General features: G+C 41.3%; 1 protein-coding gene across 1 annotated transcript; it reads left to right on the top strand.

Moving 5' to 3' along the window:
- Nucleotides 1-27,518: 27,518 nt before the first annotated feature.
- lyplal1 (lysophospholipase like 1) lies at nt 27,519-51,203 on the top strand. The gene is made up of 5 exons (XM_067988882.1): nt 27,519-27,646; nt 31,805-31,904; nt 34,727-34,896; nt 47,867-47,982; nt 49,212-51,203. Exons 1-5 carry the CDS (start codon nt 27,574-27,576, stop codon nt 49,437-49,439), a joined length of 687 nt encoding a protein of 228 aa, XP_067844983.1. The 5' UTR covers nt 27,519-27,573; the 3' UTR covers nt 49,440-51,203.
- Nucleotides 51,204-72,089: the final 20,886 nt, after the last annotated feature.

Here is a 72,089-nt window from a genome sequence, read left to right as displayed (position 1 = left end):
GCTTCTGTGTGAGGAAAATAAATATAAATTAGATGTCTAAAGTGGATTTTATTATCCGATGACACTTAAAGGCGTAGGTAGTTTACATTTTCAATTTTACCCAAGCAAAAGTTCCACTGAACGGTCAATTAATGTCAGTTCAAATTGGAATGCTGAGAATGTTCTTCAATTTCATTTTGCATTTCTTAATTACCATAAAATCTGGATTATAAATTGGAATTTAAGCACTTGGTGAAAAGTGATGAAATACATGTGTCCATAATATAGAGAAGTACATATAAAACTCCTGCCAATTACAAATCATAGCTGACATAAAACAAATGATTCCAGATTTTTCCAGAATCAACTGCATTTGCTTTTTAACAGGAGGACTCTGATTATAAGTAGGCGTAGCATTCATGGATTGTTAAGACTTCTTGTTTGTCAGATTGACTCAGTTGGTAACATTCTTGCCTCTGGGTCAAAAGGTTGTGAATTCAAGCTCCAGTCGGGGACTTGAGTACATGATTTAGGTTGACAATTGAATGCAGTACTGAGGGAGAAATGCTGTTCTTCAGATGAGATGTTATGTTATAGTGATATAAAGTGCCTGGTCTGGTATTATTGGTGATGTTACAAATCCCATGGCACTATTTAAGAGTGAGCAGTGAATTCTCCCAGTGGCTTAGCCAACATTCTTCCCTCAAGAACTCTGACAAAAACAGATTAATTGGTTATCCAAGTCATTGTTACATATGGGATCTTGTGGGCAGCACATATTATATTTCAGCATCCAGCTAATGGAGCAACAGTTCGCTGTTACGGTTCCTGGGTCATGCTATTGTTTAACTAGATATTGGGCAGTAAACAATGCACTCTGGAACATAGGGAATGTGAAGCCTGCTTACAGGAGTGACCAGTGACACTGAATCTGAGAAAATAGCTAGTATAAAAATCTGAAAATTGTGACAAACATTAATTTAGTTGCTATCTTTGAAGCTAATATTCTTACTTTATCTCAAGTATTTTTTTAAACTTTTGAATTTTTTCTTAAGCAAAAAGTACATACATATATTTTATGGAGTCACTGTTCAGTTTGTCACAAGCCACTTATAGAGGTATACATTGATGAACTAGGAGAATCAGTACGTTGTGCAGTATGTTGGAAACAGCCTGCTGTTTGGGGATTAGGATCATTTGGTGATAGTCCGTGGGGATTGGTTTGGTTGCTACGCTAACAGCTTTCCCAATATTATGATAGACCTTGTATGGTTTGGGCATTGTCCTTTGTGGCACACTGGGAAGTGGGAGTGTTGCTGGTTTGCAGTGCCCCTCTGACTTTCTTGAGGGGTACTCTGGGTCTGTGTGGAGATGGCTGGGTTGTGTGGGCTTCCAAGAATGAGTACCATAGTGCCAGGTATGTCTTACATTCCAGGCAGAATCCATACATCACAATTTCTAACTGAGATAAGCCCCACAGATGTTTCACCCATATGTTTGGTGGGGAGGTGGGGGGGAATGCGTCATCTTACAGCTAGCAGTGACAGTCGTGCTAGTCTGCTTATTGCATGGGGCGATTCACTTTTTAGTGGGTAAGCCACAAAAGCTCTGAAGAGATTTTGAGGACTGTCATGCAATCTATGGTCTTCCAAATCTTTTCCCAGAATGACTGAAAACCTAACAGGCCACGGACAGCATTAGTGTATTTTTTCCAAAAGATTTTGGGGTTGAAATCTCTCTTCTAATAAAAAAAATGGGAGAATGCCATTTTCTCTCCATAGTAAATCACCTAATGAAGAAATCACATTATCATAAATCACATTTGAAAGTACAAGAGTATCCTATGTTACTAAACCCTGGTGTACCAAATGGCTTGAATGATACCATTGGCTGCCTGCCCAATGATCCTGGCTTGCGGTTTTTCTGAAGGCCTTTCCCATCGGTTTCTCCATTCTCTGCCTCTTTAATTTTAACCCGGAGTGTGTTTTAAAGTCTCTTACAGTCAGCATGTAATCTGCTCTTTCACCAGTAATTTAATTCAAACCCTAAAGAAAAGAACTTGCATTTATATATTGCCTTTCATGTCCTTATGACATCCCAAAGTGATTTACAGCCAATAAAGTACTTTTGAAGTGTAGTCACTGTTGTTTTGTAGGCAAACGTGGCAGTCACTTTATGCACAGCATGGTCTTACGAACAGCAAATGAAATAAATGGCCAGTTAATCTGTTTCAGTGGTGGGTGAGGGATAAATTATGTCCAAGACATCGGGAGAACTCCCCTGCTTTTCTTTGAATAGTTCCCTTGGATCTTTGATGTCCACCTGAATAGGCAGGTGAGGCCTCAGCTTAACATCTCATCCAAAAGACAGCACCTTCAACAATGCAGTATTCCCTCAGTACTGCACTGAAAGAGTGCCATCACTGAGCTAAGGCTCACTTGAACTTCAAACAATGCCTTTAGTGAATTGGAGTACCTGTTGACCATAAGACCAGGTGGTTTCTTTACCAGATCTAACTTCCTTTACAGTCATGCAGATTGAGAGAACCAGAGCAATGACATTTTGAGCATGCTCCTGATTAAAATGAAAGTGCCGGCCAGTGGAGAAACTAGCTGAGGAAGCCCAAGGTAGTGAGACACAAAGGGCTGGCTGTCTGATGACAGTTCCTATGCTTCCAGGTCTACCAAATCTTTACTTTTCTTAATGGGTCCCAGATCTGACCACTTCGATCGAGCAGGACCTGCTGTAACGTGTTCTTGCAATTTCATTAACAGGTCATTAATTATGAATAAATGCAGGTATTTTCCTGTTTTTCGTTAAGAGAAATTTCATTCCCTTTGTACATGATGAAAACTAGACCATTCTAGTAGTATTACAAATAGAGGATGGTAGCCATGTATAAGGCATAATATCCCTTTATTTCACCCTTGTCCAAAAAAATCTGTATTTATCTTAATACTCGGTTTCTCAAAATCTGTCATTTATTTCAAAAAGTACATTTCATCTCACTTTCCAATTTGGATAATAAGACCATACATATGATCTTAAAATTATAAGGCTTTTGAAACCCAAACCTTATATTACCTAATACTATTCCTTGATGTACCTCATTTGCTCTTTTAATTTTTCAGTCTTGGTGGTGCCCTATGCAATGGGCCATTGCTCTTCACGTTGGTTCTCAGTTTTAAAAAAAACCTTTTATGTTGCATTCTAAATTGTTTTAACAGTAGATTTCTATTTGGGGATTACCAAGAGAACAAACTGGTACTACATTGTTACTTACAAGCACCAGTTACTTACATCTTTTCTATAAATAACATACAAGTTCTAAATCTTCACAATTTGGTTACCAATGCTTCACTGGCATCCGTTTACTTACCAGAAGGTTGCCAAAATTCTTATAACAAATTCCCTGAGAGGGAATTCCCACCAATAGTTTTGACCCGACTCACTTTAACCTTCAACTATTCAATTTTTATATATTTCTATCTCCCGTGACACGTTGAAACGTGCCCCAATTGACAGGTCAACTCTTGCTGAGGCTGGATTCAAGTTACAGACAGCATTGACAGATGGGTCGGAAGAGCGTATCATGTCATACAAATGCAGTAACTGAATTACATGCAAGGATCAAATTTGCAGAAGTTTGACAAGTGGAATTGTCAGCTGCTATTTTTACATAACAAAATAACTTTGGATATTTCAAATACTCTTCTGCACGCTATACACCAATTAATTGTTAGATCATTGAATCATAATTTACATACAAATAACACCAAATGAATAGAGCTGGAGAATGTGCAGCCAGCAATTCTGCTGCTTTGAATATGCTGGTCACATCAGCACACTGTAAATATGTTGCAATATGGGAGGACGGTTTGTTCATGCAATTGAATTGGCCATAGACAGCACCAATTTACAGAGTATAAAGTATTCCTTGGAATCATTAGATTTCATATTGCAGCATGATTTTGCTATTTTTATACAAATATGGCCCCAAATCATACTTGTCTCAGCGTTCATGCAGCAACAAATTCAATGCATAACATCACTGAATCAAAATCAGCCTTCCCAAACTGTCTCCAGTGATATTCATGGGAATAGACTGCCTGACACTCGAGGAGTACTTCACTGGCTTGCAGAAATTGGATGTCGGAAAGCAGAGCAGGCGCTGGACCTGCTCCACTCTGGATTCTTCAGCCTAAGCAGCTGCCACCAAAAAAAAGGTATTGATTTTATTTTAACAGATTTTTAAAGGTTGCTGTGGAGACCAGAGAAGCAGGAGTGCTCCCCCGACTGCACAGTATCCCGACTGACATCCCCCCCACCCCCAACAACCTCCCGAGATTTACTTTTGGGCCACTGTCGGTGAGGCAAGTGGCCTGATAGTCATTTTCAACAGGTGCTGGAATTTGCCCAATTAATATTAATGAGATTTGAGGCCCAATTTCAGGCTGGCCTCATGCCTCCTTGGTTCAGGTGAGTGTTGCTGCCGCATCGCCACCTTTGGGTCTGAAACTGTTGCCGACGAATTTCGACCCCTTTCTCCTTCTGTAAGTCTCTCCTGTCTACTGCCTTTCCTCTCTTTTTTATGTTTCCCAATGTCTCTGAATGGCAATCATATATATTCCTTTACTTGTACTCAGTTTCTATGTCTTATCTTTGTTAAAACTCAGTATACGCAGCTGGATGGGAGTCAGGATGTACCAGTTCAAAAATGCTTACTAGTAGCAGGTGGAGACAGGAGGTCTCACCATGCAATTGAGAGAAAAACTATAGCGTTGGAGCTGAAGTGGGAGGGAATCTGTGGTCTTTGGCCAGGGCCTGGTATGGGGGCAAAGATGTGAGAAACTCCCATTGACAGTCAAATTCAGGAGCCTCTTCCAACACCAGAAAGTTCACCGTGGTCAGCAACAAAGCTGAGAGGTGTCAAATCGCTGATATTCGGGCCGTGTTTTTCAGTTAATGGGACATTTGAACCAATCAGCATTATATGCTTAACAGATAGTGGCTTGTGATACATTGGTCTGGAAATTCCTGTGCACCCCCCCTCCTCCGCTGACATAAGAGCAGCAGAGCGCAACTCCCCCACGCAAGAGCAGAGACCCTGGGGGGAATTTTAGCCCCAAGAACGGGTGGGTCGGAGGCGGGTGGATAGTTAAAATAATTGATTTTTCGAGTGTGGCTGCAACCCGGCTCCAACGTGCCCCCTTCCGGGTTTAACGGAGCCTGTTTGGATGCGTGCGAGTAACCTAATCGCCGCAGTCAGAGCCCTAATTAGTTCAGGTGGGCGGGTAGTTATCGCAGCAATTAATGTTCTTATGAGATGTTAATTAGGTCCTTTTAAATTGAATTTTACTGACCTTTAAGTTCAACGCCTCCAGCACGGGTTCCCCGAGACTCATGAATCTCACCAGTGGAAAGAAGGCATGAAAGGCCAGGTCATGAGATAAGTGCCTTTATTGCACTGCTTGTGGGCCAGGAGCAACAGGAGTGTTTCCTCCAGGCCAAACAAGCGTACCTGCCACGATCGGACCTCTGCGATTAGCCAAACCTCCCTCAATGTCCAAAAGCCCTCCATGTCCAAGACCCCGCCCCCACCCCGGTATCTGAGACCCCCTCTGAAGTCCAAGACCACCCTCCCCACCCCGGCGTCCGGCGTCTCACCTCCCCGACGACCTCCGGCGTCTCACCTCCCCGACGACCTCCGGCGTCTCACCTCCCCGACGACCTCCGGCTTCTCACCTCCCCGACGACCTCCGGCTTCTCACCTCCTGACGATCTCCGACTTCTCCTGACCCCCCACTATCAACCCCCCACCCAACCACCAAAGATTCTGATCTCTCCCCGACTCCCCCATCCAACCCCCAAAGATCCCGATCTCTCCCCGAACAATGCCCCCCCCACCCAATCTCCGACTTACCTTTCATCTGCTCCCTAGCTGCCTCTCGCCTGTCAATCAAGCTGGCTATCAGGCGGGAAAACTTTTGAAAAATTTTAAAGCAGATTCCTACCATTAAATTCAGTAGGAAATGCAGGAAATCCATACTTCCCGATTTCCCGTCTGCAAAACCCCATCCCCTTGCACTCTTCCTGGCACCAAGTGAAAATTCAGTCCTCTGTCTCAAGTTCCGGGAACAGGTATATTTGTATAGCTGCAGCAAGACTGCCGCACATGCAAGGGCACATCAGTAGCCGCCACACCTACTGGAGCTGATCTGCATCGTCTAAAAGTACAGCAGAGTCCACTGGAGGCCCAAATGGGCTGAAGAATATCTCAACTAAACACTCCAACCAGAGAAGGAACTGATTACCTTAGTCTAGTGATGGTTTGGGGCTTTTAGATGGCCTCAAAGGAACTCACGCCAGGTCTCAAATGGCTCAAGTTCTACTGAATTTTTCAAGGGCGTAAAGGGAGGAATTTTCCAAGATATCTGGGGAACTCCCCTGACACGCCCGGGGGGAGGGAGTTAGTTGGTGAAAGATCTGTCCAGAGGCCCCCTACCAGAATTTCACCTTCCAGTCCAAAAGGGGCGGAATCTCATTAGAGCCGGGATCTGGCCCATATTCCAGGCCCCTCCCAGGCCTAAATGTGACTTATACCCTCTCCAGTCCCAGGAATTTCCGATCCTTTTTTTTTGTCAATAGGATGTTTGAGCCCATTGGCATTTTTTGCCCTATAGGCATTTCCCATGCTCTTCATACATTTTTTGCCTTATGGCTGTGTGCCAGGTACAAAAGTTTTAATTATATAGACAGAGGTTCAGAACAAATGAGTACACAATCTCTGCTATCCAGATCAGCAGTTGTCATTTCTTATATATTCATTCAGCATTAAACAGCTGCCTGAGAAATTACAAACATATGGTATACCATGCATCAACATTCCCAAGCTAACTTATGATAAGGTGAAAAGCTATAGAGGGTGAAATTCAACTTCACCAGTGGCAAAAAATGGGCTGTAGTAGACTGGCCCAATTTTCCAGGAAAAATCTGATGGGGTGGATAACGAGTGGCCGATCCCCTACCTATCATTTTGCACTCCAGCTGAAGTTTAATTTGACCCCCATAGAGTGCAGCAAGTGTTGAAAAGGGCTGCATCACCCTGGAAGGGAGCAAGTTGAATGATAAACTAGAAGGGTCATTTTAACTTAACCTAACCGGCGAGAAACTGATGGGGTCGGATCGGCCTCCTGTTTTAACTTTCCATTGAACATTTCCCTACATTACAACAGTGACTACACTTCAAAAGTACTTAATTGGCTGTAAAATGCTTTGGGACATCCTAAAGTTGAGAAAGGTGCTATTTAAATGCAAGTTCTTACTTTCTTTCTTTAAGAGTTAGGTTAAAATTACCCCCTAATAGACCTGGATTTTAACTATCAGCTGGTTTCTAGCAAGAAACCACTCTGGCAAGTTAATTTCCCGTCCACCTGTAGCAGAATGAGACCCGGCTGATTTTAACGGCTGGGTCTCATTTAAATCCTGCAGCAAAGCAGCAGAAAGTGGCATATCAACACAAGGTAGGTGGCGAGATTGGGTTCTGGGGGCATCTCATGGGGTCTCACATTCAGAAAGTTGGGGGGGGGGGAATCTGGTGCAGGGGATGCCTAAGCTTTCCTTATGAGACCCAGAAAGAAAAATACTTACCTTTTTCAGCCTCTTGTGTCCCAGGATGGCCTGGTGGGAAAGCTACAGTGGCTTCCCTGTTCAGGCCTGAGCTAAGGTTGGGCCCTGATGATGTCATCGGGACCCAACATGTATGTGTAAAGAAGGACCACACTGGCTTTGGTCAGATTTCCTTGCCGCCTGCTCAGGAGAACAGGTTAAAATCATAGACAGTGAGATCCTGGTGGCTCCAAGGTGAGTAAGTAACTCATGACATTGAAACTTTTTACCCGCCCTGTTTCCTCCATGGGTAGGGTTAAAATTGCCCTCGCAGTTGTTAGAACCGCCTGAAAAATTTCTTACACAGTCACTCTGCTAATCCAGAATCTCTCTCTCTGGTGCAGCACAATCATGTACGCATAGTAAATGATTACAAAATCGTCCAATGTCTTGATATACATTAAGACTTACCACACCGTTAAAAGTGTGCTTAGACTTAAAAAAACTTGATGTACCTTTTTTTGGCAAGATTAGTTCATATCCATCAGGTCAGTGCAGGAACTTCACGCCATTCCATTCATTTGAACGGTGAGTCAGCATATGAGATGTCGTTCTCGCGGCGTTTACAGAGGAGGAGGGCATCTGGTACAGCAACTTCCGGATTTCAGCGATTAACTGCGCATGTGTGGTCGCTGTACCAGATGCACAGAAATAACGGTGAGCCCTGTTAGCCTCACATTATTTTCCAAAAATCCGGCCCAATATTTTTTAAATAAGGAAAAATAAAGATGTCTGGCAAAACTTCCTTGGAAGACAACACAACCACTTTAATACTGTCACAGAACATTATATGTTGCATGCAGTATATATTGTGGGTGGTTAACCACAGGCCCTAAACCAAATTTTGTAGATTTTAAACAGAACAATGTTTGACACGATCTGTAATCTTGTTTTCTAAAGACCACTGGAATTCTGTCAGCCATACCTTTTCACTTTAGTAAATTATGACATTCCTGCTAGGAGGAAGCCATTCCAATACACACAACACTTATGTCACTTACAAATAGCATAACGTATGAATGCAAATACAATTCCTTTTTCTCAGTTCAAATAATGCGTCCTTGAGAATGCTTTGGGAAAAATGCATACATTATTTTGAACTAATATCAGTCTGTTCAGTATAAGAACCAGTAATCAGATCTGTAAAAATTTGTATTAGTAACTAGGTGCATTAAAAAAAAAGCAACTGTTTTCCAAGAATTATGTGAATTAACTTCAGAGTGGTCATCACAGAAAAGTGTTTGAAAAACAAAGGTGATGAAATACAACTTCGGCAGGGGCTCAAAATGGGTGGCAGTGAATCGGCTGCTCGTTATACACCCTGCTTGATTTTCCTTAAAAGATACTGAGTGGGGTGTAGAACAGGCCTCCAATTTGCTATTGCTTATTTGCATCCCTGCCAAAGTTGAATTTTATTCCCAAAATGTCTATATTTAGGGGGTAGATTTTCCCCCGATGCAAACTTCAGGTGGCCAGCCGGTAGAGCGCGCCAGTCAGCCATCTGATAATCCCGGTGGAACACCCAGCCCATTTTGAGGGCAGGCCCTCATTAACATTCGACTGGTGGGTTGCATGTGGAAAATGAGCGCACCGAGGTAGCCCACTGGCTCCGGGCCATCGCAGTATCTGGTGGCGCAGGCGGGCTCTGGGTCCGAAGAAGCTCGGTCCATGTTGGGGATCCGATCTCGGGAGGGAGGAAATCCAGTGCGGCAGAGCTCCAAGCTGGATTTGTGGACCCCAGAGGAGTACTCCTGCTTCTCCCAACACCACCAAAATACAGTAAAACTTACCTTTGAACTCCTCTTTGGCTGGACCACCAGCTGATACTCGGCGGAGTGTGGGCGCACGCTTCTGCCCAGAATTGTCCCAAAATGGCAAACGGGGTCCAATGTATATCATAGGATCACTATTTGTACAGTAAAAGGGCTTACGACGTGTGCTCCAGCCGCCCAGAGATAATAAAGTGGTGGAACAGGCTCGAGAGGCTGAATGGCCTACTCCTGTTCCTATGTTTCTAAAAAGCAAAATATTGTGTCTGCATTCCCAGCTTCAAGTTAACGTTTTCCAGCAACTGCCACCCCAAACCTCAGAATTTTCGCTTCAGTCATATGACAGATACCTGCCTTCGATGTGGTAGAACGATCTACACAGGGCAGAACTGCAACATGCTGGCCACCAAAGTATTTCCCAATAGATAGTTTTAGACGTCAAGTCACTGACTGTGTGATAACATTAATTTATCTCTGCTCTGTTCTTTATGTAACTTCTCCCACTAATGAAACATTATGTCAACTAATTAAGTGGCAAAGCACAGCAGTGTACTGCAAGCACTGGAAAAAACAAAGGAATTTGTGATCCTCATGCCTACTGTCTCAGATGAATAAGGTCAGTGACTTTGAAACAGGAGGCAAAAAAGGGAAGTGGGGAGTGCTATTCCAAAAAAGGAATAAACTTATTTTTTAACATTTTGCAGCATGACCTAAGTGGGTGTAGTGTCATGTTATTCCTGGCACTGCTGCGCTTCTCATCCATTTTCTAGCCTTGTCTCTCGAAGTAGTTATCAGTATGTACTGTGTGGAACCTTTTTATTCTAATTCCATTTGTCTGAGAAAGCTCAACTGCTTTTCATCAAGCACCAATAAAATATTTAGAGTGCATTGCTTACCATTAAGAGTGATCCTGGATGATATCTCCAATAAAGTAAAAAAAAACACTGCTGGCACTTAGTCAGAGAGCCAGACATTCCATTGAGTCAGTCACCATAAGAAACTATCTGTGCTCTTTCAGTTCATAACATTGGACATCTGCCTATCAGGCAGAGTACAATAAAACCATGTGCACATTTTTCTGCAGCAAGTAATATAAACATTCAATACAAGGTGTGCAACACAAAATTTTGCTGTTTTTTTTCTTATACAATATGCACACTGGTAAGTCTTGAGGGCTGATTTTAATTCCCTCCGCCAGGCAGAAACTAAGCAGTAACGGAGTTAAAATCGTAGTGGTGAAATTAATGCCTCGCTTCCTATCTGCCACTATATTCTCTCCCGTGTTGTCATGGGTGGCCGAGGCACCTGCCTGAATCATAAATTCATGCAAATCGGGGTCCAAAGGCATACATAGGACCTCAACGGTATTTTAATGGCCTACTGGGCAGAGCACCATGAGTGCTCCTCCAGGCTCCCCAGACTGCCCCCCCCCCCCCACCCTCCACCTTCGACGATCACAAACCCTCCTAACCTTTCTTCCCAGCCGGGTCAGCTCCAGGCCGGCCAGTATTTTGCCGACCCCAGAGCCTGCAAGCTGCTTCAGGATGCCCATTTTGGGGGGGGGGGGGGTGCAGCTCGTCGCATTTATGTTAAATGCCCTCAAAATCTACCAACCAGCTGCCAGGAAGTTAAAATTAACCCTTTGATCTTTTAGACATTAGGAATTAAAAAATCTTCCTTTTGTAAAATTCTGTTCTCAGTGGACTTTAGAGTATGCTGGCAGTTTTGATCCTAACTTCAAAATTATAATTTGGAGAGAATTTAATTTCAGTGGAGGACAGCCACAAGTTCCCAGCACTGAGTACTATTGGACCGTGTAGGATTTTGAAAGATGGGTGTTCACTAGTGCCCTAGCATCTAGAATTAGATTAAAACTAGGAGGAGGGAGTGGAGTGCAGGAGTACTGTTCTTTTATCTCTAGGATATGGATATGAATTCAATCCAGACTGATAGGATGAACGTTTCCTGTCCCTGATGGGTATTAGAGTCTTGTGGGCAATCTCAACTCAGACTCCTAGAGGCACACTGAAACCTAATATGACACTACACTGAATTAGTGTGAAGAGAAAAATAGCAGACTTGCCATTGTTTGTGTCAAGTTTCACCTCCCAATTAACACCAAACTGCACCTTTCAATACTGGTATGAGTCAGCATTAGATGCTCACTGCCAGTGGAGTAATGTAAATTGAGCCAACTATTGGGGCAAAGATCCATAGTAGTTACAACACAGATCGAGGCCGTTTGGCCCATTGGGACTGAATTCCCACAGGCATCCCACCGGTAATTATCAATCTCAAGCTGGAAATACCTTGCAATTCAGGCTCTCAGATTTTAATGTTTTGAGGGCACAGTGAGAGTGTGCAGAGACTCAAAATATTTGAATAAACCCTGAAAAAGTTTACAAAGTGCTAAGGAAGGACCTGGGAGACATTAATCCTGAGCTCCTCTTTGAAACATGTGTGAGCCTCATGAATAAATTCAAATAGGGGTTAAGTAATGCCATTACGATGCGGATGCCATTTTCCATCCTCACCGCCTAACTATCACCATTTTCTGCTCCTGAGACAGTTATTTTGAATGCTATTTAAAGGGATCCTCAGCTGTTCTCAAGTAAAACTGTATAGAACTTTTGGAGACATTTTTCTTCAGCAGCTTGTGTCTTTTGACCCGAAAGGATTTGAAAGTGCTTGTAATCTGTAGTCCATGCTTGAATTAAGCAGATGACTGATGCCTTGTTTACTAGAGAAAATACATTCATCGTTTTCCCCATGTACATCCAGAAGCAGCAGGACAGGGCTCTGGGATTCGCAGATTTCAGGATTCCCCATGTCCACAGCATCAATGGCTGCACCAATATCACCCTGCAGGGTCCTTCACACATGACTGCCTTCCACTCCATTCATGATCAGCAGTGTATCATGCAGATCCATGCCCGCTTTCCTAGCATCTGCCATGATGCTTTTACATTGTATTAATCGTCCATCCCTCTACTCATTTCCCTCCAGCACCACTATCCTGTTCCCCTCAAGCTCAAGCTGCTGGCCTTGGCCTCCCCACACTCTCTGCGATCAAGCCCAAACCCCAGACCACCCACTCTGTCCTAACCCCAAACCCAGGCTTCAGCCCTCGTTTTCACAGTTAAATAGCAAAATCTACAGCAATTGGGGAATCAAGGAATAGAGTTAGTTGGGTGTACCGTACATGGACTTTAGGAAAGCCTTTGACAAGGTACCACATGGGAGATTACTGGAGAAAATTAAGGAATGCAGAATTAGGGGGAGGATAGAAAAACAGATTAAAAACTGATTAAAAGGGAGAAAACAGAGTGTAGGAATTAAGGACAGTTTTTCAGAGTGGTTAGAAGTGGGTAGTGGTGTCTCTTTCATTGTTCAGTTCTGAGGCCACTTCTGTTCACTGTGTACATCAATGATTTGGATATAGGCCTAGAGAAAACAGTTTTGAAATTTGCAGAAGGTACCAAAATCGAAGGTATAGTTAATTCTTTAGAAGGCCAAAGGAAACTGCAAAGGGACATTGATAAGATGGGGAATGGGCTAAAAAGTGGCAGATGGAATTCATTGTCAATAGGTGTAAGGTGATGCATTTTGATTTCTAAAAAATAAGAGCAGTAATTATACTCTGAATGGAATTAGCCTTGGTGTTGTGAAAGAGCAGGGGAACTTGAAGGTACAGATTCACAGAGCATTAAAGACAGCCCCTCAGGTTGATAAGGCTGTGAAAAAAAAGCTAATAGAATTCTAGGTTTTATCTCACAAGGTATAGAATATAAAAGCCAAGAGGTAATGAGGAGCCTATATAAAACCTTAATAAGGCCTCAGTTAGAGTACTGTGTGCAGTACTGGGCTCCATGCTTTAGGAAGGATATTGAAGCTTTAGAGAGGGTAGAATGCAGATTCACTAGATGGTGCCTGGTATGAGGAAATACAAATACAAAAAAAACTTGAAAATTGGGTCTACTGTTGTTAGAACAGCGCAGATTACGGGGTGATATAATAGAAGTCTTTAAAATGATGAAAGGATGGGGCAGGGTAGATAGAAGCAGATTGTTTCCAGTAGTTGAGGGGTCAAGAACAAGGGACCATAGAGACAAGATTAGATGTAAGAGATTTAGAACAGAGGATAGGAGAAACTTCTTCACACAGAGACTTGTGAGGCTGTGGAATTTCATAGAATCATAGAATGGTTACAGCACAAAAAGAGGCCATTCGGCCCATTGAGCCCATGCCAGCGCTGTGTAAGAGCAATCCAGTTAGTCTCATTCCCCCGCTCTTTCCCCGTAGCCACGATTGAATCTGCTTCCACCACCCTTTCAGGCAGCGCATTCCAGATCATAACTACTCGCTGCGTAAAAAAAGTGTTTCCTCATGTCGCCTTTGGTTCTTTTGCTAATCACCTTAAATCTGTGTCCTCTGGTTGTCGATGCTTCCGGCAATGGGAACAGTTTCTCTTTATTTAATTTGTCGCAGAAATCACTCACCCAAGGCCGCCGTTCATCAATGGCGTCCTCTCCGACCACCGGCGAATCGACGGAGTAAGTTCACGAATGCACACGTGCGCGGTAAAACCCTGAAATCGTGAACTTGCTCCCATTGGTTTGCCGGCAGTTTGACAGTTCCGAATTAAAGGGACATGGTACGCTAAAATCATGGAATGTAAAAATATGCATATACGGGTAAGGTAGCATAGTGGTTATGTTACTGGACTAGTAATCCAGAGGCCTGAACTAATAATCCGGAGTCATGAGTTCAAATCCCGCCACGGCAGCTGGGGAATTTAAATTCAATTAATTAAATAAAATCTGGAATTAAAAAACTAGTATTAGTAATGGTAGCCATGAAACTACCGGATTGTCGTAAAAACCCATCTGGTTCACTAATGCCCTTCAGGGAAGGAAACCTGCCGTCCTTACCCAGTCTGGCCTATATGTGACTCCAGACCCACAGCAATGTGGTTGATTCTTAAGTGCCCTCTGAAATGGCTTAGCAAGCCACTCAGTTGTACAATCTCACTAAAAAAAAGTCATAAGAATAAAACCGGACGGACCACCCGGCATCAGACCACTAGGCACTGGACACGACAAAGGCAAACCAAGCCCAGTCGACCCTGCAAAGTCCTCCTCATGAACATCTGGGGACTTGTGCCAAAATTGGGAGAGCTGTCCCACAGACTAGTCAAGCAACAGCCTGACATAGCCATACTCACAGAATCATACCTTTCAGCCAATGTCCCAGACTCTTCCATCACCATCCTTGGGTATGTCCTGTCCCACTGGCAGGACAGACCCACCAGAGCTGGCGGTAGTGACATACAGTCAGGAGGGAGTGGCCCTGGGAGTCCTCAACATTGACTCCGGACCCCATGAAATCTCATGGCATCAGGTCAAGCATGGGTAAGGAAACATCCTGCTGATTACCACCGACCGGCCTCCTTCAGCTGATGAATCAGTCCTCCTCCATGTTGAGCACCACTTGGAGGAAGCACTGAGGGTAGCCGGGGCACAGAATGTACTCTGGGTGGGGGACTTCAATGTCCATCATCAAGAGTGGCTCGGTAGCACCATTACTGACCGAGCTGGCCGAGTCCTGAAGGACATAGCTGCCAGACTGGGCCTGCGGCAGGTGGTGAGCGAACCAACACGAGGGAAAAACCTACTTGACCTCGTCCTCACCAATCTACCTATCACAGATGCATCTGTCCATGACAGTATTGGTAGGAGTGACCACCGCACAGTCCTCATGGAGACGAAGTCCCGTCTTTGCACTGAGGACATCATCCAATGTGTTGTGTGGCACTATCACCGTGCTAAATAGGATAGATTCAGAACAGATCTAGCAGCTCAAAACTGGGCATCCATGAGGTGCTGTGGGCCATCAGCAGCAGCAGAATTGTATTCCAGCACAATCTGTAACCTCATGGCCTGGCATATCCCTCGCTCTATCATTACCATCAAGCCAAGGGATCAACCCCAGTTCAATGAGTAGTATAGAAGAGCATGCCAGGAGCAGCACCAGTCATACCTATAAATGAGGTGCCAACCTGGCTACAACACAGGACTACATGCATGCTAAACAGCGGAAGCAGCATGATATAGACAGAGCTAAGCGATCCTACAACCAAGGGATCAGATCAAAGCTCTGCAGTCCTGCCACATCCAGTCGTGAATGGTGGTGGACAATTAAACAACTAATGGGAGGAGGAGTCTCTGTAAACATCCCCATTCTCAATGATGGCAGAGTCCAGCACATAAGTGCAAAAGACAAGGCTGAAGCATTTGCAACCATCTTCAGCCAGAAGTGCCGAGTGGATGATCCATCTCGGCCTCCTCCCGATATCCCCACCATCACAAAAGCCAGTCTTCAGCCAATTCGATTCACTCCACGTGATAACAACAAACAGCTGAGTGCACTGGATACAGCAAAGGCTATGGGTCCCGACAACATCCTGGCTGTAGTGCTGAAGACTTGTGCTCCAGAACTAGCCACGCCTCTAGCTAAACTGTTCCAGTACAGCTACAACACTGGCATCTACCCGACAATGTGGAAAATTGCCCAGGTATGTCCTGTCCACAAAAAGTAGGACAAATCCAATCCGGCCAATTACCGCCCCATCAGTCTACTCTCAATCATCAGCAAAGTGATGGAAGGTGTCGTCGACAGTGCTATCAAGCGACACTTACTCACCAATAACCTGCTCACCGATGCTCAGTTTGGGTTCCGCCAGGACCACTCGGCTCCAGAACCCGTTACAGCTTTGGTCCAAACATGGACAAAAGAGCTGAATTCCAGAGGTGAGGTGAGAGTGACTGCCCTTGACATCAAGGCAGCATTTGACCAAGTGTGGCAGCATTTGACCAAGTGTGGCACCAAGGAGCCCTAGTAAAATTGAAGTCAATGGGAATCAGGGGGAAAACTCTCCAGTGGCTGAAGTCATACCCAGCACAAAGGAAGATGGTAGTGGTTGTTGGAGGCCAATCATCTCAGCCCCAGGACATTGCTGCAGGAGTTCCCCAGGGCAGTGTCCTAGGCCCAACGATCTTCAGCTGCTTCATCAATGACCTTCCTGCCATTATGAGGTCAGAAATGGGGATGTTTGCTGATGATTGCACAGTATTCAGTTCCATTCGCAACCCCTCAGATAATTAAGCAGTCCGTGCTCTCATGCAGCAAGACCAGGACAACATCCAGGCTTGGGCTGATAACTGGCAAGTAACATTCGTGCCAAACAAGTGCCAGGCAATGACCATCTCCAACAAGAGTCTAACCATCTCCCCTTGACATTCATAGCATTACCATCACCGAATCCCCCACCATCAACATCCTGGAGGTCACCATTGACCATAAACTTAACCAGATCAGCCATATAAATACTGTGGCTACAAGAGCAGGTCAGAGGCTGGGTATTCTGCGGCGAGTGACTCACCTCCTGACTCCCCAAAGCCTTTCCACCATCTACAAGGCACAAGTCAGGAGTGTGATGGAATACTCTCCACTTGCCTGCAGCTCCAACAACACTCAAGAAGCTCGACACCATCCAGGACAAAGCAGCCTGCTTGATTGGCACCTCACCCACCACCATAAACATTCACTCCTTTCACCACTGGCGCACTGTGGCTGCAGTGTGTACCATCCACAGGATGCACTGCAGCAACTCGCCAAGGCTTCTTCAACAGCACCTCCCAAACCCACGACCTCTACCACCTGGAAGGACAAGGGCAGCAGGCACATGGGAACAACACCACCTGCACGTTCCCCTCCAAGTCACACACCATCCCGACTTGGAAATATATCGCGGTTCCTTCATCGTCGCTGGGTCAAAATCCTGGAACTCGCTACCTAACAGCACTGTGGGAGAACCTTCACCACACGGACTGCAGTGGTTCAAGAAGGTGGCTCACCACCACCTTCTCAAGGACAATTAGGCCTCACCAGTGACCCCCACATCCCATAAACGAATAAAAAAAAAATTAAACATTAGTAAACTTACTCATCTTCCGAACTGGGACGAAGATTCTTACGCCACCAAAAGGTACGCTGGAAACACCAGCCCTACACTACTTTTTAAAAGCGTGGTGACTGTTAATGACTGCGAAACAACAAAAAATTAAATTTTACAAATGTGGAGTGTCAAATTACGCTTATTTTAATGTTTTTTGATCATTTTACTTTTAACTTCTGTAAGTTTCATGAAATTAAATCATTTGCTTTTTATTATAAGATTTATGTTAAATTTTTATTTAAACCAACATGTAGAAGTTTACTTTAAATGAATGATTTGTACTTGCCTGCTTGTGGGCGTGACCTCTCTTCTTGACAGATTCTGTGGGCGTGGCTTCCATTCCCACAGTCTGTATCGAAAGGAAGGAACTTGCGCTGCAATCACATCACTGAACTGAAAAAAAATTGAAAAGGGAGCAAGTGGACGTCGGAGACCACGAGGTAAGTTTTCTCGTAGTCTTTGTCTGCAGGATGTGCGGACAGCCTTGCCACGCCGGGTCGGAGCAAGTTCCGGCCCAACATCTATACCCTTCATGATTTTGAACACTTCTATCAAATTTCCTCTTACCCTTCTCTGCTCCAAGGAAAACAAGCTCAGCTTCTCCAGTCTATCCACATAACTGAAGTCCCTCATTCCTGGAACCATTCTAGTAAATCTTTTCTGCACCCTTTCTAAGGCTTCACATCCTTCCTATATTCCGGTGCCCAGAATTGGACACAATACTCCAGTGGCCGAACCAATGTTTTATAAAGGTTCAACATAACTTCCTTGCTTTCGTACACTAGGCCTCTATTGATAAAGCCCAGGATCCCAGTGCTTTTTTAACCGCTTTCTCAATCTACCCTGCCACTTTCAAAGATTTGTGCACATATACCCCCAGATCTCTCTGTTCCTGCACCCTTTTTAGAACTGTACCAGTTAGTTTATATTGCATCTCCTCATTCTTCCTGCGAAAACGTATCACTTCGCACTTCTCTGCGTTAAATTTCATCTGCCAGGTGTTCGCCCATTCCACCAGCCTGTCTATGTCCTCTTGAAGTCTATTACTATCCTCCTCACTGTTTACTATACTTCCAAGCTTTGTGTCACCTGCAAATTTTGAAATTGTGCCCTGTACACCCAAGTCCAAGTCATTAATATATAGCAAAAAAAGCAGGTGGTCCTAGTACCGATCCCTGGGGAACACCACTGTATACCTTCCTCCGGTCTGAAAAACAACTGTTCACCACTACTCTCCGTTTCCTGTCACTTAGCCAATTTTGTATCCATGCTGCCACTGCCCCTTTTATTCCATGGGTTTCAATTTTGCTGACAAGCCTATTAGATGGCACTTTATCAAACGCCTTTTGTAAGTCCATATACACAACATCAACTGTCTCTGTTACCTCATCAAAAAACTCAATCAAGTTAGTTAAACACGATTTGCCTTTAACAAATCCGTGCTGGCTTTCCTTTATTAATCCACACTGGTTCAAGTGACTATTCATTTTGTCCCGGATTATCGTTTCTAAAAGCTTTCCCACCACTGAGGTTAAACTGACTAGCCTGTAGTTGCCAGGTTTATCATTATACCCTTTTTTGAACAAGGGTGTAACATTTGCAATTCTCCAGACCTCTGGCACCACCCCTATATTTAAGGAGGATTGGAAGATTATGGCCAGCACCTCTGCAATTTGTACCCTTACCTCCCTCAGCAACCTAGGATGCATCCCATCCAGATCTGGTGACTTATCTACTTTAAGTACATCCAGCCTTTCTAGTACCTCCTCTATCAATTTTTAGCCCATCCAGTATCTCAACTACCTCCTCTTTTACTGTGACTTTGGCAGCATCTTCTTCTTTGGTAAAGACAGATGCAAAGTACTCATTTAGTACGACCCCAACCCCTCCTCTTACTACCCATTTACTATTTATATGCCTATAGGAGACTTTTGGATTCCCTCTCATGTTAGCCTCCAGTCTATTCTCATACTCTCTCTTTGCCCCTCTTATTTCCTTTTTCACTATTTCTCTGTACTTTCTATATTCTGCCTGGTTCTCACTTGTATTATCAACCTGACATCTGTCATACACCACCTTTTTCTGCTTCATCTTACTCTCTATCTCTTTCGTCATCCATGGAGCTCTGGCTTTGTTTGCCCTACTTTTCCCCTTCATAAGAATGTACCAAGGCTATACCTGAACCATCTCCTCTTTAATGGCCGCCCATTGTTCAATTACAGTTTTGCCTGCCAATCTTTGATCTGGGCCAAATCCATTCTCAATCCACTGAAATTGGCCCTCCTCCAATTAAGCATTTTTACTCTAGATTGCTCCTTGTCCTTTTCCATAACTAATCTAAACCTTATGATACTATGATCACTGTTCCCTAAATGTTCCCCCACTGACACTTGCTCCACTTGACCCACTTCATTCCCCAGAACTAAATCCATCAATGTCTCCTTCCAGTTGGGCCAGAAACGTACTGATCAAGAAAGTTCTCCTGAACATACTTCAGAAATTCCTCCCCCTCTTTGCCCTTTACTCTGTTACTATCCCAGTCTATATTAGGATAGTTGAAGTCCCCCATTATCACTACTCTATAGTTCTTGCAGCTCTCTGTAATTTCCCTGCAAATTTGTTCCTCTATATCCTTCCCACTAGTCGGTGGCCTATAGAATACACCCAGTAGTGTAATGGTGCGTCTATTGTTTCTTATTCTAACCAAATAGATTCTCTCCTTGACCCCTCAAGGAGATCCTCTCTCTCCAGCACTGCAATATTCTCCTTAATTAATACTGCCACCGCCACCCCCCCCCCACCACCCCACTCCTTTTTTTCCTTCCCTATCTTTACTTCCAGGATTAGTGGTTGAGGCAGAAACTATGTTAACATTCAAGATTAGATTGAATAGGTGGATGAAGGGGAAGGGATTGAAGGGATATGGGAACAGAGTGGATAAATGTGATTAGAACTATTTGCTTGTGTGGAGGGTAAATGCCGGCATTCACTGGTTGGGCCGAATGGCCTGTTTCCATGTTTAATTACTAACTTTTCTATTGGCCTTTGAAGTAGTAAAAAAGTCAGTATTCTTCACATTATGGCTCCCTGCCAGGTCAAACCAAGATGACATAGTCTATTAGATCATTTTATCACATTTCAATAGTTCTTAATTATCAATTTATGTGGTTCTGCTTACTTTATGGCTTTCAACACATAGAGAAACCAGAACATTTTTGTTTGCATAGTGCCTCAAGGTTAAGGAAAAATTTGGACACCAGAAAATGACAACATGCTTGCGAACCCACATTAAAGCTACCGCAACCATAAAACTCTTTAACATCTTAATGAAAATTATTTTAAAGAACAGCAGAGTGGGGAAAAAAGTTGCACGTTGATATACATAATGTGCTTCTTATACCAAGAACATGGATAAGTGCTGTCAGCAACCACATTTTTATATTTCTGTTGTTGGCATTTTTGCATATTGGCATAGTGCAAAAGCCAAAATATACTGTTTCAAGATGATCTTTTCAAACAAAAATGTGTTCATCCAAGACCCACCACAAAGCCAACTAGATTCTCAGGAGTTTCTTCAGAAGTTAGTGCCAGAGAGTTTGTCCAGTAACATGTTCACACCCAAGAAGTTTGGCAACTTTCAGTTATTCTGAGCCATGATTAAATAACTTGACTCTAGTGTTGTTTTAAAAAACAAACTTAAATCATTAAATAAGCAATTTTACTCTGGCAGTCAACTATTAATTATGACAAGTATACTTCAGTGGCTTTTATATTAGGCTTGCGTGCCTTTGAAAGTAACTGAATTGATGCAAAAAATGTTTTATCTGCGTCGGTCTATAAAAAAGTGAATCTCAAAGGAACAGTACAGTAAATTCTCAAAAGTAGGCACAGATATGCTAATCAGTTTGTCCCATCTTTTCCATCTGAATTATCACCCAAAAGAGCCAATTTCTTTCCTTGTGAATAAAACTTGGCTGATACTATGTTGGTGTATCTGACAATTTTTAGGTTCTTGAGGCCACCAATTAAAAGACAAGAATAAAATACAATAAATATTTTGAATGAGGACAGCTGGTAAAAGTTTTTAAAGAATGACAAATCCTAGAGCGTAAACTCAAAATAGAAGGAAATTAGTATTTGCTACAGGAACTTTGGTAATTCCTTTTACTCATTTGGGATATATTTTCCTGTGTTCACTAATTTTAGTAGATATGAGTATAAGTGATGCTCCCAGCTTTATACTCATATCTACCTTTGCATGACAGTTAGTTGGAAAGAAAATATAGCCTGCAAGGCCCAATAAAATGTTGATGAAAGTTGCTATTTTTAATTCTAGTGCAAGTTCTATCACCAATTGAAAAACTTTCTAATAATTCCAGTTTAAATCAGGTTGTGATTTTTTTTCCAAACGGATTGATTCAGAAGAAGCAATGATGTTGAAAACTGGAATGGGTTTTGGATAAGCTGATCAATAAATATAATCTATTTCAAACAAAAGCTAGAAAACTGGACCTAAATTTGTGTAAATCAATCCAGAAACATTTAAACTAGAAACTGTAGGGGAAAGAGGAAAAGTATTAAGGTGAGAATGATAGGAAACTGAAAACAGTATATAAAATAAGAAGTAAAAAAGGGAATAAATATTTTCCAGGCTTCATAGATGTGTAGCAGGCATCTGTGTAAATATAAGTCAAATGTTTCAGTTCTGTGAACTCTGCTTTTTTTGTTGGTCTGTTTGGTCATAAAACTATTATGAAACTCTTCCTGAAGTGGCACAGGGGCCTTGACATTTTTAACATCTGAAATAAAAGAGAGGAACAAAGGTTAGCTTTTAGTGTGGAAGGTAAGCAGCGAGAGATGAGTGGCTGCTGAAAACAGCTGCAGTTTGTCACGTAGAGTGTGTAGGGTGATATAGAAGTGAGAAGAGGAAAACAGGATTTTTTTTTATTCGTTCATGGGATGTGGGCGAGGCCAGCATTTATTACCCATCCCTAATGGGGGATTCAGCGATGGTAATACCGTTGAATGTCAAGGGGAGGTGGTTAGACTCTCTCTTGTTGGAGATAGTCATTGCCTGGTGTGAAGAAACCTGGGGGAAGAGAGCTGGACCTCGGCAGTGAAGTCCCACGGGTGACTTTAATTGCCTTACTGCAATGTTTCGTTAATTAGGTAGGGTTAAAATCACCCTTATGTATAGAGTAGCAGTTTATTGTTTTATGTACAAAGGGGAATAGAGAAGTGTATGATTCATTGTTTCATAATGTGTATTGTTCATTTATCTGTTTTACTTAAATACACCATTTGCTGGTTTAAAGGCTGCATCTTGGTCTGACAGAGTGTATATTCACTCTGCTTTCCAAAGAGAAGAGAAAAGAAGCCACGTGATATGCTCCAGTAGCTGGTATACAGTGTAAGTGTTCTCTGTTGTGATCCCTGGGTCTCGCTATTGTTTACCCGGCTATTGGGCAGAAAATGATACAATCCAGATCACAGAAGATGTGAGATCTGCTAATAGGAGTGGCTGTTGAGGCTGAGCCCAAAAATGTACAAGGATAATGACTCATAACACTTTGAAAAGTAAACTGCTAGTAAACCGGAGAAAGCTATAGGGACAGGAAGCAGTGGCAGCAAAGGTGAAAAAGGAGTATTGATTTGTTGGTTTACCAGTTGCTCCATGGCTTTATTGATCTGTTGATGTGCTCGCTGTTCTGTGAATTTTTTAATTCACTGATGCCTGCTGCTCCATTAATTTATTGTTTTGTTGATGTGCCCACTTCTCTATGAATTCATTGATTCGCTGGTATCTGTTGCTCCAGTTATTAATTGATTTGTTGATGTGTCCACTGCTCCATTAATTTATTGAGTTGCTGGTAATACCCACTGTTCCAGTAATTTATTGATATGTTGGTATGTCTGCTGCCCCATTAATTTATTGATTTTAGTGTGCCCCTTGTTGGTGTGTTTATTGTTCCATTGTTATTGATTTGCTGCTGTAGTAATTTACTGATGATCACTTTTTAATTTAATTCACCGGTACCCCCAAACTGATTACTTGACAGGCACCCAATCCTGTCTTGGGAAGCACCAGATAGACTCTCCTACAAATAACAAATTAACACTCACTAAGGAGAAAGAAAACCAGCCCCCTTGTCCCCCCCACCAATTGATCAGTACAAACCAAATTCCCAAACAGCTGAACCGTTTCTTGGCTGCCATAGTGAAAAGAAACTTTCAAATGTCTCACATGATCAGTAGAAACTGTAAACAATTGGGATAAGCAATTGGTTGTCCAAATTCCTCACATGCATTTTTCAGGCATGAACTGAGGTTTCCTCCCCCCCAACTGCAAGGTGACCAAAATTTGTTAAATTACACGGAGACTGTCATCTACCCTCACCACCACCACCCCCCCCCAAACTGGCATGGAACTTAATTCCCCATCCTCACTGAGCAGAATTTCCTGCAAAAGATGGGAATCCCACTTCAAACCTTACCACCAATTACTGAAAATAGAATTTTTGGATGGAAATACAAACCCACAATAATCCCTTCCACCAATGAGCATAAAATTTGGAATTGCGCCTCACACTGAGCAGAGAGATAGTTCAATTCATACCCACCTAGACCCACCTTCATGGCATCTACCCGACAATGTGGAAAATTGCCCAGGTATGTCCTGTCCACAAAAGCAGGACAAATCCAATCCGGCCAATTACCGCCCCATCAGTCTACTCTCAATCATCAGCAAAGTGATGGAAGGTGTCGTCGACAGTGCTATCAAGCGACACTTACTCACCAATAACCTGCTCACCGATGCTCAGTTTGGGTTCCGCCAGGACCACTCGGCTCCAGACCTCATTACAGCCTTGGTCCAAACATGGACAAAAGAGCTGAATTCCAGAGGTGAGGTGAGAGTGACTGCCCTTGACATCAAGGCAGCATTTGACCGAGTGTGGCACCAAGGAGCCCTAGTAAAATTGAAATCAATGGGAATCTGGGGGAAAACTCTCCAGTGGCTGGAGTCATACCCAGCACAAAGGAAGATGGTAGTGGTTGTTGGAGGCCTATCATCTCAGCCCCAGGACATTGCTGCAGGAGTTCCTCAAGGCAGTGTCCTAGGCCCAACCATCTTCAGCTGCTTCATCAATGACCTTCCCTCCATCATAAGGTCAGAAATGGGGATGTTCGCTGATGATTGCACAGTGTTCAGTTCCATTCGCAACCCCTCAGATAATGAAGCAGTCCGAGCCCGCATGCAGCAAGACCTGGACAACATCCAGGCTTGGGCTCATAAGTGGCAAGTAACATTCACGCCAGATAAGTGCCAGGCAATGACCATCTCCGAGAGTCTAACCACCTCCCCTTGATATTCAACGGCATTACCATCGCCGAATCCCCCACCATCAACGTTTTGGGGGTCACCATTGACCAGAAACTTAACTGGACCAGCCACAAAAATACTGTGGCTACAAGAACAGGTCAGAGGCTGGGTATTCTGTGGCAGGTGACTCACCTCCTGACTCCCCAAAGCCTTTCCACCATCTACAAGGCACAAGTCAGGAGTGTGATGGAATACTCTCCACTTGCCTGGATGAGTGCAGCTCCAACAACACTCAAGAAGCTCGACACCATCCAGGACAAAGCAGCCCGCTTGATTGGCACCCCATCCACCACCCTAAACATTCACCACCGGCGCACAGTGCCTGCAGTGTGTACCATCCACAGGATGCACAGCAGCAACTCACCAAGGCTTCTTCGACAGCACCTCCCAAACCTGCAACCTCTACCACCTAGAAGGACAAGAGCAGCAGGTACATGGGAACAACACCACCTGCACATTCCCCGCCAAGTCACACATCATCCCAACTTGGAAATATATCGCCATTCCTTCAGTGTCGCTGGGTCAAAATCCTGGAACTCCCTTCCTAACAGCACTGTAGGAGAACCTTCACCACACGGACTGCAACGGTTCAAAAAGGCGGCTCACCACCACCTTCTCAAGGGCAATTAGGGATGGGCAATAAATGCCGGCCTCGCCAGCGACGCCCACATCCCATGAACGAATAAAAAAAAAGAAATATCATGATATAACCCAACCCCCATAATGGATTCCCCTCCACCCCGCTAAGCACAGCTATCACACTTCCCCGCACCCCCCCCTTCTACCTGTCCCACACACTTGGCTTGGTCTCCATCTCCCACGCCCCAAAAAGCATAGATACATTGAATTAACCCACCCAGCCGGCACTTGGCATCTCAACACCAAGTTGAAACGTAGTGAAACCCTTCCCAACCATTGAGCAGTGTATAGGTATTTGGAAGAAACCACCCCACCCATAGTGCATTGCTGAGCTGATTTGAACCCACCAGGAAAGAAACACCATCCACCCCCATTAATCACCGTTTTGGTTATAGGAGCTCACACACCCGAACTGAGTATGCCTCTCCAGCATCCGCCTCCCCCCCAAAACCACTGGCAGCTAAACAAAACTGTCGTGTAGCCACTAAGCAGCATTTTGCTTACCAGAACCCAGCCTCCTCACCTTAGCACATCTCCACCTCCTCGATTATCACTTAGCTGATTGTAGCCAAGCTCCCCATCCTCCTGTCCTCAATCTCCTCTTCTGCCCCTTCCCCCTCCATCATCTCCCTATTCCCCCCACCCCATCTCTCCCTTCCCTTCCCTCACACTCTCTCTCACTTCTTCCTATACCCCTTCTGCCTCCCTCTCCACCATCTCCCTCCCTTTCCTCACCTTCTACCTTCTTCCCTATCTTCCTTCCTCTCACCCCACCCTCCTCTCTGTGCCTCCCAAGCTCTTGCCCCTCCCTCCTCACCCATCTGCCTCATATTCCCTCCCCCCTCATTTCAATTCAATTATCCCTGCTTGACCAGGTCAATTCTGGGCCACTCCTGCTCCCTGCCAACAGCCTACCCTGATCTGTATTGGAGGCCATTTTCAGGGCCTGTTCTGGTCCACTGGTCAGCTGTGTTAGGGCCAGTTCTGCCCTATTACTTTTTGGCTTGCAGTCTGATCTCAGCCAAAAAGTTTGAATGGAATAATTACCCTTTTCCAACTATTATATTTATTGGGGGTAATATCTGTGTTATTGTCTCTTTACATATTTGTGTGGGGGAAATATCTCATGTTTTTTTTATTTTGGCTCTTTACATCTTGATGTAAGGGTGTTACTTTGATATTTTTGTTATTGACTCTTTTTATGCAGGGAGTAATAATTTACATTTTTTGTAATAGTTCTTTATATATTCATATATATATATATATATATATATCTTTGTGTGGGAGTGATAATTTTATGTTTTTGTTATAGACCTGGAATTCTCTCCTCTTTTAAGACACTCCTTAAAACCTACCTCTTTGACCAAGCTTTTGGGATGTTTTACTATGTTAAAAGGTGCTATATTAATGCAACTTCTTGTTGTTGACCCCTTATATTTTGTGTGGGGTTAATAATTATAAATGTTTGTTATAGGCTATTTATATATTCATGTAGAGTGCCCCACCTCAACACCTGTCCATCACCAGGGGCGGACTGGCCATGTGGAATATCAAAAGATTTCCCAAGTGCCCCCATGAACAGGTCCATGGTGCTGTAATACTGGTCGACCCCCCTTTTCAGTGAGAATTCCAGGCCCACCAGGGGAGCCCCGGTCCATCGCTCCCCGTAACCTGGGGAGCCCGGTCCATCGCTCCCTGGAACCTGGGGAGCCCGGTCCATCGCTCCCTGGAGGCTACAATTGGTCTTGAATCCCATGTGCAATGCCACGGGAGGTCGACTGGGCTGTAAATAATATTAAGACAAGCACAATATATACAAAAGAAACTTTACCAAAGAAAATTATGCTTGGGGAAACTGTACAAGTATTGAACTGCCACAATAGTTAAAAAAACAGCCAACTTTTACCTTAGTGGGTACTGTCTATCCCTCTGCGTAAAGAAAGCAGAGGGACATATACGCGCGTGCCATCTTTTTAAAACGATGTGCGTCAACGAACCACTGAGTGTACGTCATCGCGCCTCGTTACGTCAGACGCGCTCCATTTTCCAATCAGCGTGCGGCTGGCCAGCTGACCCCCTCCCTTTCCGGCCTGAGAAGGACGATAGTTGCGGTCAAAGCGATGAATTTACAGAGAAGCATCGTTGCTCAAACTAAGAAACATACTGCGTCTGTGATTTTCCTTCACGGTTCAGGTTAGACCTCCGTCATTTGTATCACTCAGTTAAATAGTAATAGGTCTGGAAATGAGGTAGATGGTGGACGGGATGGCCTGGCCCAGCCCAGCCGTTCTCCAGCTCATACCGTCGCCCGTGTTCCCAAATCTCAATTTTCATTTTTGTATTTGGTGGCAGAAGCGAGTGACCAATCGTTATTTAATGTCACAAAGTATCTGACCAGCGAGTGCTACCAAACAACAAATAATCATTGAAATGTGCCACTTTTATATTTTCACACATTATAATGGAGATAATCAAACGACTGGATCATATTTAGATATACACCCCCCCCCCCCCCATTATCCTCCCCATAAAGGCGTTGATTTATGTTTTAATACATTTTTGCTGGTGTTGGGGTTCCTCTGGTACCTTATCCCAGCAGCAGCCATTTTCAATATGTGAGCCCAGATAGTGAACTATTAGTGGGATGTTTGGTCATTACATCCAGATCCAATCCACCCCCCACACATGCTCATGTTTTTAACAAACTGTCCAAATCAGAATTGTAGAAAATAGCAACACTGGTGAATTGTGTTGGTAGGATGAGTGGTTCATTATAATTGCTGTCCAACAGGTATTCTGTTATTTCCACATACCTGTTGATATCTGTTGAATGATGCTCACTTATCTAGCAAGTGTTTGTAATGTCACATCCTTTAAAGGCATCATCCTGAAAATATGGTTCAGCCATCACACACTGGTAGGGCAAAAAAATCAGCTGTGAATTTACCAATAAAAAATATCTGACTCAATGAACAATTCTTTTTGGTCATCTGGATGTCATTGGCAGTGTGGAAGCCCAATATCATGCATGAGTGCACACCTTCTGGTAGGGATACATCTCATTAACCTAAATACAGGGAGCTTGGAAACAGGTTGACGACAGCCAAGGGTTTAAGGACACTAATGTTCAATAATTTAACTCACTTAAACCATGCAGCCTACCTGCACATAGAACTGGTAAGCTACCTGTTGCTTGCCAACCAATACCATCAGCCTGTAAGATATTAGCTTGCAGGGATAGCTGGAGCCAATGTACACCTGCAACATGGTGTGTATGCACGACAGTTTGTGACATCACAGAAGAATCCCAGCTCCGGGTGGTAAATCTCCCTCCTAGGTCCAGTTAACAAGGTAGCCTAACTAGTTAGTCATCAGTAGTGCCTTTGATGCAATGGGCCTGACTCTGAGGTATCAAATTACTGAGTTTGCCAGACATGCCATCTTGGAACCACCACAGCCCTTACTTCACCGCCACCACCATGCTCCCTCTCCTTGGATGGTTATTGGTTGGTTATTCGACAGTATACAAGTGTGGATATGAGCCCTCACTAGGTGGACAGCAGATAAGAGGAGCTCCTCATGAGCGTGCATGGTAAGCATCACAACTTATTATAAAATGTGTGAGAACTTTGCCACCATCCTGCTGACTATTTTAGGGACGGAAGTACCTCATCAAGTGATGGTTCCACCAGCTGAAAGAGCTGAACTTTGGTAGCAGCTGCTTGCCTCTTTGCAATTCAGTTATGATAGATACCTAAGCCTAGATATGAATTCATATTCACATACATGGCCTCCAAGTATTGCCTTCCAACAGCTGTCATCCCAAGTCTCAGAGTTTCCTTATTAGCTATATGAAGGACATCCAGCTGCAGCATTGTGTAAGACCTTTGTAGGTCAGTCTGTGATATTTCAGCCACCTTGTTGTTCTAGATGCCCAAGTCCACTATCAAGTATCAGACTTGCTCATCAATTGCCTAATCTAGTTCCTAGTATGAGAGGATTCGGTGGCTGCCATGAAAGTGACACTTTAGGGTGCTCATTGACCGATTGGTGGAGGCTGGAGCCCAACACCCCCTGCAGTTGTTCCCTTTTTTTTGCCACTAATCCAGTGTGGCCCTGGATCTCGCACATAGACAGAAAGAAGACCTTCCATTGCAAAGCTAGGAATTATAAAGCATGAAGCACATGCCTTATTCGTAACAAATGTATTCTGCATTGGACCTTTGCTATTATTGAATGTGTCAAAATGGATTTTTGCCTGTGTTGATTTTTTTAACTTGTATGTGCACTGCTAGAATCAGTGGTTAACAAATATCAGCTCAGTAGCGGCAAATCAGCAGCAACTCAAATCAAATATTTGTCGGGGAGAGGAGTGAGTTTATTTTGACCCACACAGTGCTAGTGTGAATTGTTTAATCATCCAGGGGGGAGGGGGGATCCTTATTTACATTCCCAAATATCTCATGGTATTGTCAGAGATATCCCTATTGTCCCACAAAAATACTGATGCAACACCTTGTTTGAGATGCCGTTCTGTTCAATTTACACAGCGTGGCAGGCAGCCAGGCAAACTCCTGAAGGTTCCTGGTTACACATCAAAGAATAGGCCATTAGCTTGAAGGTAATAACTTTGTTCGCTAATTCTGAGCCTTTTGAAAATAGGGTGGAAGCCTTGATTGGCAGGAGCACTCTGAATGACAACTCAGTAGGCAGTGACTTCATTTCTGAAATTGATATTGATAGGTCTCAGTTAAAAAGAGGGTAGTCAGAGGCTGTGAGAACTTCCCAGTCGGCAGCCAAAAGGCTGTATTTAAAAGCCTGAACCAGCATAGTCAAGAAGAATTAAACTGGTAATTGACCTTCTGTTTTAGAGCCCATGTTTAGAGAGAAAGCGAGTTGCATTTTATTTAACGAGGAGTATAAGAGCAAACATAGCTAACTGTGTAAAACTATGTACGGTTTGTTCATCTATCTTATATAAAACATTTGTTGGTTCAAAGCCTTTGTCTCAATTTGGTGTTTATCCAGTCCATCATCCATAAAGAGAAGATAATTCATGTGGTGACACATAATACATTCCAGTAATCCTGAATCATGCTATCTAGATATTGGGGGGGGAAAAGATGCAGTCCAGATCGTAGAGGACTCGAGATCCACTTATGAGAGTGGCAGTGATGCAAACCCAAGAAAATCGCCAGTGTAAAATCCATAAATTGTGGCAATTGAAGAAAGATTAAAATGTCCTTTGTTCCTTCTCAGCTCAGATCCAAAGGAATGCAGCCAGACTAAATTTGGTATCCTCATAAACTTTGACAGCACAGACAAGCTATTGTGCCTTGCCAGCTCTCAAAGAGCTATCGATTTAGTCCCATTCCTCTGCCTTTTCTCCATTCCCTTTTAAATTTTTCTTTTTCAAATAATTATTCACTTCCCTTATAAAAACTATTATGGATTCTGTCTCCATCACTGTTTTTAGTAGAGTAGTGTCAGAACATTTAACTGCATTAAAAAAAAGATTGTCCTAACATTTTCCTTCATTCTTTTAGTGATAATTTATGCCCTCTATGCTAACTCATTGACCAATGGAAATTTTTTTTCCTTATTTACCTCATTAAAACCACCCAGCTTTGAGCACGTCAGTCAGGTCCCCACCTGATTTATTCTAATGAAAAGAGCCCTAGTTTCTCTAGTCTCTCCTTATAACTAAAGCCTATAACTAAAGACAGGAATTGTCTGATTACATGTAACCTTTTTAATGTGTGTGTATGTATATATTATAAAATATACACACGTTTGAATAGTTTTTATATTTATACACATAAATATGTCACTCAATTCCCACTGCACATTCCCAACTAAAATGCTGAGTAGTTCACTTACTTCTGGGCCTCTGGCACTGCTTTTCTGTAAGTAGTTGCCGAGCGACATAAGGGAGCAACTCAAATTAGCTCACTCTTTTGCGTTTTCTTTAGTGTGTTCCTGTTGATGCTTCTCCAGATGAGCCATTTAAGATTGAGAATTCATTAATGGGGAAATACAGGCATAATTCTCACATTCTACCATGTTGGGACTCAGCACTTTGGTACACTAGCATGTTAGGTTGTCTCACTATCCCTGCTATTACATATAATAGTTTAACAGATTGTCTTTAAAAAGTGTTTTAGTTTTGCAAATAAAGGAAATACAGTTTGTCAACCACATTACGTTGAAATGCATTATTGCTTTTGTTAAAACATTGTTCTGATGAAGAGAACGTATGGCTTTTGTTGCTCTTCTCCCTCCTCAGTAATAACAGTTGCCTTAAAAATGCACAACATTCTATATTGTAATTATTTTTTCTCTTTTTTTTAGGTGATACAGGGCAAGGTATAAGAGCATGGATAAAAGATGTACTGAAGCAAGATTTAATTTTTCAGCACATACGTGTAATTTATCCAACAGCACCTTTAAGGTATCATTTAGGTATCCAAAAATAAATGTTCAATGCAAGTTTGCCTAAAACCCAGTAAGTTAGAACCATATACTTTCAGCCAGACTTAGAAGTGAACTAAGTAATTTTTTGTTTATAAGCAGAGATATTATGCGGTCAATTTTAGGATGGCCGAGCGGGTGCGTTCGTGGCGGGGGGTTCCTAAAATTGGGGAATCCCGGAGCGGGTCCGGAGCCCGGCGCCAACCCGCCCACTTCTGGGTTCCCCAATGGCGCGAGTTGGTGCGCGCGCAGCCGCTGCATGCGGGACTCCCACCCGCAATTAAAGCCGGCGGGATGACAGTTTAGATAGTTAGGGAGGTACTTGAGGTCATTGACAGACCTCATTGGGAAGAGATTTTAGCAGGGATGTGATTTTGAACTCTCCTCGGCGTGGGAAACACGCCCTGTTGTTGCAGACGTGTTTCAGTCAGCAGCCAGTGGGAGATGCAGAGGATTCCTTGACAGTTGGGGGGAATACCTCATTCATTGCAGCAGGGCACTCTGTCACCTCAGACAAAGTTTTGCCTGCCACACCGTTGTCTCCACACTCAAAATTATTACATCATACCCCCTGCTGTCCAAACACATTTACCTACTTTGCGGACCCCCTCACACTCACACCGTCAGGATGGTGGGGGGGGGGGTTCCATAGCTGCATTCATCACTCCACTGGAGGACGAGCAACATCACCAGCCTCGCCAGGCACGCCGTCCATCTCCGCCACGTGGAGCTACACAACACAGTGCTGCGCAACAGGCACCTGCACAAAGTAGTCGTGCAACTACACATACACCCACTGTAGGGTGACCCAGTGGGTGGCATCAAGGGTGTTCATGGAGAACTTCATGAAAGGGCCTTATTGCACAAGCCAGTCAAGAATGGCCAAGTCGTGGCAGTAGTGGTGACAATATAATATGTGATGTGAGTTGATCAGAAATCATATATAAGTAAAAACCATGACAAACCCTCAAACATCCATATGCATCCCCTTCATACTCACGACATGTTTGCCTTATGCTTCCTACTACACATATGTGATGCATGCCCTGTGGCTGCAGCACAGGTAGTGGCAGGTGGGGTGAGGCTGACCGTGAAAGAGATGCATGAGAGGGTGAGTATGAGGCAGAGCCATTACATTGTATGAAGATTGGGTTGAGTGGTAGTGGTGGGATGAGTACTTGGGAAGTGAGGAAGTTCAGGTAAGATGAGGATGAGGGTTCAGTGGGTGTGAGGAGTGATGTGATAGAGTAGTGTTGGCAGTGCAGAACGAGATGTGGGGTAGGGACGGTGATGTGGTAGACGGAGTGTAGGGGAATGAGTAAGAGTACTCACTTTGGCTGACCTGGTTAGGTCATTGAAGCACTTCCTGCACTGTATGCAGGTGCGTGATATGTTGGTGGTGCTGGTGACCTCCTCTGCTACCTCGAGCCAGGCCTTCGTGGTGGCAGAGGCAGGCCACTTCCTCCTGTCTGCCAGGTGGAAGATCTCCCTCTTCCTCCTCACCCCATCCAGTAAGACCTGGAGTGAGGCATCATTAAACCTGGGTGCAGCCTTCCCCTTGGGCTGCTCCATGCTCTAATTTTGCCTATTTTCTGCAGCATCAGTCAGTGGAGGACTGCCCCTTTAAATAGGGCTCCTCCAGCTGACAGCCTATGATGCGGGTGCGCAGTCCGCCCGCTGCGCAGCTTTCCAGCGCAAAACCCGCAAGCCAAGGTAAGTGGCTTCAATTTACTTACGATCGCATGCCAAACCCACCGATTTCACTGGGCGCGTTACCCACGTGCCCAGTCAACCCCCCACTGCCAACCCGCCTTCCTCCTAATATTGAGCCCTGTGAGTTACAAATACTATTTCATTTTTTTGAATTACTCAGTTCTCATAATCTTGTGAAATTACTGTTCTTTAACCCTTTTATTTAACAATTTCATTTTAATATGAATATTTAATTGGACAAGGCGTCAAATATTCAACTTTTTGGTGTCTTCTGAAGTCTGCCATAGCTACATCTATTCAGAGATACTAGTGGATTTCCCATGCGTTCCTCACAGTAAGTTGCAGGATACATTCTCACTCTTATCTGTCCCTATAATGTAGTTTCTATTTTATTCCTTCCTCTTCTGATTCTCTCCCTTTCTCTTCTTGCCTGGTTAGGTCTCTTTTCCTTGCTTTTTTGTTTTACTGTTCTGTGTACCTTTTTGGGCTTTCTTGTTCCTCTGTCTTTTTGGGTAGGAGTTGGTTTGGTTTGGTTCCCTCCTCCCCTCCATTTCTATCTGTTTCACTCAAAGAGGTTTTGCTTGCTTTCAAAATTCAATTTTTTAAAAAGTTAGAATGAGGAAAGAGAGGCTATTTGCTGCCTGAGCCCCCGCCTTTTCTCTGTCCCCCTCCCTTTCTCTGCCCCACCCTCTCTGCTTGTCTCTGCTTTTCCCCCTTCACCCCTCTTCCCCTCTCTTTTTCTCCCACTCTCTTTTTTATTTCTTTCTCTTTCTTTGTTAGACATTATAATCTGTTCCCCGTTGTAAGCGAGTTTCTAACTCACTAAAACACAGGTAAGATAATTAGTTGACACGGTTAAAGTGTTTTAAATGTAGCCAAAATAAGCAACAAAAAATTGTCAGCTTTTAAACCATTTAAATCTATATCTTTGTGCCCACAATTAAAACATGGCTGGTTTACCTTTTTCTTGTTTTGCAGTACTTTTAAGTGGTCTTCATTTCAAATAAGAATTCTTGGTGGTTTACTGTCCTAAATTTGCTTTGTACAAATGACTGCTGACAGGCAACATTTTTCTTATCACTTTTTCAGACCATATACACCTATGAATGGATCTCTGTCAAATGTGTGGTTTGACAGGTACAAAATCTCCAATAACTCCCCGGAACATCTTGAATCAATTGATTCAATGTGCCACATACTGGGTAGCTTGGTGGATGGAGAGGTCAAAGCTGGAATTGCAAAGGACAGAATAATCTTAGGTAAAATATGTTATCAGTTTTCCTAACATTTTAAAAAAACATTCTATAATCTGAGAATCTACCTTTTCCATCCCTGCTTCCTGTCTGCTATCCTTCCATTGAACATGTTTATCATGACACAGTCACTGGATTGTATCACAGGTTCACTGTGTAAAAATAAAGATACCTGTGGTTGATCATGTCCTTTCACACTTAGAATTTTGGTCATTATCATTTAATTTCTGAAGTCAATCTTTTTTTTAACTCCTGGGCAAAAGAGGATTGTTTTGCTTAGAAAGTATGTGTACTTGTTTAATCAATTTAATCAGTCAAGATTTATTTACTTGATATTGGTGAAATCTGATACCATTATTTCTACTCTGGTGGAAAAAAATGTACATTTTCAGTGGATTCTCAAATCTTGGTGCTGCTGTAACTTCATTCATTTAACTACTCAAAAGAATCTGGTGGTTTCGAACATTCATAGTAAGTAGAAAAATAAATCACTGGCAATATACTTCTGATTTTGTATTTTAGTTTGCTTTTAGAAAGATGCAAATAACCCAAGCACCAGCTATTTACAGTCTTTTACATTTCCAGCATGACAGTAAGAGTTATTTTGGCAATTGTGTATTCCTGATTGTTATACTGACGAACATATCTAGTATTCAGTAATATACTACTTTGATCTTTCTTACAGTTCACAGCTGTTGAAAAGATACAGCTGTCATTTGGAATGAAACCATTAGTAAACTGACCCAAAGGAAGCAAGAAAAAAGAGAGAAACAGCTCACCTATCCTGTAGCTGTTGAAGAAAGATATTCTTGCTGCAGGCAAATATTACTGTTTTATGAGATTATCTGAATTTTCAGCACTAGCAGCAGCATTATTGACATCAGGGTTAAAAATGCTGCCTAGAGTTACCCAATTTATAGATGTCTGGAACTGGAAACACATACCAACTGAATAATTACACAATATAGCATTCCTTGTTCCCATTTAGCGCAGTGCTATCCTACAACATTGCTAACATTGAGTTAGTGCATATTCAAAATGGCCAGCTTTATTGAGGTCTGAGACTAATTAGTTCTCAGCTGTACATTTTTGCAGCAATTAACACTGCAATATTTATAAACACATTTGAAAAACATTATCTCGCTGCCAAATTTCATTGGAAGAGTTAGATTACCAGCTGTGTAGGAAGTGAAAACTAATCCCAGTTCTTGTATTTATGCTTTTTCTGATTCAGACATTATACACAGATGCAAAGCAGGCAAGCTTAGGTGCTCAACAAAATTTAAAACATACTATTAAAAGCCAACATTCTTAATAGCTAATGTCCCATTCCCCTGTATGACTCACACTTATTGTGTTGTCTATCTTTATTTGTATCTGACTCTAATTTTCACTATCACTCTTTTTGTAATGATGTGGAGATGCCGGTGATGGACTGGGGTTGACAATTGTAAACAATTTTACAACACCAAGTTATAGTCCAGCAATTTTATTTTAAATTCACAAGCTTTCGGAGATTTTCTCCTTCCTCAGGCAAATGTTTTTGTAAGTCTCTTCTTCCTATAGGTCTCCTCACTCTTATATGTCTCCCAGTTTCTATGTCTTACTATCGTGTATGTTAATTTATTAATATACTCAGTTTCTATCACTTGTCCTTTTGGAAGTGCAGGATACATGCAAAATGGTAACCAACATGTAATGGGTTGGAGGTGAGTACTAGGATTGGCTGGGAGCTGCCGCAAAATTCAATGGTGAGAGAGAAGCTGGGGGGGGACAAGGGTCAGGCTGGGAGGAAATGGAATAGTTGAGGCTTAGAGAAAGCAGGCCCAGGGCTGGTGCTTGGAAGGAGAGGGCCTGGCAAGGAATGGACAAAGTTTAGAGGGATTGTGGTCTGGCAGGGGCTTAGAAATCACTTGGGGGTCAGTTTCAAATCACTAAAGGAGGTGAGGACTTGGAACAGTTGAGGGCAGGGTTGGAGCCTAGAAATGCTCAGTTGGGGGGAATGGGATCTAGGAGCACTGGAGGGATCCTATTGTCTGTGGCTTGGCAGTACTTGCAAGGAGAAGGAAGTGATGGAATGGTAGGACCTCGGAACACTTAAGGGAGGAGCTTGGGTCTAGGACCTGTGAACAGTCAGAAGAGGGCCCGCAGTGTGAGGCTTATGAATTTGAGAGAGAGAGGAGGTGGCTGAGACCTGTGAAAACTCTGTGAGGGTGTAGGAAAATTGGGGCCTAGGAGCAGTGGGAGGGGGGGCTGTGGCCTGGAAGAACTTGGTAGGTTGAGGCTGGGGTTTGTGGTCTGTAAGGAATCATAGTCAGTGCACAGGCTCAGGCTAGCCGTGAAATATAGGTTCGCCTTAGTCCAGGCCTTGGGCAGGCATACCTATATTGAGAAGGACAGGCTAGAAACTGGATGGCAGAAAGATTCGGGGTAGACAAATGGCCCTTCCCAAAGCAAAGGTATAAGTTCTCTTCTTGCCCACTTTCTGAAGTCGCTGGATGAGCTGAGATGCAGCACGTCTGATTGATCAGGTTGTGAATTAGTATGATGTTGGAGTTGTGCTTACCCACATCTCATGTATTGAGCATTCTAGGTCAATTCATGCATGTGCAGAGTGTGTTTTGAAAATCAGACATTGAAGAACAGATTGGGATTTATGGGAATGGAATGCAATACAAGGCCAAGGCTTGACTCTGCGAAAAGGCTTGTAATGGAGTAAGGAAAACCAGGAATAGCAGGCAAGGAAAAATGAGAACTGAGAAATGATGAGGAGAAGAGGGAGGAATGGGAAACTGTTATGGCTGACAAAGACTTCTAGTAATTTTTTTGAAGGATTTCATTGGTTCATTTTGTAGTTTGTGGTTGTTTTTTAAGTGAATGGGTTCTTTTAAGATTGTGAAATTCAATGTGTTACAGTGATTTTTGACTCTTTTCAAGAGAATTTCATGTTTGGTTGGTTTTTAGTGAATGAAATTTGAGCTAATCCCCCTGTTTTGTGCTCTACAGACATGTTGGACACTATTTTACCTGCCAAAGAAATGGTGCATAAGTGCCTTATATAATGTCACAACCTTTTGTATGTGCTGTGATTAACAGAAGCAGGTACTCTATAATCGCTTTGATCATAATGCTTGCTCGGGGATAGTTTGAGAACAGGATAATAAAACTTAGGGATATGAGGGACCGACATATAAGACAATAAAGATCACGGGGTAGAGTTTCCGCTAGATTGCGCTGGTTTTATCAGACAATCTGCCTGAACCAGCGCAAAAGATCATGGAAAATCAAGTGTAAGTTACGTCAAGTATCGGGTACGGTAGCATAGTGGTTATGTTACTGGACTAGTAATCCAGAGGCCTGGACTAAAATCCAGAGTCATGAGTTCAAATCCCGCCACGGCAGCTGGCGAATTTAAATTCAGTTAATTAATTAAATTCAATTAATTAAATAAAAATCTGGAATTAAAATACTAGTATCAGTAATGATGGCCATGAAACTACCGGATTGTCGTAAAAACCCATCTGGTTCACTAATGCCCTTTAGGGAAGGAAACCTGCCGTCCTTACCCGGTCTGGCCGAAATGTGACTCCAGACCCATAGCAATGTGGTTGATTCTTAATTGCCCTCTGAAATGGCCTAGCAAGCCACTCAGTTGTAAAATCTCGCTACGAAAAGTCCACTTGCTTGGATGAGTGCAGCTCCAACAACACTCAAGAAGCTCGACACCATCCAAGATAAAGCAGCCCGCTTGATTGGCACCCCATCCACCACCCTAAACATTCACTCCCTTCACCACCGGCGCACCGTGGCTGCAGTGTGTACCATCCACAGGATGCACTGCAGCAACTCGCCAAGGCTTCTTCGACAGCACCTCCCAAACCCGCGACCTCTACCACCTAGAAGGACAAGAGCAGCAGGCACATGGGAACAACACCACCTGCACGTTCCCCTCCAAGTCACACACCATCCCGACTTGTAAATATATCGCCGTTCCTTTATTGTCGCTGGGTCAAAATCCTGGAACTCCCTTCCTAACAGCACTGTGGGAGAACCGTCACCACACGGACTGCAGCGGTTCAAGAAGGCGGCTCACCACCACCTTCTGAAGGGCAATTAGGGATGGGCAATAAATGCTGGCCTCGCCAGCGAGGCCCACATCCCGTGAACGAATTAAAAAAAAGCAGAAATTGAGTTTCTGTGATCTTTGACATTGGTTCAAAAATCATTGCGACCGAAGCCCACAAAATTGGCCATGCCCCCAGATCGAAATAATGCGCCAGTCTACCGCCGTTCGAGGAGGGACTTCAAATTGAGTTCATTGTCTTAGGCATACAGGCACTAGTAGGCACGTTTTAAACGTTTTTACACATTAAAAAATATTTAATTGACACCAATGGAAATAGTAAATGGTTCATTATAGTTTTTTAAGCCATTTTCAGTAATTTAAAATCAGGTTACTCACAGGTGGAGGACTAGACACTTAGTAAAAATGCTGTTTTTTGTGATAAACGCATTTTCAGCTGTATTAGCAAAATTGCACCAGGTTGCGACTCTTAAAAAAAAAAACATCATTGAATATTTTTTAAGGCAAAAAAACCAATTACGTTCTATTACGCTGTCTGATTGCGCTGGTTCATGGAAGATTTTATGTTTGTGATTATGCAAATACATTTTAGCGGAAACTTGAACTATAACCTAACCCGCGCAATTTCAGACGCAGTTTGCTGATTGCGCCCAAAGCGGAAACTCTACCCCCATATCACAAATAAAAGAATGTAGCTCCAGTAGTTACCAATTTCATCTGAACCCTGGGGTTTTGTAACTGCCTCAAACATGTTTATTGAAATCAATGGATCAAAAATTGAGTGGGTTCAAAAGGTTCGATCCATCCCACCAGGTTACTGCCCAGGTGGTGAAGTTGAAAATTACTCCCTCTCCCGTGACTACTAGGAAAATAGAACAAAGCTGTATTTTTTAAGTAAGTTATCCTCATAGAGGATAGAAATGCAATTGAGAATGCAAATACAGAGTCATTATTGGAATCTTGATTTCAGTTTAACTTGTTAAAAAAAATTTAGACAACTAACTAGTATCTTAATTATGTGCTTTCTGCACATATCCAGTTAAGGTGGCATTCTGAACCGGATGAGTGCAGGGATCAGGTAATTAAGGTACTAGTCAATTGTCTAACTTTTAACAAGTTAAACCAAAATCAGAATTCCACTTGTGACACTGTATATGTGTTTTTCTTTTTTTGTACGTTTATTCATTGCTGCTGATGACTCTAGTCATCCATTGAAAACGGAATTGGCATTATAAGTTTGACATCACTGATTAATGTAACAATACAATATAACTAGAAATATTTTTTCTATTAATAAATAAAATTGAACAAAGGTAGTTAAAAACATACTAATACACATTAGCAATCAATGGTTTTCTTATACATATATATGGAGCACCAAGAAACATAGCAATAATTATAATATCATATTGAATAACAAACTCAAAATTAACCTATTTGAAATAATAAAAACATTCAACAACAATTTGCATTTATATAGCGCCTTTGATGTAGTAAAACGTTCCAAGGCACTTCACAGGAACGATTATCAAACAAAATTTGACCTAAGGAGATATTAGGACAGGTGACCAAAAGCTTGGTCAAAGAGGTAGGTTTTAAGGAGCATCTTAATGAAGGAGAAAGAGATCGAGAAGCGGAGAGGTTTAGTGAGGGAATTTATAAGTTTAGGGCCTAGGCAGCTGAAGGCACAGCCGCCAATGGTGGAGCGATTAAAATCGGGGATGTGCAGGAGTCCAGAATTGGAGGAGCACAAAGATCTCGGAGGGTTGTAGGGCTGGAGGAGGTTACGGAGATAGGGAGGGGTGAAGCCATAGAGGAATTTGAAAACAGGGATGAGAATTTTAAAATCGAGGCTTTGCCGAACTGGGAGCCAATGTAGGTCAGCGAGCAGGACTTGATGCGAGTTAGGATATGGGCAGCAGAGTTTTCAGTGTTAAGATTGGCAACAAGATGTTTTTCAAAATTGCTTGATGTAATTCTGTTTTAATGGACTCAAATACATTTGAGATTTGACTTTTTAGAATCTATACGACATGAGTGAAGTGTAAATATGATCAGGGACATAACTGCTGAAGGACCAGACCAAATTATCAGAATAATGATTGAAAGCTCCACCTGCCTATTTGAAGCTTATTGTATGTGAATAAACATACAAAGAAACATAAATGTAGCGAGAATTGTGTAAAAGAAATGAGCCCTACATTTTCAACAGTGCATAAATATGTGTTACATATTTGTTTCTAGTAGTTGGCCTTGGATGGAATCAATTTTTTCATCTTCAAAATCAGGACCTGAATTTACCTCCATAATAGTGTGTAGCTGCTGTATAACAGTACTGTACAGTTGATTTTGAAATTCAAGTATTAACAATTAAAGGAGAAGTACATTTGACTGGTTTGGTGATAATTATAAATGGCACGGTGAGATATTTGTACACTTGTGCTTTTAGTTGATCCTTGTCCTTGTATTTTATGTTTTAATACCATTATGGAGGCATTCTGAATGCAGACATTTTATGTGTAACTCCCCTGATATGGCATCAAAGTGACTCCATAAATGGCTGGGAGTAGTACTCATGATCCCTGAGGTTAAATTAAGGGGCTTTTTACAAAAAAAACTTCTGCTCCCATGCTTCTAACCATAAAACACAATAATGATGAATAACTGAGACCATTAAGTCTTTGTAATATTTTGGATTATGTGACACTCAAGTAGAATACGGTTCCCTTTAAGGGAACAGACATTTTGAAACAACATTATGTATGTTATTGATTGAATACAGTAACAAACCCTCAAAAGGAAAAACAAGATTGGCAGTTATGTATACAAGGTTTATTGAATCTCTGATAAAATCTACTTACTGTCACCATTAAGGGAATGCCTTAGCTAGTTACTAATGGATATTGAATATCTCTCGGCTAGCTCACATGGTGCTGAAAGGCTTTTTGTGTTGTTTCATGTTTGAAAAAACTGATGATAAAGTATGGGAAATTTGAGATTGAAATAATTAAAAACTGTACCAGCTACAGAGTAAATTAAAATTAATGTGTTAAAATTAGGCTCTACTGAAACATTATCCAGGTCCTCCGATAAGAACAGTTTGTCATCAAACATATTGGCTGAGATCAGCAAGGGTATTACAGTTACAGTACTCGCCCAGAAGGCATTGTGGTACTGACAGACAAATTGCAGGATTTTTCCATAGAAAAATAAATCAGAGTCCAAAGCTTTTGTATATTGTAATTTCAAAAAGGAAAATGAATTGGTCAACCACATAAAATGTGTAATTACATAGTTATTCAAATCTCATGGTGCTTATATCCATAAAAGATGCCATCGTGACTAACTGCAGGCAATCGTGCCAGCAAGCGACTAAATAGGTGCAGTAATTTACCTTATAAAGAGTCACTTAAAAGACTTACTAAAATTGTATTGCTGCGTTTGGGAACTTTACTTTGATCTCTTTAAATGCATTGTTTTAAAACCAATAATAAAACACATTGTGTTTTGACATGTTTTTCTAATATGTTTATGCTGCTGAAGTTACTGTTTGTGGTGAATTATAACAGGAATTTTTAGGAACAGCAAAATTCCAATAGGACCAACAAGCTATACCATTTATCATGGAAAAAATAAGATCATAAGAGAGAGAAAATGCAATCTGACCTATTGAACTACACTTCTAACACATTAGCTGTCTCATGCTGACATCTAAGTAAGATTTTAAGAAAAGTTATAGTAAAATCCTTTTTTTTGTCGTTTGTCACAAATATGACATTTGGTACATTAAAACCCTTAAATTATAATGTAATATCTCCTATCCACTGAATATAATATGGTAATGCTGTAATGGTAACTCATTCTATTCTTCCTTCGGTGGTGGTGCTGTTACTTAAAAGAAAACATTACAAGAAAATCTGTTATTCTTGCTTCAGAGGCGCTGTAACCTTTCTCAGCCTGTTATACCAAACAAAGCTAGGATTCATTCCCTCTGACTAACTATGAACAGGGCCATAAGAGATTCACTAATGTGTGCATGTATATAGTAAAATGCTTATATATGGCAATATTACTTCCTGTGGCACTTTTTATAATGGGAAAAACCCCAGAGGATTTTGTGATGAAATAATCAAATCAAACCCCTCTGCTCTGTCCCTACTCCCCCGTTCTACTTTTCTCTCTGTCTCCCCTCTCCCCCACCCCTCACCGCCTCTAAATGTGATCTACTTTTCCCTCAGCCCCTAATCCTGCAGTTCTTCATCCTCGGCCTCTAATCATGCTCTATCTTGGACTTACCTTCTCCCTTCTCCCTCCTCCCCCATCCCAGTTCTAACTCTCAAGCATCTTCCTCTCTCCATCCCCTGGCTTTTAACTCTATTCTAGCTTCCCTCTCTGTTTCTTCAGGGCTCCAGTGCCTGGTGTTCCTCAGATCTGGTTCAGTTATCCCATGCTTGCTATCATGCTTCACCTGAAGACTACATTTGTTCTTGACGTCTCCATGTACAACATCATGGGTGATCATTTAGTACTTTATAAACTTCAGGATGTGATTTTAGCTGAGAGGCGCGCGCACGCACACACACACACACACACACACACACACACACACAGCGCATAGCTTTCCTCATGCTAATTTGAGATTTAATTTTTTTTTTAAATGAGTTCAATTTTGAAATCGCACAGAGGAAGCCTTTAGCAACTGATTTCACCTATGCTTTTGATGGTTAATTGCTGACACCAGTGAGAGAGGCAGATACACACACACACACACACACACACTCACTTCCAATAACCATTCACAAGAAAACAAATTTAATATTTGCAGAGATCTCTTAGAAAGTTACGAACTAGTGCTACTAGAACTGAGATACCTATGTGACCCTCTCCCCTCACTGGTGACACCAGGAATCTATCAGTGAGTCACCCCCCACCCCCCCCCAAGCTTTGCCAAACTTTAGGTATCCCCTGCACAGTTCTGCCAAGCCCCAGCAGCTCCAGAGTATTGCCAAACTCAAGACCCCAACCTAAGTGCTAACAAAGCCTAGGACAATCTCCAATGCAATCCAAACATGTGACCACCCCCTGTGCAGCTACACCCTCTCTTCTATGGAGTACTACCATGTACCAGATATCGAACTCCAACTGATATACCGTCTTGCTGTGTACTCAGCTTTAAAACTGGTCAGGGATGAAAAATATTACATTGGTAAAGATATATTCAAAGAAATCTCCACTTATTTATAGTTTTCACAGAATAGTGGATAGAGTTGTGGAATTCAATCCCAAAAGCACCAGTAAAATCTGATAATAGCATTTAATAAAAATAGAATTTGACTTATTCATTCACTGTAAATCAGTGGCCTTATGTTGTCATCTATGTGGCATAAACACCCTTATAAGACAGTGTATCTTCCAACTCACCTTGAACAACATCATAGGAGATCAGATTGTATATTAAAGGCCTTGTGCCTAGTGCACATTCCAGTTTATCACACTCTTTGCATCGTAAACCTGCCAAATCTGGTGTCTCATCATTGCTGTGACATTTCAGTGCTGGCGTTTGTCCATCTAGCTTGAACGTCCCAGCAACTTGTCACTATATATTCACCTGTCATTGGCTGGAGATAATCATGTAACATAGTCCTCGTAGCCTCTTAACTCCAGAGCATCGAAGTCCAGCTTGGGTTTTTCTTTTTTTCTCCCACTATCATTTGGAAGTCTCCTGATCTTTCTCAAGGCCTGTTACTTACTCTTATCTCCAATCCCAGTCCAGCTATTTTTTAAACCTTTGTAGCTCTTCATTTTTTTCTGGTTCACAATCTCACCCTTTTTCTTAAATATGTTGCTGGATTGAAATGTGTCTGTCAATGTCGGGGGATAGAAATGTTTGTTGACATTTGGGGTGGAGATCCTTTGTTAGAACAGCATTTGGTTTGGCCCTGCTTTTCTTAACTTTTCCTGGCCACTAGACTCACTCCCTATAAAACAAAGTTAACATGTAAGTAAAGTTTTTGAATTTGATCTGAATTGAGGGTCAAGGACAGAATCTATTTGGTTAGAGTTAAGAAACAATAGAGGTGCCATTACACTACTGCGTGTATTCTATAGGCCACTAACTAGTGGGAAGGATATAGCGGAGCAAATTTGCAGGGAAATTACAGAGAGGTGCAAAAGCTATAGAGTAGTGGTAACGGGGGACTTCAACTATCCTAATATAGACTGGGATAATAATATAAGGGGCAAAGAGGGGTAGGAATTTTTGAAATGTGTTCCGGACAACTTTCTTGACCAGTACGTTTCCAGCACAACGAGGAAGGAGACATTGCTGGACTTGGTTCTAGGGAATGAGGCGGGCCAAGTGGAACAAGTTTCAGTGGGGGAGCATTTAGGGAGCTGCGATCATAGTATCATAAGGTTTAGAATAGCTATGGAAAAGGACACTGACCACTCTAAAGTAAAAATACTCAATTGGAAGAGGGCCAATTTCAGTGGGATGAGAACAGATCTGGCCCGGGTAAACTGGAATCAAAGATTGGCAGGCAGAACTGTAATTGAACAGTGGGCGGCCTTTAAAGAGCAGATGGTTCAGTCTAGGTACATTCCCACGTAGGAGAAAGGTAGGGCAACTAAAGCTAGAGCCCCTTGGATGACAAAAGAGAACGAGAGTAAGATGAAGTGGAAAAAAAGGGCGTATGACAGATGTCACGTTGATAACACAAGTGAGAACCAGGCAGAATATAGGAAGTTCAGAGGGGAAGTGAAAAAGGAAATAAGAGGGGCAAAGAGAGAGTATGAGAATAGACTGGCAGCCAACATAAAAGAGAATCCAAAAGTCATCTATAGGCATGTAAACAGTAAACGGGTAGTAAGAGGAGGGGTGGGGCCAATTAGGGACCATAAAAGAGATCTACTCATGGAGGCAGAGGGCATAGCCGAGGTACTAAATGAGTACTTTGCATCTGTCTTTACCATGGAAAAAGATGCTGCCAGAGTCTCAGTAAAGGAAGATATAGTTGAGATACTGGATGGGCTAAAAATTGATAAAGAAGAGGTACTAGAAAGGCTGGGAAGTAGATAAGTCACCCGGTCCGGATGGGATGCATCCTAGGTTGCTGAGGGAAGTAAGGATGGAAATTGCGGAGGTACTGGCCATAATCTTCCAAACATCCTTGGATATGGGGGTGTGACCGAGGACTGGAGAATTGCAAATGTTACATCCCTGTTCAAAAGAGGGTGTAAGGATAAACCCAGCAGCTATAGGCCAGTCAGTTTAACCTCGGTGGTGGGGAAACTTTTAGAAACGATAATCTGGGACAGAATTAACAGTCACTTGGACGAGTGTGGATTGATTGGGGAAAGCCAGCACGGATTTGTTAAAGGCAAATCGTGTTTGACTAACTTGATGGAGTTTTTTGATGATGTAGCAGAGAGGGTAGATGAGGGTAATGCAGTTGATGTGGTGTACATGGGATTTCAAAAGGCGTTTGATAAAGTACCGGAAGGTAGGCTTATTATCAAGATTGTGGCCCATGGAATAAAGGGGGCAGTAGCAGCATGGATACGAAATTGGCTAAGTGACAGGAAAGAGAGTAGTTGTGAATGGTTGTTTTTCGGACCGGAGGAAGGTGTACAGTGGTGTTCCCCAGGGGTCGGTGCTGGGATCACTGCTTTTCTTAATATATATTGATGACTTGCACTTGGGTGTACAGGGCACAATTTCAAAATTTGCAGATGACACAAAACTTGGAAGGGTAGTGAACAGAGAGGAGGATAGTGATAGACTTCAAAAGGATATAGACAGTCAGGTGGCATGGGCGGATACGTGGCCGATGAAATTTAACGCAGAAAAATGCGAGGTGTTGCATTTTGGTAGGAAAAATGAAGAGAGGTAATAGTATCTAAAGGGCACAATTCTAAACGGGGTAAAGGAACAGAGAGATCGGGGGTATATGTGCACAAGTCGTTGAAGGTGGCAGGGCAGGTTGAGAAAGCAGTTAAAAAAGCATACGGGATCCTGGGCTTTATAAATAGAGGCATAGAGTACAAAAGTACGGAAGTCATGATGAACCTTTATAAAACACTAGTTCGGCCACAGCTGGAGTAGTGTGTGCAGTTCTGGGCACCGCACTTTAGGAAAGATGTGCAGGTCTTAGAGAGGGTGCAAAAAAGATTTACTAGAATGATTCCAGGGATGAGGGACTTCAGTTAAGTGAATAGACTGGAGAAACTGGGGTAGTTCTTCTTGGAACAGAGACGATTGTGAGGAGATTTGATAAAGGTATTCAAAATCATGAAGTGTCTAGACAGAGTAGATAGAGAGAAACTGTTCACGTTGGCGGAAGGGTCAAGAACCAGAGGGCATTGATATAGGGTGATTGGCAAAAGAACCAAAGGTGACAGATTCAATTGTGGCTTTCAAAAGGGAACTGGATAAGTACTTGAAAGGAAAATATTTGCAGGGCTATGGGGCTAGGGCAGGGAGTGGGACTCGCTGGATTGATCTTGCATGGAGCCAGCGCAGACTCGATGGGCTGAATGGCCTTCCGTGCTGTAACCTTTCTCTGATTCTATGATAATCTTAGCAGTTTAGCAAAATTATGGGAGGTCTGACTCGGAAACTGCAATTAAGAGGATATGAAAATTATTACAATGGCTGATTAGATAATAGATTGGAATGTTACCCAGTTTCTTCAGTATTGTGAAACTGAAAAGAACTAGACCATTACAATTGTTAAAGTAATTAAATTGTCCATGCCATTAATGTGACAAACTCCAGTTTTTGCATAATGAATCCTCACAGCTTGTGTAACTTTACATTAATCTCTCAAATTACATTAAATTTGATTTGTATTCTACAAAACTATTGATTTGGTTCTCTTTTTGCCTTTGCAGGGGGATTTTCAATGGGAGGGACTATGGCAATGCACTTAGCCTATAGATTTCATCAACAGGTAGCAGGAGTGTTTGCTCTATCCAGTTATTTGAATAAGGATTCTGTTGTCTACCAGGTAAGCAGAAGGAAAGAACTTGGATTTATATGGGACCTTCCATGACCTCGGGCTGTCCCAAAGCACTTCATAGTCAATGAATTATTTTTGAAGTGTAATCACTGTCTTATAGGCAAACGTTTGGCCATTAATCCGTTTAGACAATACTGGTTGAGGGAACAATGTTGGCTATCACACTTGAAAAAGTCTCATGGGATCTTTTATGTCCATCTTAACCGGCAGATGAGGACATGGTTTAATGTCTCATTTGAAAGACGGCACCTCTGACAATGCAGCACTCCCTTAATACTGTACTGAAGTGCCCGCCTAAATTATAGACTGAAGGCCTGAAGTTGGACTTAAACTCACAACCTTGTCTCTCCACCTGAGAAAGGTACCAATTGAGTTAAGCTGACACTGTAAGGTAGGATATAAAACATTTTTAGGTAGATAGTATCCAACATAATTTTAATTGAAACTGGGGGAACATTTAGCAGCATTGTTAGTCTGGGGATGGGTTGAAATATTACTAATGATGCATAAACACATTCATAGGAAATTTCTTTGCAGTTCTATCAAAGGCGTTAATCCATACATTTAATACTTTTGCTAAAATAGTAGACAGGAATTTCACATGAACATGTTTGTTACTAACATCACATAGCACAATTTCAAACCAAAGATGTGTTATAAATGTAGTTAAGTTACCTTTTTTTAGTTATTTGAATAATCTTAAATTTAAGAAAGTTTATTATTTCAATGTTGCAATAACCTACTCATTAAAACATTTTAGTAAGTGCTTGATTTGCCTGACTTAATAGATGAGAAACTCAAAATTTATTAATCTCTATCAATTTATTTACAATGCTTGTTTGATTGGAGCCACAAATCTAACTCCATTAAAGGTAGATGTTATAGTTGAATATAAATTTTAGGGTTCATGAATAGGCCAGTGAATTCAACCTTAACAATGTTTCAACCTTTATTTGGATACTACGTATTTAGCATTTCAGCAACATGTCTATGGGTGATGATTTATACCTGTAAATATGTTTTCGAGTGTTTTTTAACACCTAGATGCTTATCATTACAGAATAGTAAATCGAAAAATATTTTTTTAGTGTTTCATTAAAAACATTGTGCATTCTATTTTTTTCTGGTTTTGTTCAATGTGTGGAAAAAGTGGGAATAAATTGCAAACAGTATATACGCAGTGTGTATCTATAATATATATATTTTTTTGTCTCCAGGCTGTCCAGAGTATTAAAACCTCAATGCCCGAATTGTTCCAATGTCATGGAAACAATGACCAACTAATTTTGTATGAGTGGGGTAAAGAGAGCTGTTCACATTTACAGTCACTGGGAGTGAAAACCACATTTAATACTTTACCTAATCTCTATCATGAACTTTGCAAGTCAGAGTTGGAACAGCTGAAGTCATGGATTTTACATAAACTACCTAATGATGAACAGTAATGCTATTCACTCTGAATAAAATTGTGCTTCATGTACATATTTAATTTACTTTGTAATCCATTTATTAGCTCATATTGTCAAGGATGAAAATATATCATGGATGAATCCAGGCATAGCTATACAGATAATAGGCAAACAGTTTTTTAAAAATCGCATTGAAAGAGTGTAATGTTTATTTTTCCTACTTTTCCTGAAATGCACTATTGTCTCATTCTGTTGTGTAAATATACTTCATTATACCAAGTAGTTTACCGTAATCATTGTGCTCTTAAAATTACTTACAGATGATGCTTGGCAATCTGTTACACACTCCAGGCTGCTTGCTGCGTGTATGTTGTATGCTTAGATTAATAATCTCTACTTTAAAACAAATATTGCTATTAGCAAACTTTGTAATATTGTCAACCTATGGTTACACTCAAAAAAGGGGAAAAGTAGCATAATGTTAGCTGTAATTACCATTAAGATTACTTAATTACCATCTATTTAAAATAATACTTGTTGCAGAGATGGGTGGAATCTCTATTTTTCTGAAGACAATTAAGTCTAGTTCCTATTCTATCTCCTGCTGTCTCTCACCACAATTTATCAAACTCCTAAAAATGACTATTCTCTTCATCTCCCTAGTTCAGTATATAAAAGTTGGTACAACTCCCAACTTCAATCCTGTAGAGCTGCCCATATTTGAATGTGCCAAAACTTGGGGTCCCACATCTGTTATATGTTGAAAATAGTAGGTCGGCCACCGCGTTCCTTGTGAAAGTACATTGAAAACCCCCATCTCAACTGATCCTTATAGAGTGCCCCATTTTAAGTGTCTTTATTTACCTGCAGTACCTATACCTGTAGGTGGTGCTGTGATAGGCCTTTACATTGGATCCCAAAGCAGTACCTGTTACTAAATATTGGCCTTGAGAGTCAGAATACATTTCCACACAAAAGCCATCAGGTGGTTGTGCAGCACAGTGCATTTCCATTATCCAAATATACATTATTTTGAGGACTATTCATGTTATTTGTGAGAAGCATTAATGTTGTAATCTAAATAATAATGTTGAACATTTTTTACAAATGCACAGCCTCTCTCTTGCTAAAATATTCAAGTGAACCAATGACCCTTCATTAATGCCTCGGATACTTTGAGTCCATCCAAGTAGCGCCCCACAATAGTAATTTGGTCAACTCGGCTGAGGACCCATCCTGGATTTTCAGCGTTCAGGTAACCTGGCATGTTGAAACTTTGTCTTGTGAGTAAATCTCAATTGAGTTACTCCCAATTTTCTAAGGTGCACCCTTGCTAAGCATCTCTGCCAGCCCCAACGCCCCCCCCCCCCCTTCCATGCTTGAGATTGTTTTCCATCTTCATCATGGATGGGCTTAATTATCTTTTAATTATCTAGATTCTAATGTGCCTCATTTTTTTTCTTTCCTCTATGGTTTGTTCTGAAGGTACTTCAAGATTTTGCTACAGGAGTCAATTTTGTGTACCTGCAGTGTTTATACAAGTCAAATGCTGCCCATTTTCCCAGCACAGGTGAAACTGTTCCACTTTTATTGAGTGCTGTCACCAGTGCTGAGGAGTATGATAAGTAATTACTACTGCCAGTTTGGCCCAGTTGGTAGTATTCTTGGCTCTGGATCAGAATGTTGTGCATATGAGCCCCCTACCATGCTTTCAGTTTGTAATCTAGGCTGACACTGCAATGCAATCTTGTCGGAGTGCTATTCTTTCAGTTTTGGCTGAAATAAATTTGAATGCCATTATATAGCGCCTTATGACCTTTCTCAAGTGTCCCAAACCACTTCGTGCACAAAGAATTACTTCGCTGTTGATGAACACAAAACACATTCTTCACATAGCAAGTCCCCAGAAACGACAATGAAAAGAAAGATCAGTTAATCTTTTTTGGTGATGCTGGTTGATGAATGTTGGCAAGGATACAACACAAACTCCCTGCTCATCTTTGAATGTTTTTTTAACGTCCATCAGAATAGGCAGACTGCATCTTGGTTTAATATCTCTTCTAACCACTGGACTGAAATGTTGGCCTAATTTATGTGCTGGAATCCTGGATTGGTATTTGAAGCCATAAACTTCTGACATGGAGATGAGTATTCTGCCAAATGATCCAAGCTGACGTGACTTAGTGTTTAGTAAGCCACTAAACCGAGGCCTTATCTGCCTGTTCAGGTGGATGTTCACGATCCCATGGCATTATGTGAAGAGAAGGGAATTCTCCATGGTGCTTTTACCAACATTTATCCCTCAGCTTACACCACCAGTAGTCAATTACCTGGTCATTCATCTCATTGCTGCTTTTGGATCTTACTGTGTATAACATGTTTGCCTACATAACAGTCACTCCATTTCAAAGTAATCATCTTATGTGAAGCACAATGAGACATTTTCGGGAAATGTAATAAGATGCTAGATTAATACAAGTTTTTTTATTGAGGATTATAATCAGTGAAATGAATGTATTAATGTCATAAGACATAATAGATGAAGCACACAAAATATGAAATAAGTATGGATGGGATAAAAGGAAAGAGAAAAGCAGTTGGGGTGTGTTTGCTGAAGTACAGAAGACTATACAGGAATATACAACTTATTGTTGAGATGACTTTGACCCTGACACATTATGGTGATTAAGGTGTTTCCCTGCACCTACAATTTTAGGTCATGGAAAATAATTGTTGCCCACAAGTGTACTTGAAGGAGCAAATCTGCTCCCGGAAAAGAAATGTTTCTTTCTTGCAGTTTCCAGTGTTACCTACAGTGACTCACCTACCTTGCCAACTGAATTGTTAGTGCCAACCATTAATAATAGGATGACTGATGTGGCTTGTGCACAGTTTGGTTTGATTGTGATTGCTGACACATACGAAATGTTGAGACCAAAGCTTGCTGCAGGATGCTGTATTATGATGGTAGAATAAGGAAACTAACAAGCTGGAAGCAAGTTTATGAGGAAAGTAAGATGAGGAAGTAAAACAATGCAAAAACTTAATTTAACTGTGAGTATTCAAATTGGTTACTAGATTTGCATAAGGATAGCATAGTTAATAGGAAGGTAAAAAGGTGATGCTAGTGATTGAATGTAGGCAAAATGAGGCATTAGTTAAAACATCAATACAAGGTGAAAAAGGAGCCAGGCTTGGCGAGGAATGAAGGGATGCCAAGGAAAAGTTTGTTTCTAGTTTTTGCTACAAGTGTATATATCAAAATTGAATATCGTTCAAAACGAGGGCAATTAATGTCAGATCTCTTCCTGCTTAGGAGTGATGTTCATTATTGTTTTCACTTGCTTTATAGCCATTGGCTTAGATGGTTGGGCTTATTTATATAAATGTTCATTCTGTTTTGTAATCAATAGCTAAGGGCTTTATAAATTGCAGCAAGCAAGTTGGGTGTGCATAGGCCAAAGAAACACCCACAATTCACTTAATAAGGGTTCTGCAATTTCTCCTCTTAGTTCCCATGCTTTCAAAAATTGCAGTTACTGCATCAAGTCAGGAGCATTGTCTACAGATCCTCAGTGAATATGAATTGCAGTAAAACCAACAGCTTCAAACTAGTTAAATCCTAAAGTGATTAACAGAACTCCATTGCTAGCAATTCCACTGTTGCATTAAAGACCAATATAAACTAAATCGTTCTAGTATAGTCAGCCAAGGTATTTTGGTATCCTAGCAAATCTGGGTAAGCCACATTGGGCAGCAATCATATGACTGATCTCCTGAATGAGAGAACACCAAAGCTCTTCAAGAAGTAAAGACGAAACAGACTAAAAGGAGAAAGTCAGAGGATGCCTAAGGGAGAAGGGAACTTACAAACGGAGGCCTGGAATTTCTGGCGTATTTACGCCCAGCTACATGTGCAATCTGGGTGCAAACAAACACGCGGCCTAAAAGATTATGGAATTTTGTGCATGAGTTATGTGCATATGTACAACACGCCCAAATCGTCGCGATCTTTTACGATCGTCTATTGATCTCTTTGCCTGAAAGCATCTCCGCCCATAATAAAGGCCCCACCCTCAACTTACAGAGCCTTATACGCGGGTTTCCTGCAATTGCACCTGCTTAGAAACTCTTCAAATTACAACCAGATTTTCAGGCACGTCAGGAAACAAAGTAATTTTTCTGGTGGTTTATTAAATTTTTTTTGAGTGTTTTTAAAAATTTATCCTCGGAGACATGCTCTGTATATTTTCTGTTTCATTGAATGGATTTTTATGCTATAAATATAGGTCATGTTAAAAATTGAAAAGCTTCTCCAGTTGCAGGTTCTTAAACATGTTGTGCCTAATGTGCATGAATGATGGTTGAATGAGTTGAAACTTTAATTTTCATGCTTAAAAGAAGAAATATATGGGGAGAGTTTGGTGGTTTCCTTGGGCCCCGATTGTTTATGCTGTTTTATACCCATTTTAAGTTCGGGCGTATTCTAATGAGATTCGAAATTTGGGTATAACTTGACATTGGCAAATATGGGCTTATTTTTGGATATAACTTCCAGGTTGCGCCCATGGAGGAAATTCCAGGCCAGAGTTCCAGAGGTTAGCAGCCAGGTGCAAGTCCAGACTGTCTGACTTGCTTTGTCTAGCTTATAAATCTTTTATCTATTACAGAACAGAATGCACATCCATATAAATATCCTGAGAGTCCTAATAATAGGTACATTCATCAGACCACCAAAATAGAATTGGCTTACTAGGACTCTGTTGACTACCCAATTGAAGTCCTATAGAAATGATCAGCAGTACCGCTCAGATTGAGTAATTAAGGTGTTTCAAGCAAGAAACCACCTATATTTGGAACATTTTCACCTGTTTTCATGAACTGTACCATGTGTGTTTTTGATCCATTTTTTATTTTTTTTTAAAGCACTGATTCAAATCTTCCCTGATGTTTTTTTAATAATGCACAAATTTACTTTGTATCATGGCATTGTGATCTCTGAAGATTTACTGGCCATGACTTTTACACTTTATAGTTAAAACAAGTTGCTAAAAGTGAACACTTAAAAATAAGTTTCCCCCGTAGTTTTGTCAAGGAGCCAAAACAGTAGTGCTAATAATGATTTCAGTGTTTGAAGCACATTACACAGCTACTATGTCATGCTATTTCAGCATTTTGACATTTGCATTTGGGTCAAATTAGATTACTGGTGGTGATGTGGTTTCTTATGCTGCACTATAATTTTTTCATCATTGCCTAAAAATCCCCAATGCCAATTTGTCATTGTATTCTCTGTTTATCATCAAAGCAACAGCTTATTGCCCCCACATTTACCACTAAAGATCAGGCTAGCCTCGAGACAATTGCAAAAGTGAGTAATTGCCTAAACTTTCTCAGAAAGGTAAAAGTTTGTTTTAAAATCTGATCTGCTTTTGAAATATTTTTACATGATTGAGTAAATGCATCATATTAAAATATGGTCTATATCTAAACATATTTCTACATACCAGCAGCTTTCATTACATGAAACAGTTTTTGTACCCACTAGTTCACTTCAACTTGTGTGCAGCACATGGTCCTCGATTATGTCACCAGATCTGTGCAGCAACTGTTTTTCCAGTGTTCTCTTTGAAGAATACAGTGGTTTTTATAAGGTCTTTAGCTCACCGGTGAGTCCATTAGTTTGAGTTTTAAATATCAAATGTTCCTTATTTTAGCAATTCCAGACACCTACTCCAGATGAGTGGAATTATTGTTACATAAATTAGATACAGGTGGGACAAAAAGAAGTGACATGTTAAATGATGCCTTAAAAGTAATATCTGGGATGGGGGGGCGGCAAATTGAAGTACAACAATGACAAGAGCTCAGACAGGTATTATCTTAATTACATACTACATTTTTGAGCTCCCACCTAATGTTTCACCCTTGGGGTTTTTAAGTAAAGAGTGAATAACTTTCTGGTGCCATGTTGAATGGTAGTTTTCTAATTGAAATATGATTATTACTCCCCTCTCCAAAATTGCCAAAAGGGGCACATTTTTGGTAACATAAAGTCTGATCATATCTGAGGTAGTAAAATTCAAAAGCTATTTAAATACAGGAAAATTGTAAAATATGTATTTAAACCCCAGAAACCCCAAAATTAAATTTTATAATATGCATGCAATCCCAAGCCTAATTCAGCAGCAGCCATGGAGGGAGGCCCTTAAATGCACCAATATCAAATGCCCCAAAGGCACAGTGTGGCTGCCTGATGGCTGAAAAATCACAATTTCAAAAAAAAGAAAACTTTTAAGGTATCCCCAGAGGCAAGAGAGTATAAAAAATAAAATGCTGTATAAAAATTAATATGCAGCAATACTGAGCCTAATGAGCGACTGTAGAAATGACTGGAAGCCCACAAGTGGGTGTAAAACAGACACTACGAAGGGGTAGCAGGACAACCCAATGTCCGAAAAGTTAAAATTTAAAAATATCACCCCAATACAAACCTAAAGAGGAGAAGGTACAGGACAGCTTGAAGACAACTAAAAACAGGTAACAAAATTATGGGAATTGTTAATTAAAAATAAAAGATTAAAAATATGTTTCCTATGCTTTGAGAGATTTATAGGTAAAGCTGAAATATACAAACTTACCTGGAAGCTTACTTAACTGCAAGCAGAAAATCAAGATGGAAGCCAATTGACACAGCTCAGAAAGCAGTTTCACAATCACTCACAATTGTGCAATAAGCATAGCAAGTTTACATAGGTGTTTTCTATTATAAATATGGACATGGGAGTTCATAAAGGGAAAAAAACTGACAAAAAGTATGGCAAAAACATGCAGACAGGAAGTACACATAGGTGCAAAATTTGTAATATAGATGTATTATTGTGCAAATCAAGCCGTTCTTTTTAATCTGTCAAAGCATAAATATGGTTTTTTTTGTACCATATCTAATTGAGGTGCTCTGTAAAATTATAACATGATATACAGATTTTATCTGTTAAAACAAATGGAAAGACTTTTATGTGTGAAATCAAACAAAAATATTGTAATACAGCCCCCCTTGGAACCAAAAAAGAAACAAATTTACAATAAGGAATTTGTTTTTGAATAGTTATTTCTTCGGCTTTGTTATTAAGGGAGGGGGCATAATAATGTGAAAGATAGAGGTTATGCGTCAGTGTTAAAGTAAAGGTTCTTAAAAAAAAGTGATGAAAGATAATGAGGGTGATTTTAAACCCCAAGAACAGGTGGGTGGGAGTTGAAAATAGTTTTTTTTTGGGTCACCACCTCAAAATTTTTGGACTTGGCATTCCCAGTGGGAAGCCTGTATTTTTCCGCAGCGATGTTAAACCCGGAAATAAAACTGGGTTGCAGTCGCGACCCAAAAAAACAACTATTTTCAACTCCCACCCACCCCCAACCCACCCGCTCTTGGGGTTTAAAATCACCCCCAATGATTTTCAGAATTTTTAAGAAAGTTAACAGGCTTCTTTTACTTTCAAACAACCTGATCTAAATCCTAACGTAACATCCAGAAGATTAATTGATGAAGTTTCTTTTCTCCATGAATAAATGCATTTTCACATACACAGCACAGTTAAACTGTGCTAAAATCTGGGACACTCTGGGTATTCATTAAAGATGCTGTTTGCCTTAGGGCTTCCTTTACAAAGTAGTGTACAAGGTTACTCATGTCTTCTCACTTGTCCTTTCATCAGCCATTGTGCTTCTTTCCTATTACCTTTTTCCAAGGTTTCTTTTGTCTCAATCTCTATTAATCATAATGTGATTCAGTTCAAGTTCTTGTTGATTTTTTCTCTCAGGCATTGTCCCTCTCCCTTCAAACCATCCATCCTCTCCAACTAACACTGCATCTCCACTCTCACTTTCTTATCTAAGGTCTTCAATAGTGTCATTGTTTCCCGGCTCCATGCCCACCTCTTTGGAAACCCCCTATCTGAATCCCACCAGTTCATTTACACCCTTACAGCATAGAAACAACCGTACCCAAAGTCATGGATGACATCTTCTGTTACTGTGATCATGGTTTTACAATCCCTCCTCCATCTTCCTGCAGCAATCAATATGCTTGACCATGCTTTCCTTCACCAATGCCTCTCCATTCAGTTCCATGGGACTGCCCTTCCATTTTTAAAAATTTGTTGTTGAAATGTGGTAACACTGGCAAGACCAATTTATTTCTCATCCCTAGTTGCCCTGAGAAGCTGGTGGTGAGACTTAACCTTAAACCGCTGCAGTCCTTGTGGTGATGGTGCTCCCATAATGATGTTAGGTAGGCAATTCCAGGATTTTGACCTGGCAACAATGAAAAACAGTGATATATAAAGGATAGGAAGATCTTGCATTCATATTGTGCCTTTCACATCCTCAGGGTGTCCCAATGCACTTCACAGCCAATGAATTACTTTTGAAATGTAGTTACTGTTGCTTTGTAGACAAATGTGGTAGCCAATTTGCATACAGCAAGGTTTCACAAACAGCAATGAGATAAATGACCACGTAATCTGTTTGATGGTGTAGGCCCAGGTCAGCCCCTTTAGGGAAGCCCCAGAATAGGTCTTTGCTCCATTTCCTGTAAGGAATCTTACAACACCAGGTTATAGTCCAACAGTTTTATTTGAAAATCACAAGCTTTCGGAGACTTTCTCCTTCGTCAGGTGAGTGTCGAGATTCATTGAAAATTACCGCATATATAGTCATAGAACAATGCCTGGTGATTACAGATAATCTTTCCAACTGCCCGTTATCAAGGCCATCAAATGAATTTCGGATGTTTCTCTCTCTCCCTCTCTTTCTTTGGTTCTGGCCGTTTGTATATTCAGTTGTCTGGGGTATCTAAGGTTTCTTTGTCTGAGCACTATTCAATTCATTTGATGGCCTTGATAACGGGCAGTTGGAAAGATTATCTGTAATCACCAGGCATTGTTCTATGACTATATATGCGGTAATTTTCAATGAATCTCGACACTCACCTGACGAAGGAGAAAGCCTCCGAAAGCTTGTGATTTTCAAATTAAACTGTTGGACTATAACCTGGTGTTGTAAGATTCCTTATATTTGTACACCCCAGTCCATCACCGGCATCTCCACACCATTTCCTGTCATTAGAGCCCAAGGAATAAGCATTCCCTGGGTGCTACCAACAGGAAAATAATCTCCCTAATCTAATTAGCTGCCAATTGCTGATTGTTCCTCCTAATTTTCTTCTCATTTGTGCATTCAAAAAGTCTGTCTTGCTATTTGAATTTCAACAAGTTTCCAAAATGCCTCATAAGTGTTTCTGTGAATACCCAAGTCTCTGATGCATGTATCAATGAATTACTGATTTTAAATTCTTCTAAACTAAAATTAGGGAAACTACAAACAATTTCTTAATTTGCAGTATTTTAATTTTTAAAATGGCGTTTATTTTTAATTCCATGCAGAAATAAGTCCCACTATATGATATTTTAAAGCCCAGCCTTGAGTCCAGATAAACTTAACTGCACATTGAAATTAAGGTGAATCCCTCGTTCATTTGGACACCCAGCTTTTAATGCAGTTTTTATGTGCTAAAAGATATGTAGGACTCAAACTTTTTAGGGAATATGTATGGTTTTCTGCCTAGCAATGATGGCTTTACGGTCACTTTTCCCAGATTTAAAATAATCATTGTAGCATGATATATTATTTTCATTTCAGTCAAAAAGAAAGGAGATGCTGGGGCCAAAATCTAAGTGCTGCAATGTCTTATCTGAGTGCTGCAGCCTCAAAAACAATGTGGAACTAGTAATTCTGATCAAGAGGTCAGTCATCTATAAGTGCCATTTAAAATCAGTTTTGGGGTTTTAAATACATTCCAGATTTAAAAGGGAATGTATTTTATAAGGAATATACTCCCAATATTGCTCCAAAATTAAGCTCCTCAATGTCTACTCTGAGCGATTAAGCAATGTTCACACAGATGTGTATATCTGCACATGCACAAAGATAAATAATGGCAAAATTGTTATACGTTGCTTTGATAGTCCTCATCCCTACCCAATTTTTAACATCTAAAATAATCATGATAGTAATTTAACTTTCCACATGTTGCAAAAATATACTGTTCTGTTTTAATACAACCTCTTTTCCGATTGTTCTTTCTTGTGTGATATTGAACAAATATACACTACAATTATGACTGTAATCCTGTACAGGTATTTTCATTATTAACATTTTATAACAACATTCCCCAGAGCCAATGTTACAGATAAAGTTTACATAATTACTTGACAAATAATTACAGCTGTATGTATTTTAAAATCAAAATAGTCTGCTACCGTGCCTGCTAAATTAACCACAGAAAGTAAGTTTTCAGACTCAGAGACATAAAAACAAGAATATGTCACCAAAATGACACTGTATTCGGGCATTTTTTTTTTACAACACATCAATATGTATTTAACACTTTGGTTTCATCAATTACTGCTCACCACTATTAACTAATCAAAAAGTTCCATAATCCTTACTACTTTTGTTACCAGACCACTAAATTACTGTACATGTCACAAAGCTAAACATGATACAGTAGCATAAGCCTTAAATTGCATGCATCCGTTTGAAAATATATTAACTTGATCCACTATTATGTGGTTAAACAGTCTCTGCATACATTCTTGTGTGACATGGAAAAAAGTTTGTAAGGCATTGCTTCAGGAAATTACAGAACATTCATTTCACATCTGCTAAATTATTCTTTACTGTTTTAGGTTTGAGAACCTGTATGTACCTCATTATTCTGTGTTAAACGAGAACTGGAAAGGAAACAACTCTTTTGTAAACTTCTCTTTCATACAAATGTACAAATCAGAATCCAGTCAAGTGCCAGGTGGCTCCAAATGACTAGACACAACATGAAATCATTCATTGTCTTTGGTCTTTTAAAAGTCCATGATTCATGTACTTTGGGGAATAAGTTTTAGCAAAATGGTTAAATAATCCAGATCGGTGCACGGTTTGAATGTGTATGCCCTTTCTCTTTTTTCATATCCTGGTTAATACTCATTTCAGAAGAGTTCTGATTACTTTATCCTATTGTGTGATAAACCAAAGACATGTAGATGATACTCTTTAAACAAAAATAGCCCTATGATACAATGCCTTGCAGAGTCACAGGACTCTTCAAAACATCACATTGTAACGAGGCTGGATCATCTCCGGTGTTCTACTTTCCCAGGAAAAAGCATCAACATTAACATTTTTGTAAGTGCTTTGGATTTGCTTGGTTGGTAAAGGCCTCAAGTAATGTGTAAGTGAGCCAAACAGACCAGGGTTGATCCCTCATTTGTGCTGAATTTGTTGGAAATGACCATTTGCCTCAGCGTCTATGTGCTAAAGAAGGAAAACTAGCCAGGGTTCCCATCCCTGATCACAATCCCATGGCCCCAACTGAAAATTATACATCTGCATGGGTGTCAGTATTGGGCTTAATTCTGATACCCTTCCTGCTCAAGTAGCCTGCTGACAGTTGCTATCTGGGCTCACACGTGAAGAACGCCAACTTATGCAGGGCATTGGAGAGCCAGTTGTGATTTTTATTTCAAAAAAATCTACTAGTTTGCAGGTTGAATCGTTGTAAAAACCCACTGGGTCACTAATGTCCTTCAGGCAGGGACCGACCTCTGCCACCTAATCTGGCTTGTGTGTTACTCCAATCTTACAATATGTGGTTGACTCTTAATGCCCTCAAGACAACTAAGTACAGGCATTAAATGCTGTTTTGTCAGTGTTGCCCACATCCCAAAAACAAATAATGAAAAAGGAAGTCCAGTTTGTGCTGAGGTAGCTAATCTTACCTGGGGCTGCATTAGAGGAGTACAATTAAGTTCAGTGATTCTGGGTTAGAAAGAGGAAAATTAGCTATGATTTCCCCTCCTGACTGTTCTCCAGAGATCCCTGTAGATATGCACTTAAGTGGATGGCAAAATGTGGACAGATTTGGGCCCAGCTGTAATATCTTTACAGCTGAATAGACTGTAGACCCCCCCTGCCAAAGATCACACATTAATACTAGCTGCTAGGACAAGATACTAAAGGACACTCATGGAATTGTATTTTAATAAGAACTCAGTACTTTCATGAGACGAGTAGGGTAGAAGGGAGAACTTTGACAAGATTTTTTTTTAAATGAAGTGCTGCAGTGTGTTCAGTTAAACTTGAATGTTTGTTTTTACCATTTTTGTTGCTGTTGCATGGTACTTTAATAAATTAAATGTGGATATTGGAGCAGGGAGAAGGTGGGGTCCAGAATATTTAAAAGAAAATACCCTCCACTGCTTCAGTTTATAGCACTTTTTCAGATGAGAGAATGCACAGGTAGCCTGCTTCCAGGCCTCTGACCGTGTTGCTCAGTAACCAGCAGCTTGTAGGACTAATTGCCCTATGATTTCCCCATCCCTCCTTGTGAGAATACCTCAAGTCTTCCCTCTGCCCAGTGCCTATCAATTTTTAGCCCCGAGTAACATTGGAAATTTTCTGTGAGGAACCTTAAGCATGAATTTGAATTTGAATTTCCAATTACTTTTGTGTTCCATTTACTTTTATGTACATGTGCTTTCAATTCCAACTTTTAGGGCATTATTGAAAAGAATAGGAAATTGTGGAAACAAATGTGCTATTTTCACTAATGAAAAATGTTTCTCTCAGGCAACATTCTTAAGGGCCGATTTTAACTCCTGCCAGGAGCAGACAGAAATCCTGCGCGGGAGTGTGTCGGAGGCTCTACGGATTTGAACTCATTTCAATCCCGCCGGTCAGCTGCTTGGCCATTTCCAAGGGTCACGCAGCCAGAGGAGGAGGGCAGCAGGGTTTTGGACTTTGCTCTGCGTCCCGTATCCTTAGCTGCACCAAGTCCCGCGCACCCATTATTCCTGTGTTCGCTGACCTACATTAGTTCCCAGTTCACCAATGTCTCAGATTTAAAATTCTCATCCTCTTGTTGAAATCCATCCGTGGCCTCACCCCTCCCTATCTCTGTAACCTCCTCCAGCACCACAACCCTCCGAGAACTCTTGTGTTCTTCCAACTCTAGCCTCTTATGCATTCTCAACTCCCTATTCCCACATGCTTTCAGCCATCCAGGCCCTAAGCTCTGGAATTCCCCCCTAACCCTCTCCGTTTCTCCATCTCTCTTTCCTGCTTTAAGGCCCCCCTTAAAACCTACTTCCTTGACCGAGTTTTTAGGTACTCATCCTAATATCTTTTTTTGAAACTGCTCACCAGGAAAGCTCATGCATCTATATTTACCCATGTGATATGTGCTAGAGCACAAATTTTTGTGATGTTGTATTTTGTGAGATTGTGTTAATTTTTAATACAGTTTTTAAACCATTATATTTTTATAGAGATGTGATTGATAACATTGATGATATTTTGTCATATGACAGTCACATATCACGTGTACAGATGCTGCTGAACAGCTTGTCTAACAATTTTAATGGCACTGTTCCCCTTTGATACTCATCTCAAGGGAACCATGAAACAAATATAGACCTGAACAGAAATCAGTACAGTGGAAGTCCAGAACCCAAAAATGGCTTTCTGACATACCGTGAGCTATTACATAATGCAGATTTGTTTTCTGATTTCTTGCTAATAGAAACCTGTATAAAACACCACCATACAACATTGCTATGGATTTTAAAATGCTTTGTGCAAGGCTATGAAAGAGATCATTAGAATGAGATCTTCTATCTATTATTTTGATTATTGATCAATATTTCTGCTATCTGGATCTTTTTTAAAAAAACATTAAAAATTTACGCTCCATGCCATTACAAGTGTTCCAGATGTATTTTAACAGTACTGCTATTGTCTAAGGTTTTTATTGCTGTAGCTACTGCTTGCAGAGAATGTATGTGGTGCACCACAGTGCATTTTTACTTGAGGACACTTCAAAACACACCAGAAAGCCTCTGAAATAGTTTGGCTTCTGTCTCCAATAACCAATTTTATCAGCACTCGTGTGTAAAACTAAATACTTGAAAACAAAAAGACCTGAAGTCTTTTGAAAGGTTGCTTCGAGTAACAGCATTTGTTGCAGCATGAAGAAAGCTGTTACCCGTTGTACAGGAGAGTTACTTTAGCAAGTTTAAGTTAAAAGGATATGTTTCACCATCAACACTCTTTTTCAAAAGCAAAATTACAAAAAATTAGGTTTAAATTTAAAGGGGCTGTATTGGTATGGTAAAATGTGTTGTAAAACATTTCAACATAATGTAAGAAGGACACAATGATTGGATCAACACAGTGATGTCATTATACTTTGGTTGCAAATTTTCCCTCACCAGGGTTTTCACAACAAGCTAGTTTTAGTGCTGCAGGAACTGCACCTACTTTTGTCCACAACCAAATCTTTGCCAAAATCCAATGGCTCCCTGAGCCTCATAGTCTTGACTTTTAAGATCTTTCTCTGCACCCTTAAATCACTCCACAGCCTCACACTTCCTTACATTGATGATCCCCTTCAGCCACACGTGTCCATCCTTCACTCCTCTTGAGATCTGTTTACTTTTTGTTGTCCACTCCCTTGGCTGCTGCTTCAGCCATTATGGCCTCCTTTAGCATCTTTGCTTTGTCACCTTCCTCCCTGCTTTCAAAAACCTCCAAAGGAACCTTCCCCTTGATTGTACTTTTGCCCCACCCCTCAAATCTTTCCTCCCCAAACATTTTCCCTTATTCTTTTCTGTGCAATGTCCACAACCCTGTAAAACAATCTGAAACATCTCTCTTTAGATGAGCATTATAGAAATATAAGTTTTTGTTGAGAAACCTAGGTGGAAAACCAAGGCCCATAGTGTAAGATACCAACAATATAGAACAGAGTAGATTGGAAGACAATGTCGAACAACAACTTGCGTTTATGTAGCACCTTTAACATAGGTGCTTCACAGGAGTGTAGACAAAAATTGATACCAAGCCAAAGAAGGTGATTTTAGGACAAGTGATTAAAAGCTTGGTCAAAGAGGTAGGTTTTAAGGAGGGACTTACAGGAGGAGAGAGAGGTGGAGGCAGAGAGGTTTAATGAGGGAATTCCAGAGCTTAGATTCTAGACGGCCTACAGCATAGCTGCTAATGTTGGGGCAAAGGGAGTGGTGGATGCGTAAGAGGCCAGAGTTGGAGGAACGCAGAGTTGTCTGAGGGATGTAGGGCTGGAGGATGTTACAGAGATAGAGAGGGGTTTGAATACGACTGAGAATTTTAAACTTGCAGCATTGATAAACCAAGAGCCAATATAGGTCAGCGAGCACAGGAATGATGGATGAGTGGACTTGGTGCAGGTTAGGATACAGGTAGCAGAGTTTTGGTTGAGTTCAAGTTTATGGAGGGTGGAAGATTGGAGACCAGCCAGGAGAGCATTGGAATAGTCGAGACTGGAGGTAACAAAAGCAAGAATGAGGATTTCAGCAGCAGATGAACTGAAGCAGGGGCAGAGAAGTGCGATCAACGCAGAGGTGGTGATGAGGTAGAGCTGGGTGTCATCTCTATATGTAGAACTTGACGTTGTGTCTTCAGGTGATATTGCCGAGGGGCAGCATGTGGATGAGAAATAGGTGGAGGTTAAGGATAGATCCTTGGGGGACTTCAGAGGTAGCGGTGCAGGGGCAGATGAGAAGCCATTGCATGAGTTTCTCTAGCTACGACTGGATAGATAAGAGTGCAACCATGGAGCAAGATGGGGTTGTTGCTTGTAAAGAGGCATCAACGAGTACCTCAATGGGCCCTTCGGAGAATTCCTAGAGAAGCACAGATTGAAAATGTAGGTTTATCTGAGGGAGTTGAGCCTGGGACAATGGCAGGAGTAGGAAGGTAGAGGAATAATGAAGGGTTGTGTAGGGATTTGGGGGGGGGGTGGGGGGTGCAAAGTACCCAAGAGAAGAGAAATGAAAGGAGGCATAACTGAGTAACAGGAAGGGGAGGAGACAGGAGAGAAGGGCCCAAAAGGTAAATAGAAGAGAAGCAAAAAGGGAGATAGAAATAATTAGCTTGGGTCTAGAGCGGCAGCCAAAATGCCCACGTGAATGGACACAGACGAAATTCAGGTTACATAGGCATGGTGAAGATTAAGATAAATATGTCCTGGTTTAAACAAGATAAGGAGGAAGCAAAAAAAGAGGCTTTAAAGTTAAAGTCAGAGGTCCTGTGATGGGATGAAGTTGACTTGTCAATAGGGTGGAGTCAGCTTTTAGCACTGATGAGATGGTGACAAGTTTAGGTTTTGAGTATAAGAAGACAGAAGGAGTAAATAGGGCAAAGGTGGATAACAAAAAAAGGTCAGGCAGCCACCACAGGACACTGGAACTTCCTACATGAAAACTCTTCAGTATATTGACAATGTTCCTTTAACGTATTTGTGTCTATTTTTTAAAAATGGTGTTGTTTTTGCTAAATACTTTATTTAGGGGATAATTTTAAATTTTGGCGATGGTTTAAAATGAGCAATATCGGATTGTTTAGTAACAAGGAGAAAACTGAGCAATTAAATTAGTTATTTTTTTAAAGCTTCCATGCAGCAAGTACCATGAAATGAAACAATCGAATGGCTGAAATAACTTCTTTAAACAGTTTTAGCTGCCATTCTTCACTGAGGTAAGTACACAGCCAGAAGTAATATTTATATAAATACATAACAAAATTATAGAATTCTGAAAAGAAATCAATAAATTTAACCATTAAAACGGGTTCATCATCGTTAGAAATTCCTGTCAGATATGTCTCTCACCTGATAAACTGGGCGTGCAGGTCCTCCTGCTCATTTGTGGGCTTTCCCCTATCCCTAACCCATTTGTAGACATCTGATTTCAGGCATCAACCTACCAGGCCACTCCCCTTTGCTTTTTTTGACATCGGGCCTTGTGCCCACCCCCATTCTGCGACCTGCAGCCTTTGAGCCCTTGTCCCTGACCACCCACCTAGGGATGCCAACTCTGGTTGGACATAATCCTGAAGATTTCATCACTGACGTCCCTCCTCCAACCACCCTGCTTCCACGCTGCCGCCATTGGTCAATTGCTTGCCCAACACATCCATCCAGGCCACACCGCCTTTCCTGCCAGTTGGAAAGTGAACAGACTCTTCATTACCCGATTGGATGATTCTTGGCTGTCATTCAAACAGCCTTTTCTTCCCCATCTCCAATAAATAATAAATATGTTCGAAGAAAATGAAATAAACGTGCAATTTTTTTCAATGCCCCTATGTTTTTTCTCCTAAGTTGCTTTCAGCAATGTCCAGGAGATTAATCTCTAATTCCTGGAGAGGAGGGTTGGCAACTTTACATGCACCCCAACACCCTCTTCCCCTCCCCTACTTTTCTACACCCCTCCTTCTCACTGAGAACTTTCCTCCAGTAAACTTTCTTCGTGGTGACTAAGCCACCAGTGAACTTTTAATAAACACAAATCCTTTACAAGCACCTAAATTCTTCTGTGGTTCAATGGCATCGGTCGCTTCTGTAAGAAAACCTAGTGTCTTACTTTTTATGGCAGTTGACACACACTGACCTATATCAGCTTGTACAAATAATGGGACCTGGGAGTGTAATAATGACTATCCCACCCCCCACCCCCAAGTGATGTGCACCAGATATCTGTGTTTTTGGCACATGTATTTCTTCAATCTTTCTGAAGGTGGAATGAATCAATACTAGATGAAGCAAGACTTGGTTTGAATTGTTAAGCTGCTTCATTCTATAGTACGTTGTACATACATATTGTATTTATGATCAGATTCGCTTAGTTCAATCAATACAACATATCCCCGCTTGAAAACATGAAAATAATAAACGTGCTTACTACCCCACTTCTGTGGATCATCTCTCTTAACTTAAACTGATCAACTTCATTGCATCATGGCTTTCTAAGCCTCTTTCCTGGGGCCTCTTTGCCTCAACTGTCACTCTGTTGCAAAAACTAGACTGCTTTTTAGATGCCTAACATTCTGCTTTATTCCTGACTCTTTACAATCAAGAAGAGGCCAAAAACCTTCCAACACAAAGGGTGTAGATATTTATCAATTACAGAGACAAGCTACTGAATCGCTTGTTATTTACAGTCTATGAGGAAATAACAGCAAGGCTTGCCTGTTAACATCTTAACGACCTACTGTCTCAGTCGCCTTTCTGGAGTTGCAGTAATGTACTATGCCTTTAAACACAACATTTAAGAGTAACTCTTTTTTTAAATCCTTTATGTGGAAAAATGGTCAAAAGATCCTGAAATGTGACACAATAAAAAGTATATAGAATTAACTGTTTAAAAACCTTAGCAAACTAAATGCCTCATTTTTAGTGCAAATATAAGAGACTTAATTTTTTTAACTTGAGTTTAAAGTCGGCAAATACGTTATAAACACTCTAGCAAAAATAGAATAGGTATTAATTCACTGGTGTCTGCGGCTGCATTAATTTATTAATTTGCTGTTGTACCCACTGGCATATTCATTTGCTGGTGCCTGCTGCTTTATGAATTTATTGATTCACTGATGGCTGATGTTCTATTAATTTATTAATCACTGGTCCCTACTTAGTTGTGCTACAATGCTTATTGTAGTTGTGTGAATGAAGATGCACATAGTTTATGTTGGTTTCTGTGGGTTGCAAAAAACAGAAAGACTTGCATTTATATAGTGCCTTTCACGACCTCAGGACGTCCCAAGCCAATGAAGTACTTTGGAAGTATAGTCACTGTTGTAATGTAGGAAATGCAGCAGCCAATTTGCACACAGCAAGGTCCCATAAACAGCAATGTGATAATGACCTGATAATCTATTTTTGTGGTGTTGGTTGAGGGATAAATGTTGGCTAGGACACAGGGGAGAACTCCCCTGCTCTTCGAAAATGTACCATGGGATCTTTTACGTCCACCTGAGAGGGCAGACAGGGCTTTGGTTTAACATCTCATCTGAAAGACCGCACCTCCGACAGTGCAGCACTCCCTCAGTACTGCACTGGAGTGTCAACCTAGAATTTGTGTTCAAATTCCTGGAATAGGACTTGGACCCACAACCTGCTATCTCAGAGGCGAGAGTGCCACCCACTGAGCCAAGGCTGACAACTGATTGAGATTTCCTGTTACAACTATGTCGCGTCAACAAAAAACAATATCACATTTTTTTTCACGACAGTTTATTTTGTTATTTTGTTATTTTTTTCTAAATTTCCATGTGATGATATTAGCAGCTTCTGTGGTTCACTGTTTTAGGGTGTGCTATCATCATATCCTTTGAGGACATTGAGATAAAACATTTCACACTGTATACATCTTGACTTTCCACATGCAATGTCTTGAGAGATCAACCAATATATAGTTTGAGAATGCCTGCCACATTCCAGACATGACATTTCAGCCATCACACTTCAAAGTATCAAAAGTATATTAAAAAATGAGAACGATAGGTATACTGTTTTTCTGACCTCATGCGGGATATTTGCAATCACCTGGAAACCTGCAATTTCCCTCACCAGACAGCGGTTAAACTCTGATAGAACTCGAGATCTATTTAGACCACATTCCCAAAGAGATTACCTAAGCAATGATCTTAAAGGGATAGACCAGGTTAACAGCTAAACAGCACATCTGTGCTGCAGATGCCAGACAACCTGTATGCAACACCATGGGAGCTCAGCTAGTACTTAAAAGGAAACAAGGTTAACTTTGATATTGATGACTTTTCAGAACTGGTTGGGAGGAGTTACTGAGCATAAATCGTTGAATTAACATCTATAAGAGATACTGTACAATCATTATCCCAGGGTGCTTCGACAATTTTTGTAATTTGAACTGTGTTTGTTGATTCAGCTCCCTCTCATAGTGGGGCTCAGGATCTCCTGTAAGTCAATTTCCCAATGATATCTTTCAGTACTCACTGTTCAAACAATAATATTCAAAATTCCAACAGAAATAGACATAAAAACCACAAGGTTGTTAAAGTAAATCGGAGTTCTTAAGTTTTTTTTAAAAGAGGTGGTGATAGTGAGAATCCTTCTTTATCTGCCCACATGTATATAACTTTGACAGCCTTAGTGAAGTCTTCAGCAAAGTTCCATTCTCTACATTGCCCCTCAGGATTGGTGCCTAGACTGGTGGGCTGCTCTCCAAAATGATGCAACACACGGCGCAAAAAGGTCAGTGAGACCTAGACATAGGTGTTTGCCTGAGATTCTCCTCACAAGCAGCTTCTGATTTCAATCCCACCACAGCAATTAGTTGAGAAATGGAGGGCAAAGGAAGAGAATAAAAATTTATAGGATCAACAATTCTACATAATCTACATAAAACAGCTCAATTCCATGATTTTAAAAATCTGCAATACTGGCTATTGCAATGAGATAATTTTATTATGAAATCAGTAACTTTAATGTGAAGTATTAGGCATTATAATTTCCAACGGTTTCTTTCTCTCACTAGCACTCTAAATAGGTTTGCAATTAAAATTAAAGGTGACTGTATCCTGCTTTCATCTGAGTATAAAAGACTTCACTAGCTGGTACAGTAACCAGCTGCTTTTACAGTCAGACCATACTCTTCTCAGACAAGAGAATTAAATCAAATAAAACGACTTGTATAGCGCCTTTAACATACAAGATGTCCCAAGGTTCTTTACAGGGAAATAATAAGAGGAGCAGATGCCTAGTTATGGGATAAAGACCAGAAGAGGTGACTGAAGGCTAGTTTGTAAAGATTGGTTTTAAGAAGGTTTCTAAAAGATGACCGAGAAGTAGAGAGGCTGGGGATTTTAGGGACAGAATTCCAGAGAGTAGGGCTGAAGCAACTAAAAGTTTTGCTACAAATGGCGGGGCAAAGAGAGGAAAGCTGGACAGGAGGCTGGAGTTGAAGGATTGAAGGGTGTAGAGGAGTTGTATGTCTGATGGTGGTTGCAGAGTTAGAGATGTTGAAGGATGAGGCCAAAGATTTTAAATTGGAACGGATAGAGAGGACGTGGGATATGAAGCTTAGCTCATTGTTGAACGGGACACCAATGTGCATTATTTTGTTCAGCCTAAGCAAGTGGCTGGGCAGAAGAGATCAGTGTTTATGCTGGGCACTGAAAATAATGCTTCAGCCGAAGGAAGTTGTGTTCATCCGTGATTTGATGTCAGATAGGTGGAAGTGGTTGTGGCATCAAGAGATGTGGTGGAGAGATAAAGCTGGGCATCATCAGCATGCATATGAAAGTTGACTGTGTGTTTGCAGATGTTTTGTAAATAAGGAAGAGGAAAGGCCAAGATTAGACCCTTGAGGGACTCCAGAGAAGACACTGCAGGGAAGGGAGGAAAAATCGTTGTTGGAGGTACAATTGGCTTTGTCCAAACAGGCAGGAATGAAATCATGCAAGGACAGTCCTACAGAGCTGGTCAATGGAGAAATGCTGATGGAAGAGTGTGGTATGGGCAACTGAATCAAATGATGTGGGAAGGCCAAGGAGCAATAACGCGTCACTGCCACAGACACAGAGGGATGTCAAACATGACTTTGGCTAGGGTCACTTGTGCTGTGAGACAGAAACCAGACCAGAGGTGATTTGAACAGGGAATCTTGAGAAAGACTGACATGAAACTGGGAGGCAATGATATACCTGGAGAGGAAAGTGACAGGACAATAGTTAGACGGGACAGGTGAGTAAAAAAGGCTTAGGATATAATTTTACAAACTTGCTGGGACTAGTATTATAATGCTAGACTTACTGCAGCAAATAAGACACTACTCTGCTTTTAGATCTGTAATAACTTCGTTTCTGATTATTCAGCAAATGGTTACTTTCTTTAGCTTCATAATCATGTGCCTTTGTGGGTTGTAATTTAAACGGTGGTTGCTGCTGTTACTATAGTTTTCAGGCAGGATCACTTCCTTTGACAGCCTGCTCTGAAAACTTTGCTCCACTAAGTTGGCTGCCAGGAAATGTTCGCATTGCTGTAGATATGTTTTTTCTCGTCCTTAATCATAAATTTTGTTAAAATTAAGGTAATAATCTGTAACACTACACATGATTAAATTATAAATTGATACCTTCACCTTGCTGATTCTATCACTGTGCCCTCCCCTATATATAAACATAGCGAGTCAGGAATTCCAGAGTGGCGGAGTGGAACTCGAGTTTGCTCAAGGCAGGGGTTCCAGACCCCTTCCCTAATTATGGGGAGCAGGTCATTTTCATACTCTGGGTGAGTAGACTGCACCTGTAAGGACGCATCAGCGGAGCCTATCCTGAACCGCCGATAGCAATGGGCCCAATAAAAATGAACGTTTTTAAAATCTTCAGCTATTAATGGACCCAGTGGGGTATTTTTGATAACAGTAAATATCCTCTGGGATCGATTATCTGTGGCCACAAAATTCCTGGGGCCTTTCCTGGAGCCTCAGCTGGACTCACCCCAGTTCTCAGCTATCGAGAATCCGACTGAGGCCATTAAAGGGCCTATTGGGCGGTGTTCTTGGGGTAGCTTGGGAACTCCCCAGACATGTCACCTCGACTTGAAGGGGGTGCGCAGAAGATTCGCCCTCTTGCCCTTCAGAAATGGCTCATCTGTAGAAATGGGGCGTAATTCCAGTGGAACCGGGTACCACCCCATTTTCCAACACGCTTCCAATCACTCCACTTGGTTTCCACCCAGGGCTCGATTAGAATCTCAGGACCAAGTAACTTTATGAA

This window comes from Heptranchias perlo, chromosome 8, assembly GCF_035084215.1.
Source record: "Heptranchias perlo isolate sHepPer1 chromosome 8, sHepPer1.hap1, whole genome shotgun sequence".
NCBI classification, from domain to species: Eukaryota; Metazoa; Chordata; class Chondrichthyes; order Hexanchiformes; family Hexanchidae; genus Heptranchias; species Heptranchias perlo.
Note: the sequence above shows the minus strand (reverse complement) of the source record. Positions and strands in the feature narration are given on the sequence as shown.

Excerpts from the sequence above, each read along its gene's own strand:
- lyplal1 (XM_067988882.1), top strand. The coding sequence starts at position 27,574 with ATGAATTTACAGAGAAGCATCGTTGCTCAAACTAAGAAACATACTGCG. Across the intron at positions 27,647-31,804 it reads GATTTTCCTTCACGGTTCAG|GTGATACAGGGCAAGGTATA; the intron begins GTTAGACCTCCG and ends TCTTTTTTTTAG. Across the intron at positions 34,897-47,866 it reads AAAGGACAGAATAATCTTAG|GGGGATTTTCAATGGGAGGG; the intron begins GTAAAATATGTT and ends TTGCCTTTGCAG.